Source organism: Miniopterus schreibersii (genome assembly GCF_964146895.1).
Source record: "Miniopterus schreibersii genome assembly, chromosome: 16".
Classification (NCBI taxonomy): domain Eukaryota; kingdom Metazoa; phylum Chordata; class Mammalia; order Chiroptera; family Miniopteridae; genus Miniopterus; species Miniopterus schreibersii.
This window is the reverse complement of record NC_138116.1, coordinates 18,649,509-18,714,721: the sequence shown is the minus strand read 5'-3', so window position 1 is coordinate 18,714,721 and position 65,213 is coordinate 18,649,509. Positions and strand designations below refer to the sequence as shown.

Genomic DNA, 65,213 nt, shown 5'->3' with positions numbered 1-65,213 from the left:
CTGCAAAATATCACCACAGGTTCTTCCTCAGTTTTATTTTCTGTGCCTTGAAAATAAAGCTTTATGAGCTTTCCCCTCCCTGCAACTCCGTCTTCTTCACCATCTGCTTCAACTTCCAATTAGACCTCACTTCCTCCAATCATTCCTCAACTGACCTTGTGAGACACTAATGGTTCCCTAGGGACTCAGGTGTGCAGTTTGTTGCCTAATATTTAAGAGTACTAGCGTATGCCCAGACATCATGGCTCAGCAGTTGAGCACCGACCTAGCATCCAGGAGATTGTGGTTCAATTCCCAGTCAGGGCACACGCCAGGGATGCGGGCTCCATCCCCAGCAGAGGGCGTGCAGGAGGCGGCCAATCAATGACTCTCATCATTGATATTTCTATCTCTCTCCCTCTCCCTGAAATCAATAAAAATATATATTTAAAAAAAAGAGTACTAGCTTATGGGTAGCTTTATTTCTGCTAAGTCATTTTATATCTGTTTGTCCTTTCTTCCCAATTTTGAGCAAAGGGACCCATTTATTTTGGTATTTCTTGTCAGCAACTAGTGCAAGCCACTGCATTCAGTAATGTTGAGTCAAAGTTGGTTAAGTATTTGACTGTTTCTCCAGCTAATGTTTCTGGCCACTCCTCAAAGTTGAGGCCAGAAGTCCTGCAGACTGAAAGTAGGGAAGCTGCAGGTTTTGTGAGGTTTAATGGTTATATCATTTGGGGGTTCCTGTCTAAGTTAAAGAGTAAAACAATTATAGAATTAGGTACTAGGCCTTGGAAGGGTTCTGTGCAAGTGAGAGGTTCTGACACTTAAGTTGCATTAGCTTCATTGTAAATCTGTTTCTAACGGAAAGAATGAAGCCTGGTTATATCCTAGCCAAATCATCGACCCTGACTGAATTGTCTATTCCTGGTTTCTCTGGTGGATATCTTGTACCCAACACATTTATTCCAGTGGCTCTGGCTTGACAAAATGGCCTTGGCAGCCAAGTCTCTCTATCTAATAAAAAAGTCCCAAAGGGCTGGATTTACACTCCTCCCACTTAGTAACTGGGTGGCACATAGAATATTCCTCCTTTCAAAACAGGTGGTTTCTCCTGCTGTGTGAAGACCTGTACCCAATTCTGGAAGCCCCTGGTGGCTCATAGCCACAAGGAATTGTGTTGTTGTGCAGCGGAAGGGCCTGGAATGTTCCAGTACATTCCACTAGTGACCTCTGTGACCCCTGCTTCTATTCAGCTTGGGCAAAGGCCTGGTAGTCTACAAACTGGCCTGTATTCTGCTGGGGTAGGAAGCAGCTTGGCCATGCTTCTTCCATGCCACTTTGATAAAATCAGACAAGTTGGCATCTTCCCCGGAAGTCCCACCCAACAGCTCCATCCAATTCTCTGACCTCCTGGGTGTTTGCCCAGAATGTCAAGCCAGGGTTTAGATACCAACCCTAGAAATTTCTTGGCTCTATACACCCAATTCTGAATTCTTCCCCAAACAGACTAGAAATACTGGGATCCCTGAACCGGTGGTGGGTTCAGAATGCCCAAGGAAACTGTATCATCTGTAGAGACAGAAACCTCAGGGTCCCAGGAAGGAAGGAATGTAATCAGGATGCTACAGATCATCTGCCCCTGCTACACAGCATAGAAGAAAACTTCCACTTACTGGGCACTTACTATAGGCTAAGCAATTTGTACATATCATCTCATTTAATCCTCAGTCATAGTTATTATATCCTATACACTAGGTATAATTATCCCCATTTCACAGGCAAGAAAACAGGCTCAGAATGGTTAGAAAATCTGTTGAAGGTTATACAGCTAGAGGTGACCTGCTTTCACCTCCACTGTGTATAACTACCACTGGTGGTGGAGAGGGTGGGGCTCAGTGGACTAGGTGAGGGGGATGCAGACCCAGAGGTCCACTCTTCACCCAGAGGTTAAAGGTCAGAGGTAGGAAATACACACAAGACCCGTCATACTATAACCTACTCCCCTGCCTTTCAGTCACTCCCCCAGCCCTAAACTCTCTAGAGCTCTTACTTTGTTTATATTGCAGGGGAGCAGTACTCAGAAATCATGGAGGTGAGTCTGGCAGGTTCCAGCTGTTCCTGGAGTGTGAGTCAAATATTTTTTTAAACGTTTCCTTGGCAAAAGCATGTCTGTCCTTCAGTGGACTAGCTAGCCTAGGACCAAATCACTCCCTTTCTCCAAGCTTCCTATCTCCCGGGAGGAGAGAGAGAGATGGGGAAGTTGGGGGATTTCCATTAAGAAGAAACCGGAGAAGATTAAAGGAGGCAGAAGGGTGGCGCTGCCCTTTAAGAAAGCCTGCCAGAGCTCCGGAGCTGGGACTCTTAAGAAACTTCTGTAGTGTGCCAGGTAAAGTGAGAAAGCTCTTCGTGGGGTCAAAAGAGAAGCTACAAGAGGAGGCCCCAGGGAAGACTTGGCAGAAGAAGGTGGGAAGGAGGTAAGAATCTATCTAGGACTGAAAGTGTGTGTTTAATTCTGAAACCACCAAAATAAAAAATAAAGGGGCTCACCCCTTGATTTTGTCTCCCCACCTCTGGGATGGGGCAGCCAAGTAAGGGGAACTCTTGTTGGACCATGCCCTCCGTTGCCAGAAAACTCTGGCTGCACTGCCTGCCCTGCCTGCCAGAGCCCTGCTGGAAAGAGTGACTGACCGCTGTGTTTGGTTGATAAATGGTGGGCACCCCTGCCTGCTGCCCATTCTCTCTTTTCTCCCTGCTTAGTTTGCAGTCTTCTCCCTGGCAGGGAGCCCCAGAGTAGGGGTGGGGGCAGAAGGGTCCTCCAAACAATATTTAATACTCAGTGATTTATGGGCAGCTGGGAGGGAAGGAGGGGAAACCGGAGAGGGGAAGCCCCTGGGACTAGTTTCCATGACGCATCAGCACACCATTGACAAGAGTCAAAAGTATTTTCCTGATGTCTGTGCCTTTAGGTCCAGCTTTGGGGCAGATTCAGCCCTCACCTCTCCTGGGGCCCAAGATTCTAATACCATCTAGGATGAGACCAGGGGAACTGGCCGAATGAGACAAATAAACATACATCCAAATCCTTACCCTTTTCCTTTGTTAATTCTCACCCGAGGATATTTTTTCCATTGATTCTAGAGAGAATGGAAGGGAGGGGAGAGAGAGGAGAGAGAGACACATCACCGGACCGTTCCCCCAAATGGGGCAGGGAACCTGCAAGCCAGGTACTGCCCTTGACCGGGAATGGAACCCAAGACCCTTCTGTGTGCAGGCCGCCTCTCTAACCACTGGGCCACGCTGGCCAGGGCCTTATTCTTTTCTGCAAGCCCCACAGTGCTGGGAGAGGGAAGAAATAAGTGAGGTTGAACAGCTCAATGGCTGTTTTTGGAGGATTTCTTTTTTTAATGTACAAGAATTCTTTTGAACCTCCCATGGCTCCAAGAAAAACTATGTGAAATGTCCCTGCTTAAGGGGCCAGGGGGTTAAGTGCCAGGGATGGAAGGCTAAATGCCAGGGGTGCTGGTTGTGGGGATTCTTGGGACTGGGGCTAATGGCCTCCCTGCTGTGGGCTCAGGAATACCGGGCCCTGGCTCTGGTTGCCCTGAGAGATGCAGCCATTTTTACTCGATTGAAGGGCACCACCTTCTGGGATTTTCCCTTTTCTGGTGAAAACCAGAGTGGAACAGGCCCAAAGGACCAACAGGGCATGTGCCCAAGAGTCTGGAGGGCACTGAAGGAGATAGCAATGTGAGGTAGGGTGAGACCCATGTTTTATATAGTTTAGAATCTGGGCCCTGCTGGTGGAAAGAAGGTTTTTTTTGTGAGAGTGTGTGGTAATTGCCCTTCACAAGGATGGTCTTGAAAGGTCAGGGGATGGGCCCTGAATAGCCCTAATGCCCCTGAAACAGTCTATTGTACAGCTATTGTCTATACACGTAAAGGAACCCTTCTTGGCCCTATTCAGGCTTTTCTCCGTGGTTTCCCAAGGGAATAGCTGCATACTACTTATCCCCAGAGCCAGTTCCTCCTTTAAGCTTCAGCAACAAAAGAGTTCAACTGCATTTCTTGAGTTCCTACTATGTGCCAGGCATCATGCTAGGTGCTGGGGATACAGAGGTAAATAATACATGGTCTCTTCTCTAGTAGTCTGCAGTCTAGTTTTCAAAAGATTTCCCTTCATGCTGACTTTTTAAGATTTAGTTAGCATATCTTCATCTATCCCCTTCTATTCTCATGCACATGGATCATATTTTCAGCCTTCATCTTTCCACAATCTTTGAAATTTTGCCTCATCTGGTAACCTCCACTTTTCCTTTGACTGATTTAGCTGCCTTTTTCTGGATTCTCATATTGGGAGCTGAGTGACCAGAATTAGGCACTATATTTCATATATGAATGCCATGTGAATGTGTGCAAACGAAGAATCCAAATACTCACACAGACAAATGCATAATTACAAATAGAGAAAGCTGCTGTGAAGGAAAGTATGGGGTGCTATAAAAGTGTAGAAATGGGCGGCCTTTATCTAATCTAGAAATTTCAGGAAAGAGTTCCCTGAGAAAATGACATTTGATCTGAGATATGAAGGATTAGTAGAAATAGGATAAAAATATGAAGAAAGAACATTCCAGGCAAAGTAAAGAGTATGTGCAAAGGTCCTGAGGTGGAAGGAACCATTGCACTCCTAAGGAATTGCAGGAAGGCCGATCAGGCTTCAGCACAGAGGATGAGGTTGTGTGGGATGGGCTGGAAAGTTAACCAGAGGACAGACCATGTAGGACACTGCAGGCCCAGTATGGATTTCAGTCTTTATCCTACAAAAGCACCTGGAGTCCTTACAGAAGAGCAGACAATGGCTCTCTTTCCCAGATTACTAATGCTGCTTTTACTTGTCTTGAAGGAGAACAGTAATGATGGTCTAAATTGCTAGGAACTTCCCCAGTGCCCTCACATGGTGTGGCTGGCACTGAGAAGGCCCAAAACTGATGAGCCAGCTCCAGCCTGGCAGTCCTTAGGTGAGGGATGGCCCCTGCCAGTGTAGACAGAGGGGTAGGGGCGGAGGGTGGGTGGAGTGCTTTGCCTGAGGTATCAGCTCCACAGTGACATTTGGAACAGCCCCAAGACTATGGCTCTTGTTCCTAGATAACTCTATCATGTGTATCCCCATTGAAATGGTCTGCTCACCCTGCCGCCCTTCCTATAGCAGCTGTGCTCCCCACCCAGTCTGGGGAAGGCCCTTGGATAAGAACTCTGACTCTGAGGTTTTGACCTGCTGAGTTCAGGCCTCTGTACTGTCTGGAACCATGTGTATTTACATATCCTTGATAGTTTTTCAGGGGTATTAATGGGAGCCATGGGAGAAGAGGGTTGTGATGGTTGGACTCCCCCTTTTCAAAGCCCATTCTTTGATTCTTAGTCCTGTGTTTGGAGAATGTGGTTTGGTGTAGTGACATCTACTGGCAAGGCTAGGCAGGTAAGAAAATGACCAGATGCCTACTCATCCTCAGGTAGTTTCCAGACTAGTAAGAAAATCATTCTTAACCTCCCCCCCCCCACCCCGAGATTCGGTTGAGGTGAGTAACCTCATTTGGTTAGAGCAAGACTAAGAAGTCTAAGGTTGTGGATTTGGCCCATGTATGTGCTGGTTTGCCTTAAGTAGAGAAGTGTTTTCCCTAGTTATAGCGTGCACCCCTCACTTTGGCCAGTTGATTCACATCTGGGTACAGTTGTTATAAGGGAGACTGGGAAGCACTGTGAATGACTCAGAGGGAGCTGATCCTCACCACACGGTTCCTGGGAAAGTATCTCCTAACCCTGTTTATAAATGGGAGAATGCAGGGTCATTTTTCATCCTCCTAAAGTTGGCTGGTCTGGGAAATGTTTTTTCTGGGACTCAGCTCCTCTCAGGGAAAAAAAAGTGTCTACAGAACCATATTTGAGGTTTCTATTGTGGGCAAGAGTAACTACAGCTTTTAAAGTGGCCGCTTGCCCTGGCTGGTGTGGCTCAGTTGGTTGAACGTAGTCCTGTGCACTAAAGGGTGGTCGGTTTGGTTGCGGGTTCAGTTCCAGGTCAGGGCATATACCCAGGTTGCAGCGATTGATGTTTCTCTCTCTCTCCCTCTCCCTTCTTCTCTCTCTAAAATCAATAAAAATAGCCCTGGCTGGTGTTGTTCAGTGGGTAGAGCATAGGCCTGTGCATGGAAGGGTCTCGGGTTTGATTCCTGGTCAAGGGCACATACCTGGGTTGCAAGTTTGATCCCTGGCCCTAGGCAGGGAGCTTGTGGGAAGCAACACATTCATGTGTCTCTCTCACATCAATGTTTCCCTCTCTCTCCCCCTCCCTCTCTTCCTTCCTCTCTTTCTAAAAATTAATGGAAAAAATATCCTCAGATGAGGATTAACAAAAATAAGGAAATAAATAAAATCAATAAAGATATATTTAAAAAATAAAAATAAAAAATAAAGTGGCCCCTCAACTCTTGCTGAGATTGGACATAACCTGCTTCCTCACTGTACCATCCATGTCATCCACACATTTTGGTCACAGTCTCATTCTATTTCTCAACAGCCCACATCCTTGACAAAGAGTTTACCACTGCAGGTAACTGGGAACCCAGAGTGAAAGTGAGGAGAAAATACTAGAGAAATCATCATGAAGCAGATGTTCTGCCTTCTCAGTGACGCGGGCACTGTAATTGAATGTAACTCAGACAAAGCATGCATCTATCTATCTATCTATCTATCTATCATCTATCTATCTATCTATCATCTATCTATCTATCTATCTATCTATCTATCTATCTATCTATCTATCATCTATCTATCTATCATCTATCTATCTATCTATCTATCTATCTATCTATCTATCATCTATCTATCTATCTATCATCTATCTATCTATCATCTATCTATCTATCATCTATCTATCTATCTATCTATCTATCTATCATCTATCTATCTATCTATCTATCTATCATCTATCTATCATCTATCATCTATCATCTCTATCATCTATCTATCTATCATCTATCTATCATCTATCTATCTATCATCTATCTATCTATATCTATCTATCTATCTATCTATCTATCTATCTATCTATCTATCTATCATCTATCTATCATCTATCTATCATCATCATCATCATCATCATCTATCATCTCTCAAGCTTCAAGAAAGTCATCAAGACCCCAGTAGAAAAATGAGTAATGAACAGGATTTCATGGAAGAAGAAACAAAACTAGCAAATAAATACATGGAAGATTGAAGTATATCCTAACTACAAACAATATCAAAAGCACATTTGAGGTGCAGTTTTCATTTCTCCTAAAATTGCAAGATTTTATTAAGTGGTAACACTCAGTTCTGGGAACAATGTCTTAAAATTGGCACCCTTACACAATAGTGGTGACACTTTAAATGTGGGCAAATCTTTGGGGAAAGAAATAAAGCAATATATAACAGGTAGAAATAAAAGCAAGAGAGAGCTATCGATGTAGGCAAATACTGCAGCAATATCTGACATAAAAGACCCTCAATACCTGAAATACGTATGCCACAGTGCCACAGTTAATGTCACACAGTGGTTACAATTACAGTTATGAAGACTATTAGAGAAACATGGGAAATGCTAAGAATGTGCGAAAAATATGACGTTTAATGTAAACAATGAATGTATCTATACAAAAATATGCACATGTAATAAAACATATACATGTGGAGAAAAATCAGAAGGCAATGTGTAAAAATTAAAAATAGCTTTGTGACAGCAATGAGATTAAGAATATCCTTTCTCAAAAAAATTATTTAGTGTTATTACACTGGGTTAATATTTGAAAAGGTGGAGGGGGTGGGGGCAGGTGAAAGTCATACTCCCACAGCCCTTTCCTATACATTCTTTGTCCTAAATCGACAGTTCTAAGAGGGGAAGGACCATGTCAGTTTATTCACATTGTACACTCAGCTCCCAGCCCAATGCCTAGCACTTACCAGATGCTCAGTAAATATCTGTTGAATGAATAAATGAAAATGCCTGAAGTCTCAAAAGTCTCAACCCATGATGACTGGGTACATTCCATCCTGGGGAATAAAGAGGAATTTGGTTTTGTTGTAATTAAAAAATGAAGGCCCATCCATAATAGCAATTCCCTGGTCTTCTTGATAAGTGAATTTGGGAATGAAGAACCCGGGGAGAAACAGTCTGTTAAAGCAAACCCAATTACCACCCAGAAACATATGTTGCCCTGAGGCCTCTGCTGCCATAACAACATCATGTAACTATAACTACAGCCCTGGAGGGCTTTGGCCCTGTCAAATATGGAAAAAGATGTCTTCATCACAGCACAGCTTTGTGCTCAGATTGACTTCCCTAGGGACCTTGGATCAGGGAAGGGAGGTAGATAAGTGGAGGAAGAGGGGGGAGATGAAGGGCATGAGGAGGAGAACTGCTATTGAATCAGGAACAGAGTGGGGGTTTTTGTGTTGTTGTTTTTTTTTAGCAATTTTCAAAATGTGGTTATTTGACTGTTTAGTTTTAGTGGTTATTTATAACCCCAGCTGAAGAGGCAGTGAGCTGTGCCTGAGTCTGCTGGGATCAGTCCAACACTTTCCCCCAGGGTGGGGCTGGGAGTGGGTGGTGGGTAAGCGTGACACAAGAACCAAAGTAACAAGTGTCCAAGAAGGTAAGAGAAGTTTCAGGCCACCTCTGGCAGGAGTCAAAAAGGAAGGACCATTAGTGACTGTGCTGACTCTATTTTTAAGGCAGCTCTAAAGCAAAAAGGTTTTAATATGAATTATGATCACATCAGCAACCTCTGAGGTTTTCTCAAAGGCTAACGATGAGGCCAATACTTGTCCTCAGAAGTTAGTGATTGGCCTGGCTACATTAGAATTGTCTTAAAAAGGACAAGGCGCACTTCCCCACCTCACAGGACAGTTATCTGCACACAGAGGATGCTGCTGTTCCTAACCCCTCCTAGGCCAAAAGGGAGGCTTAGAGGAAAGAGGATGGCTGGTTCTGTGCAAGTCTTTCCTAACGGAGCCAACACCTGGCAGTGGCCACCCCATTTACTGAGCCCTTTTAGATGCCAGGCAGCAAGGGAGAAGCTGGAGACAGCGTGGCCAGCCAGGCAAGGCTCCCAACCTCCAGGAGCTCTTGGGCCTTTGAAGCAAACAACGAACAACTACACTTTGTATTTGAAATCTGGTACCTATCATTTTACTGGCAGGGCGAGCATTTGAAAGGAAATTGAAGGATCTTTTAGGGAGTTCACAAATGTAGCTGAGGAGACAAGATATAGTTATAAGAAAGAAAATGCACAAGGGCATACCCAAAAGATTGCCCTCATGCCCCTGCCCTGTTCAGTTCTTCCTCAATTCTGGGTAAGGTTATTACAGCATTGTTGTAACCAGTCTACCTGCCTTGGGTCTCCCTGTCACTCTGCTTTGTGCCGCTCACAGCTTCCAGAGGGATCTTTAAACTGCAAATCTGATCCTGGGACTCCCCTGCTTAAAGTCCTTCAGAGATCTCCCATCACCTCCAGTACAGGTCCTTAGCATGGCATTCAGAGCTCTGCATGAACTGGTTTCCCAAAACCATTCCTGCCTCAACTTTAGGCAACCACCCCAACTCCACCATGCCGTTACCCAATATACAATGCTGTTCCCTTTGCATGGAAAGCCCTATTCTCCTTGTCCACTGCTAACTTATTTGTCACATGAAATTCCACTCTTATTTCACCTCTTCTATAAATCCTTTCCTAAACTCTCCAGACAAAACACTCCACTTCCTCCTCTGTACCACTTCTGAGTTTCCCCATCCTTCTATTTTCCCATTAGTACTCTATAGTATTTTGGAACAATGAGCTCACTGACCTGGGGAAACACAGTGTTTTGTTCATATTGGTGTGACTCAATGCCTGGTATATAGTGCCTGGGTAATCATTGTGTGTCTCTTGAGCTGAACTGCGGTTGAACAGACAAGAGCAAACCACCACTGAGACCACGTAAAGATATATTCACAAACACTACGATGGTACAGCCATGACTAGGATGACTGGAATTATGAATGTCAGTAACAGTGACCATTTACTTAGCACTTACTCTGACAAGTAACTGTGTTAAGTGCTTTACAACAATCATCTCCTTTAATTCTTACAACAACCCTGTGAGGTGGCTACTTCACAGATGAGAAAACTGAGGCACAGATAAAATTTAAAACTTGTCTAAGAGCAATGCAGATAGAAAGTGGAGGAGCTAAAATTCAAATCCAGATATGACATCAAAGCCCTGTACTGGGCACCAGTAGAGCTGATGAACAAAATTAATAGTAGTTATATGTTCCTATTATTTGTCTGGGAAGGAGAGAGGGGAACAGAAAAGCTATCAAATTGTATAAGGAAAAGTATAAATATAGCAGTTAAGGCAAAAATAACATATCACTATGCCCTACTACCTCAGAAGTACTAAATCAGTAAAGACTTTCTGAAGAAAGTAACTTAAAGAAGGTTGGATGTATCAAGGCAGGAAGAACAGCAGAGCTACCTATGTGAAGTCTGGTGGATGAGGGTGCGCAGGAGGGCAACTTGTCAAGGGCTTTGAAAGCAACATCATTCCTGCTACGAGAGCTAATGTGTCAGGACGAAAATGATGCTCAAAGTAAATACTACTTTGGTTCAAAAGAAGAAGAAAGCTTTCGGGATCCCCCTTTGCCCATTCTAAACATACCTCGGTGTTCTACTTTCATCTTATGTACACATTTTCTTTATGATTATATTTCTATCCTATTGGTATTAGTTTTTTCATTTTTCTGCCAGAGTGTACACTTCCCAAGGACAAGAATCATGTCTAAATGGGATTGTAAACTCTTTTACAATTAGTGTTAGCTACAGTGTTTGAAAATCCAATGTAATAAATTAACTAATGTTGAACATTTGTAATGCTGGTATTTGTATGATGAATGATTAAGTCAGGATAAGAACTTATTCTAAAATACTAATTTCACCATTTTTGAGTGCTATACCTTCAGAGATTATAAAACAGTAAACACATTCTGATTGACTGGCAAGCATTTACTGTGGGTAGAGCATGGTCTCGGCACTACTATGGATGGTATGAAAGAACTGAGCTATGTTATTATTATTATTTTTTTTCTTTTATATATCTTTATTGATTCCAGAGAGAGGAAATGAAAGGGACAGAGAGAGAGAGATAGAAACATCAATGATGAGAGATTCATTGATCGAGCCCACAACCTGGGCATGTGCCCTGACCGGAAATCGAACCCGGATCTCCTGGATCCCAGGCCAAGGCTCAACCGCTGAGCCACGCCCAGCCGGGCTGAGCTATGTTCTTAACATAAGAGCTCCTGACCACTAGTCAGGGAGCCAGACATCCAAGAGCGACCTCAAAAACACACCAGGAAGTGCAAAATAACAGTAATAGTGTGAAATTAAATGCTTAAGAGCTAGGGGTATACTGGAAGAAGAAACTCGAGCCCTTTCCAAGTAAGGTTCTGTTTGTTTGTTTGTTTGTTTGTTTGTTTTTAAATATATCTTTATTGATTTCAGAGAGAGGAAGGGAGAGGGAGAGAGAAACATCAATGATGAGAGAGTCGTGGATCCCTGCCTCCTGCACTCCCCCCACGGGGGATCGAACCCCGATCTCCTGGGTCCTAGTTGATGCTCAACCGCTGAGTCACGCCCGGCAGGGCGCCAAATAAGTTCTTAGGTGCAGTTCAACTTCAGTAGGTTATTCAAAGGTATTTATGCTAAATACTAAAGCTGCCAGTGTTAATACCGGCCCAGGATATCCCCAAGGAGAGTGCTGGCTAAAGGTCAGGAACTTTAACTCTTCGGAGTCCTCGGTTTAGCACATCAATCAGATGTTTACCTTGTTGCTTTGTTCCTTAGCTTAGCTCGGCAGCTGGGGGAAATCTGCACTTTAGTTTGCCTCGGGTGAAACTGGGATCCACGATCCTAAATTAATGACTGAGCTTGCCTAGATTCCACTCAGTCGCTCGTGGCCAAGCTTTGGTCGCCTCAAGGCTTTTCCTCCAGCGAGTTTAAACCCTCAACGCCTACACTCCGCTTCCCAGCCTTTTCTTATGGCTCTTCTTCCAGCCCAACATCCTTGACCAACTTCTTCCTAGGGCCTCGCAAAGCAGGCCCTATTATTTAAAACATCCATGCCTTGTTTTTTAGGCTCCAGCTTCATTAAAAATGTTCCTTCCTCTTCTTCCCTCCCCCAACTCCTGGCTCAAGCATCTGATTTCCAGGGGTCACTTGGGCTAAAATGGGGTTTATCGCTTCTCCGATCCCGGTAGGGCACCCCGCCCCCGCGGGCCACCCAGGCCTCTCAGACCCATACGGAGTGGGGGAAGGGGGTGGATGCTCACCACAAAGCTAAATTGGGAATTGTTTGGAGCTACAGCTTCTGGCCAATGGTTCTGTTTCCTTCCGCGACGTGACTGACTTGCTGTTCGCTAAGAGCAAGGACAGTGTCTCCTCTACCAGACAAAAAATTTCCGGATTATGGACGCTACCCTTTCGTTTCGTTTACAAGCCTTCATTCTTACCACTCTGAGACACAAGACGACTCTTAAAAATAGTTTTTTGTGTGAAGTATCCCTTCTTAACTTTGAGTTTATATGAGAAAAGGAAATGTCCTTTAGCCAATTAGGCAACGAAGGGGTTAAATAACAACCTGATGAATTCTAAGGGATTCCTTCCTCGACTTCAGAACTTAAAACTACCGGGAAGAGGAATTTTGCCCAAGGTAAAGATGAGACCCGTTAACTTCAACTGTAAGGCTTCTGCCCCAAATAAGAATGGCTCCCCAGGCCCACAAAGGGTGCCATTCCCCTAACTAAAAATCGCCGGCCCCGTTTGTACTTTGTGCCCAAATCCAAAATGGCGCTCTCTAGCCTCACTATCAGAAGCGAACTTCCCAGCACACCATCTGGCCCGTAACGTCAGGTGACGCGAGCCTCAGCCGGAAGTGAAGGAAAAAGCGCCTCAGCCCGCGGCGCCTGCGCAGAAGGCTGTAGACGCTGTGGAGCAGGAGGCACTTGGGATCGTCCGCAGGATTGGGACTGCTACAGAGGCCGCCACGGAGCCCGCCGGAGCCACCGTTCCTCTTGCTGCTGCCGCCGCTGCCCGAATCGGAACCGTCGGGCCGCAGCCGCCGGCAATGCCGCGAAGGAAGGTGAGAGGAACGGGACCATAGGGATGGCGGGTGTCTAGGACTGTGGATTGAGCAACGTGACGCAGTTGGTCACGCTTCACAGCCCCTGAGTTCCAACTTCTCGCTCCCCCGCACCTATCTCGGCAACTCTCTCTTCAATCCACATCCAACAGAAAAATGTGGGCCCGACTCTGGCCTCGGCCTGTGCTTGCAACTATTCCCGCCCTCTGCTTGCCTGGCTCGGAGGCGTTCTTCTCGTTAATTGGTCGCTGAAACATCTAGGAGCATATTGATTGGCTGGTGACACCGCCCATTTGGGCCCAACGGTTACCTCCCCGCGTGCGGGGGAGGTGTCTGGACCTGGCCTACAGCTCTCGGACTAGCTGTAGAGAACGATACCTCCTCTCTTGATTGGCTGATTTTGGCAGTCTGTCCCGTGGGGGTGCGGTTTACCGTGACTAGGATTGGGTGGCACGAATCCCCGCCCTTCGGGCTGGTGATGCTGTAGACGGAGAGGCGGGGTTTTGGAGCATCCTTCCTTTCTGGGCGGGGGTCACAACAAAGCAGGGAGGACTGGGTGGTAGAGAACCAGCGCCTACTCCCAAGGGATCCCACCCACTGTGGCCTGTTGCACCCAAGCCGTAATTTTTCCTTATTTGCTTAATTGGACAGCGCCTAGCAAATGCAGTTTGTAAAATCAGAAACTTTGTAGAATTACATGGGACTTAGAGATCATCTTGGGACACCCCGACCCCTTCTTTTTACAGCTGAACAGAGGCATAAAGGAGAGCCCCAAGCTACTCAGTTAGGCAGTGGCTGAGCAGCACTATAGAACAAATGTAATTCAACAGATTTTTATTGACTACTTGCTATGTGCTGATTGCTGAGGATTCAAAAATTAGACATAATCCCTCGCTTTAAAAAAAAGATCACAGTCTGATGGGGGGGAGGGGAGACATATAAATAACTGTAGAAGGATCTAGTATATACTCAAGTGTGTGTGTGTATTTACATAGTGTTGTGGGAAGGAAGTGTGGGAGCAAGTAAATCTGCACTACTGTAGGATGAGGAGTAGATTGGTGAAAATCAGAGAGACAAGGTCAAGCCAGGAAAGGATGGTCAGAGGTGATAGTGATTCAGATACCTGGGTAACTGGACTAGATGACCTTTAACTACTACCCCCCCACTCCCACCCCCTTCATCCTATTGATTTACCGTGACACTGGGGCCTCCCATCATTTCTGGCCACATTACCCTTGAACTATTTGGAAAGCTGAGTGGTATTCTTGCTGATTTCTGCAGAAATTTTCTCTTCACAGAGGCTTTCAAATAAAATATTTACACTTTTTAGTGTCTCCTAAAACAACCTACATTAGTAGGTGTTTATGTTAAGGCTCACCAAATGCAGGAATAGTATTGGTGCCTTGGAATAGGTCCACGGTCTCCCCAAATACAAAGAGCTCTTGAAAATGTAAGTTTGTTCTTTGTAACTTATTTGGTGGCAAAACCTGTCCTAAACTGTCCCAGGCTACTTACAGTTTTTGCATGTCTTCTTTAGTGTGATTGTTTACATACTTTGCTGCAGAAATATTAATATATCTGATTATGGTGTGTTATTTGCAGGATATATGCAAAGTATTCCCTTTCCAAAAATCTAAAAGATTCTGAATTCTAAACACAAAAGGCCATAAGGGTTTTGAATGAAGATTAGGGGACTTGTAGTGTCTTTTTTTTTTTGCAAATGCTCTTTCCTTTCTGGTTTAGTAAAGGGTATATAGTGTTAATGCCCAACTGATCAAAGTTATCCTTAAAATAATTACTAATTAAAAAGACGATAGAAAGTTTCTGTTTCTGAATACCTACAAGTTTTCTTGTACAAGCTGCCTTTTTTTTTTTTTTTATTCTCACCTGAGGATATTTTTTCCATTGCTAGTCAAACTGGCTAGGGCCTTTTTTTTTTTTTAAAGCCCTTTTGGTATTCATATGGAGAAGCTTCAAAGGCAGATAACATAAGAAGGAAGAACTTTACTCTTTTTCTGCTTAAATTCTTTTAGGATCAGAGTTGTGGACCATGATATTTTGAATTAGTGTATGAATTTTTAAACTGTGATAGACATTCATGGAGACTTTGAACAAAAACTACCCTAAAGTTAAATGGAGTCAAGCACTAACATATTTCTCATTACCTTGGACTTTATATATAAATGAATGGGTGTTATGTCAGCCAGGCCATTTTCAATTGGATACTTTTATTTCCGGTTTATGATACTGACCTCCAAATGGACTTGTTTTAGAATTAGTCTTTTTTTTTTTTTTAAACATATCTTTATTGATTTCAGAGAGAGGAAAGGAGGGGGAGAGAGAGAGATAGCAACATCAATGATGAGAGAGTCACTGATCGGCTGCCTAGCCCGCAACCTGGGCATGTGCCCTGACCGGGAATGAAACCCCGATCTCCTGGATCCCTAGGTCGATGCTCAACCGCTGAGCCATGCCCGACCGGGCTAGAATTAGTCTTAATACAGGAAGAATTAATTCTCTTTCTTCAATTATTTAATAAGGATACATTATTTGTAGGTTATTCATTTAAACGTTCTAAATAAAGGGAAGTTGACTGTTGAATTCTTTCTTAGGTTTGAACTTCGTGTTTTCAGCATCACGGTTCGTTTTATTTCCAGTGTTAATACAAACCCACAGAGTAAATGCTTCTGTGCTAATGTCTGGATCTATGGTGTTACAGAGGAATGCAGGCAGTAGTTCAGATGGAACCGAAGATTCCGATTTTTCTACAGATCTCGAGCATACAGACAGTTCAGAGAGCGATGGCACATCCCGGCGATCTGCCCGAGTCACCCGCTCCTCAGCCCGGCTGAGCCAGAGTTCCCAAGGTAAAAGGCATCCTTCTTCCTGACCAGGCCTCACAACCTACTAACTGATCATCACATTATTGTGTTAATGTGGAAACTGGTCCCTTGACTTGATGTAGATGACAGAATCTGGTGAAGTGCAGAGTAAATGACAACAGAAATATCAGATCCTTAAAAAATGGTTCTGTTGGGGAGTAGGGAGGGCAGGGGCAGGGTGAAGGTGGGCAAAGGGCTGCAAATGGGAGACATCTGTAATAGTGTCAACAATAAAAAAAAATTAACAAAAACATAAGAATGGTTCAGTTTTGTTGGGGGTGCTGTCCAACTTTGAGATCCAAAGGAACTATGTCTGGTATAATGGATGTGTAGCACATGTATGCCTTGAATTTAACTTTTTTTAAATTACAGTTTTTCTATCAGTAAAATGGGAATGTTATGTCACTTTCTGTTAGAATGGTTTAGACTTAGGGACTTAAAGTAGTCTCCTGACAATTGTTACTGGAAGGGGGGGGCCTGATACTTCTAAAACTACGTTTAATTCCATAATATAGTCAGATACACAATTAATAGATATAAATAGTTGACTGAATTTGTAAATATCCAGAATTTTGCTTTGGTAGTAAAGAGTAGAGAATCTTGGTGTTAAAAGTTTCTTTAGTGCAATTAGCCATCTGGGCTTAGATTTGGAAGGTACCTCAGACCCCTTCTGGTTCTGCTTGAGATTCGCTGGAGAAGAAAGAAGATTGCAGTTAATCCAGAAAGCTGATGATCAATAGGTGATAATATATATATATATATATATATATATATATATATGTTTTATTTTTTTAAAAAATATATCTTTACTGATTTCAGAGAGAGGAAAGGAGAGGGAGAGAAAGCGATAGAAACATCAATGATGAGAGAGCCCCCGATCGGCCGCCTCCTGCACACCCTTGACTGGGGACCGAGCCCACAACCTGGGCATGTGCCCTGATCGGGAATTGAACCCTGATCTCCTGGATCCCAGGTCGATGCTCAACTGCTGAGCCACGCATAGCCGGACAGCAATAATATATTAAGGGGGGAAAATGTAATATACTTTGAGCCATTAAATAGTGCTGATTTGGTTATCACTTGTGAGCATGAGAGAAAAACATCAGTTTTTCAAGCAAGAAAGTGGGAATATTCCCTTAACAACTGTTCCTAACTTTACTTTTCAGTTTAACATTTCAGTTGAATTATAGCTGTTTTTGATTTCTCAACTTTTAAGTTTTATTGCTAGCACAAAAGGAATATTGATAAATGGCTACTGTAATTCAGGTACTTTGTTATGAACTGGAATGTCATGATAGAAAAATCAGTTTCTGCCCTCAAGGACTGCTCAGTTTAGTGCAAGATATAGATATGTAAATTGACCATTGTAATGCATTGTGGTAAGGACTCTGAGGTTTACTTGGATTACTATGGAAGCTAAGAAATGGGGCAGCCAGATGAGGGCAGGACTCCCAGATGGAAATTTTAAAGAATTTAGTAGAAATTTACAAGTTAAAAGGTGGAAAAGTGTTGTTATAGGCTAAAGGAACAGTATATTCAAAGGAAAGGACACAGTGTTCTTAGAAAGTATAATTGGTCATGCCCTGGATACTTAAAAGTTTTAAGTATTCAAAACAGCTAGGAAACACATGAGCTCTGGCTCTCTTCCTTGTTATACTTCATGACCACAGAGTGGTACAACTCCTGGGGACAGCATTCACAATGTAGTCTATGTAAGGTGGCCCTCTCTAAGGAAAATGTAGACTATGTTTTAAATGTAGCCCCCTGAAGGTGTGCAAACTGATAACCTGTGTGCTGACTTACACAAAAGTTTGAGAATTTAAGTTTTCTCCTTGTTTAAAACATGCTTTAATTTTAGCTTTGAATTTCTTTTATTCCTTTTTCAAGTGTCATCAGTTTGGAAATATAGAAAGGCTGCTGAGTGCTTCAGAATAGGTTTTGCCATCCAAAAGAATTTAAAAAGCTGTATTATTGCATTATCCTTTATGAATCTACTATGATTTCTCTTCAGGGCTTCAGAGAGGGTAATCAGGAAGAAAAAAGAGATCCCTAAGGAAAGGAAGTACTTGTATATTGTTATACTTTTAGTAATAGAATATCTGTTTTATGGTGGGTTAGAGTAAGGGAAGAGAGGATGCAGCTATTATTTATAAAGCACTAGATCTATGTACCAGGCATCACATTAAGTCCTTTACATAAATTATCTCACATTCCTCACAACAAACATGAAGAATATGCTGCTAGTATTTTCCCTTTTTTTAAGGATAAGGAAACAGGGTTGGAGAGATTAACTTGACCTAAGTGCCACAGCTGGTTGGTATGATAGAGTGGAATTGAATCATGTTTAGCCTTGATTTCACAACCTACATTATTAATTTTAAATGATATTTCATCTCTATGCCTGATCTAGGCTCTTTTGCTTATGTTTTATTTAATAAAATAGATATTTTAAAGATTTGTTGGATTTTGTGAAATATGAAGAGGAGTGCGTACATACTAATAAATCATATGGATGTGAAATAGATTCCATGTTTTTTCTTTAATTATTTTATTATCTTTTCAGATTCCAGCCCTGTTCGAAATTTGCAGTCTTTTGGCACTGAGGAGCCTGCTTATTCTACCAGGAGAGTGACCCGTAGTCAGCAGCAGCCTGCCCCAGTGACTCCGAAAAAATACCCGCTTCGGCAGACTCGTTCGTCTGGCTCAGAAACTGAGCAAGTGGTTGACTTTTCGGATAGAGGTGAGTGGGTATGGTATGATTTGGACCCATTACAGAGAGGGTGTGGTCAACATCTTTGTAAGGAATGCTTGGGGCCCACTGCAGATAGATGCCTAATACTGACAAAATTTCAGCTAGGTGAATGCTGTTTACCTGATTCCTTTCTTATGTCTTGCTGAGGACAGTTGGTACTGAAGTATTCTTGAGGTACAGAATAGCTGGATCTATTAGATTGGACCTACATTAGGCAAAGGGTGTAGGTACCTCTTACAGATGATGAAGGCTTAGACCAGATTTTCTTTTTTTAATTAACTTTAAAATTTTATTTTTCAATTACAGTTGACATTCAGTATTATTTTATATTAGTTTCAGGTGTACATCATAGTAGTTAGACAGTTATATAATTTACTAAGTGATCCTCCTGATCATTCTAGTACCCACCTGGCATCATATATAGTTATTGAAACATTATTGGCTATATTCCTTATGTTGTACTCTACATTCCTATGACTGTTTTCTAACTACCAACTTGTACTTTTTAATCCCATCACCTTTTTCCCCAGTCCCCCAACCCTCTCCCATCTGGTAACCTTCAGTTTGTTCTTTATATCTATGAGTTTCTTTATATTTTGTTTATTTTGTTCTTTAGAATCCACAAATAAGTGAAATCAAATGGTATTTGTTCTTCTCTGTCTGACTTATTTTGCTTAATGTAATACTCTCTAGGTCCATTGTGTTTATGGACCAGATTTTCTTACAGCCATGCTTATCAGTCCATTTATCTCTGAATCTCTGAGGTGTCCTTTAGTAATGGGGATGGTAAGCTATTGAGTTTGTGATTCACCAGCCCAAATCAGAGGCCTTTGAGCAGAGGTTATAGACTGGTGAGCTTCTAGCCTGCCAACATGGTTGTTTGGTTTACTTGCACAATATTTAAATTTTAAAAAAATCTGGCCCTAGCTTAGTGGTTAGTGTGTCGGCCTGAGGACTAAAGGGTCCCGGGGTTCAATTCTGGTCAAGGGCATGTACCTCAGTTGCAGGCTCAAACACCTGCCCCAGTCGGGGTGCATGCAGGAAGCAACCAATTGATGTGTCTCTTTCACATTGATGCATCTTTCTCCCTTCCACTTTCTCTAAAAAGCAATGGAAAAAATATCCTTGGGTGGGGATTAAGAAAAAAAAAAAAAGTTGTTGCCAGTATTTGAAAATACAGAAATTTTATATGAAGAGTTGAGTTACTGGTTTCTTTTACAAAATGGAAAGCTCTGGGAACATTAGGTGGCCATTCACTCACAGTAATAATTGGCTGGAGCTTGAATGGTAGTTGTCGCTTGAGATTGACAATCATCTTTCTGTTTGGCCTTGCTCAGTCCCTGTAGGCATTTGATTTGCAACCCCTGATTTAGAGAGAGAGAAGGCGGGGGAGAGAGAGAGAGAAACATTGATGAGAGAGAGACACATAGATCGGTAGCCATCTGTTCTCTGACTGGAGATCAAACCTGCAACCCAGGCATGTGCCCTGACCAGGAATTTAACCTGTGACCTTCCAGTGCACTGGACAGTGCTTCAACCAACTGAGCCATACCAGCCAGAGCTGCAACCCCTGATTGAGAATTTGGAATTGTTAGATTACCAATAGTTAAGAGTTAAGTCTATTTATACTTTCACACCAAGTCCGTTCATTGTCATCCAGAAAGACAAACATTTTCATTTGTTTTCCATCCTGTGTATCTCCTGGAAATAGAGTGGGATGGTAATGTTTTTAAAAATTTATTTCCACCCAGTTTTGATTAGCCATGATTGGGGGCTTAGGAGAAACACAGATAAGTGACATGTATTCAGGAAACCCCAAATTTAATTTTAGTCAGAATTTAAAGTTGCACAAAAGGAACAATGTTTGTTTTTCTTCATTTTCCATTTAGCCTTTGTAGCAGATAAATGGCTGAAAGTTACTGGTCAAATCATAGAGGATCTGGGAATATCATAAACTCTTCTGAATAGTAAACCTCTAACTAAGTAAATCCTATTCACAAATTCTACCAATTGCTTTTACTTTAGAAACTAAAAATGCTGCTGATCATGATGAGTCTCCACCTCGAACTCCAACTGGAAACGCACCTTCTTCTGAGTCTGACATAGACATCTCCAGCCCCAACGTGTCTCATGATGAGAGCATTGCCAAGGACATGTCCCTGAAAGACTCAGGCAGTGATCTCTCTCATCGCCCCAAGCGCCGTCGCTTCCATGAAAGCTACAATTTTAATATGAAGTGTCCTACACCAGGCTGTAACTCTCTAGGTAAGAGTACCACAACTTTATGACATCTTGTGTTCTGTGGTTCTTTGTCCCTCTGGGATTAGGATCACCCAGAAATGTTTAGTGTTTTGTTGTGATCTATTTTTTTAAGGCTCTTCAGTGATCACATGCTCAGAGTAACAGTGAATTGCCCACTTGTATAAAAGCATTTATACATGCTTTGTGGCCTATTTTCCATAATAATAGATCTGGAAATTAACTGTGATGCACATTCAGTTTCTTGAGAGCTTTTCCCAGTGAAAAATTCTCTCTTTTTTCTAGCAGAAAATGAAAAAGAATACCAGGTATCTCCCCAAATCTTATTGTATATTAAATAGTACAAGCTTAATGAGGATTAATAGAGTATAAACTAGTGCAGAATAGTGGTTGTATGGCCATAGTTGATAAGGAAATGAGAAAAACAGATTACTAATTTATCAAGAGGCAATGAAAATAATAGATTACAGCTGAAACTCTGGCCTTTTGTGACCAGTAGCTTTAGCTCTTGTGCCTTTGTGTACTTAGTAATTATAAACTAGATAAATATTTCTTCTCAGATACATGAGTATTTTATTGTTTTCTTATGACAGACTTTGAACCCTTACTCAAGGATTTTACTCTTGTCATGGCTTTAACCTTATTTGTGCTCCCTAGGTAAGCTTAGGTGCAAATGTTGGGCTTAAGCTTTTGTTGTCTAGAGTTGGAAGGTGTTGATTGAGAGATAAAGGACCTTTCACTACTGGGTCTACATCTCAGATTTAGCCTTTGAATGTGGCTAGCAGGTTCAGAAAAAAAAGGTAGAACTGAGTAAGTTGCTGCTTTGGAGGCTACCAGTACATTTTTTCTAGTATTTTTTTTATTTGGATTCTTTCCTGGTCTTAGCAGTTTCTCAAAAAAAATTCAACCCATCAAAATGCATAAAATAGAGCAAAAGTTCCTCTGAATGTCATAATAGTTGTTACTCAATATAACTGTTTCAGGCCTAAATCAGTTTCATGAAAACTAAGACTAGGTGACATTTTATAAACTCCAGTACAAGCAAGAGATAGCTGATGTACTTTATTATTATTATTATTATTATTTTAAATATATCTTGATTGATTTTAGAGAGAGGAAGGAAGAGGGGGAGAGAGAGAGATAGAAACATCAATGATGAGAGCATCGTCATTGATCGGCTGCCTCCTGCACTCCCCCTACTGGGGATTGAGCCTGCAACCTGGGCATGTGCCCTGACGGGGAACCGAACCGCTGTCTCCTGGATCCTAGGCTGATGCTCAACTGCTGAGCCACACCTGGCCGGGTGCTAATGTACTTTAAGAGGATTAAGGGGATCCACTTGCCACACAGCAAGGGAAGGAACTTTGCTCAGCTCTGCTAGTCACTGTCCATGTATTCCTAAATTGTACTTTTATTTTATGTGCTATGTTTAACCAGTCATTCAGTAAATACTTATTGAATATTTGCTGTGCGCCAGACACTTTTTTTAAGTTCTGGTGATATAGCTGTGAATTTGTTGAAATCCCAGCCCTCTTGGAGGTGACTAACCAGGGAAGGCAAACCCGATAGATACACATTCATCAACTAGAAATACGTGCTTTGGGGGAAAGTAAGTATGGCACGCACAGAGGGTAGGGTATGTTTTGTGCATGTGCACACAGTAGGTTAGGGAAAGCCACTCTGACATTTGAGCAGAAACCTGAAAGCAGTGAGAAAGCCATATGCCTCTCTGGGTAATAAGCAATAAACTTAGAGGCAACAGCAAGTGCAGTGGGTCTGGGGCAGGAGAATTTTTAAGCAGTGAGGCATACTTTGGGGCCCATATGCCTGGGGCAGAGTGACCAAAGTGGAGAGGAGGAGAGGAGGTCAGAGTAGGGGTCTGATTGTGTGTTAGTTATGCCCAGGACTTAGCCCTCTTATTGAGATAAACCAGAGGGTAAATATAAATCTCTTGTGTCGGAGGAAAGTTTATTTTTACTTTTGGTTTTAATGTACTGGCAGAGTTTGAAAAGTATGAACCTGAGCTTCCAAAATTATGCTTGCTCTTTTTCCACTCTTTAATTTAGGCAAAATAATGGCATTAACTTTAAAAAATATAATTTTGATATAAAAGTATTATTTGCCTGTGAAAAGTTAAAACCCTACAGGAGAACTTGAAATGCATAAGTAAAGTTCTTCACTCATATGCCCCAGGTGTAAAACTACTGTTGGTTATTTTATGAATGCTTCTGTTAAGTTTCTATACATGAATAAGCACACATGCGTATGAACATAGATTTCTTTTTTGTTGGTATTCATAAGAAGGAAAATATACTATGGTTGGTTTGGCATCTTAGATATTTTACATTATGAGCACTCAGAGGATACAGAGAATTCCATTGTGTCGATAGTTCAGAAATTATTTAAATTGTCCTATGTTGAATGACATTTAGATTATTTCTCTTTTTTACCTATTGTGAACAGTGCAGTAATGGATAGCCTTGTATGTATGTATTTTTGTGTCTTTCAAGAAAATCTACTGGATAAATTCATAGCAGTGGAATTGCTAGGTCAATAGATCAGCTACCATTTAAACGTTTTTAATATAGACACATTAAATTAGTTTTAGCTTACCTATAAAATATGACTTGAATAATTTACTTAGAAGTTATAAATGTATAATATCTAAAAAGGCTCACCATATCAGTGACATTTTGTTTTATATATAGTGTTTGACCACTGGAGGTAGTTTTTTGTGCCCAAGATAAATCGTATGGATTTCTAAAATTGTATTTTTAATAATATAGTTCCAGAGAAATGGCAGCCTGTATATCATAACACCCCTCTCCCTCAGAACTTGGACTGTTTTTGCCCTTTAAAACTTATTCTATAAGTCATGTGTAGTTTTTTAAATCCTAGTGCCTCCTTTACTCAAAATTAAATGTCGTCTTTCATGAAAGAAAGATAGAGATATTTGTAGACTTGCAATTTAACTTAGCCAGTTTATCTTTTTATCCCTAGCATTGTCTCACCATTCCTCTCAATCCTAGGTGTTTTATAAACCTTTGGTTGAGGAGACGTTTAAAAAGGAAATAATGTTCAGTTCCTTGTGTTTTCATCACATGAAAAATAGAAAAATGAAGAGATTCCCCTTTAGATAAAAAAGAGCCTTTCTGTATTACTATTCCTAACATTTTCTCCTCATAAGAGGGCCTTGTGCCAACTTTAAAAGTTTGATTATGGAAGAAGCCTAAATCTTTAAATAACCCCCCCCCCCAAATGAATATATTTAATTTGGTCCAAAATTATCAAAATATGTTTACTTATAATAGAAAAGGCTATTTCCTTCTCCATTTTTTTATGTTTCTGTTGATTATTAAAACAAGTTCATCAGGTAGGATAGAATTGTGTAATAGAAAGTACACTTGTTACACATATGACTTGATCAGTTTAGCATAGGAGAGTTAAATTCTACCAAAAGAGAATATCTCAGTGTGTGATTTTGTGCCTTATTATAACTGTATGGCTTTATGATATTTTGGATTTTTATTTTTTTTTAATCCTCACCTGAGGATATTTTTTCCATTGCTTTCAGAGAGAGTGGAAGGGGGAGAGAGAGAGAGAGAGAAACATCGATGTGAGAGAGACACATCGATTGGTTGCCTCCCACACGGGCCCCCGACCAGCGGGGGATCAAGCCTGCAACCAAGGTATGTGCCCTTGGCTGGAATGGAACCCAGGACCCTTCAGTCCTCGGGCCGACGCTCTAACCAATGAGCCAAACTGGCTAGGGCAATATTTTGGAACCTGAGAAATACATCAGAACAGGAGGAGTTACAATTTATATTGAATGTACACAAGTATGTTCAAATATTGCCAGATCTGACCTGTGGAAGAAAAGAATTTATTGTGCCCAACCTATGGCCCTTAACAGCACTTAACTTCTATGGATTCAGTCTGTTTGATTCAATCTCTTTGACCAGGCATATATTTGATAAAAATTATACAGCATTAAACCAGGTTTGTTGTGGAGAAAAATAGCACTTTCTAAGCTTAAATCTTCTATCTTGAGATTTAGTTTTCCCCTCCTTTAACAGGACATCTTACAGGAAAACATGAGAGACATTTCTCAATCTCAGGATGCCCGCTCTATCACAACCTCTCAGCTGACGAATGCAAGGTAATTGTGTTCTCATTTATTCAATATGTACTTATCGAGTGCTTACCATTTGCCAGGCACTTTGCTAAATAGTGGAGATCCAATGTGGACAATGGGCAAGGTTCTTGCTCTTAAATTCTAGTGGAGGAAACATATAAAACAACTGTGTTTTAAAAACAATAGTTAATGAAACAGATAAAAGAGTTAATTATAGTTTGTAATGAGTGCTTTGAAAGAAATTAACAAGATTATGGAATATTTGGAACATCACCCTCTAGTGCATTATTTTTCATTGAAAGTTATAAAGACTTGAATGAATGAAAAAAAGTTACAAAGACTGCTAGAGACCTTTTTCACTAAGGACTTATTTGCATAAATATGTGGTCTCAATATCTATGCATTAGGTTCTTGTCTTATAAATCTATGAAGACATTTTGCTTTTAAAAAGTTTTTCATAATTCTTTTTTTCTATTTCTGTGGAATACTCTTCCTTTTTATTACTCTCAATCACATCCATTCTTAGCTAAATCTTGTTTTAAATTCTTGAAAAATATAATCTTAAATAACCTTTGAGATTTTAGCATAATGGATTTAGGAGTAGAACCTAAGATCCTATTTTATATGTTTCCTTGTGGGTTGCTCTTACCAAGGATGGAACCAGAAAACTAATTATGATTGCTCGGATAGTATTTCGGACAGGTTATCCAAGCCAGTTAAACCAAAGTTTTGTTTTTGTGGTGGTTATTTTATTAATAAGTCCATGGTCACAGGTTTATTCCTGTCTGAGGCAATTTCATTCCTGAGAAAAAGTAGATTCCCCAGCTAGCGTTACTTCTCTCTGATTCAGGAATTTATTCTCATATATACAAGTCAACCACAGGATGGAAAGTTTCTTTATGTGTTCATTCTTTCAGCAAAGTAGTATACAGTCAATGCTTATATGGATTTTAAGGTTGAGGATACTTTCGTTTTTTTCATTCCAAATCTCTTGTGTAATAAGCAAGGCAATTTCTTCTGCTCTATGTAAGAGTGTTAGGTCTACCCATTAGTCTGAGACCAAGTCAAAACAGAAACAGCTCCCCCAACATCTGCATCAAAGCTGACAAAGCATTATGTACTTCTTTCTCTGAAAATAGCTGTGAGCTCTGTTTTTTAAGAGTTGTCCTCTATCTCTTGTTTCTAAATAGAATGATCTGAGACTGTTAATGGTTTTACATAAAAGCCTTCTTAAGGTATTACTTAAAATTGTTGGCCTGTAGCAATGTGAACATGCTACCTTAAGCAATTCATTTTTTAAAAGAAAAATAGAATTTTCCATTGTGGAAGAAAATTCTAAAAAAAAGGAAAGCATTACCTGAATTTTCCCTCTTTTGTGCTTTTCTTTTCAAGGGGAGTCAAGCTCAGCATAATCCATCTTTACCACTGGAACATGTATTGGAGGATCAGGAGACTTTCTGAAAGATACATATTTTTATTATATTTAGAATCCCAAATGGAAAGATTAGACTAGTTCCTGGCATTTATTAAAAGCTCTAGCATTTTGTAAAGTAATTGCATATACATGATTACTCTGAGTTTCCTGGTAAATGATTGCCATCAGTGATATGACCATTTTTATTCAGTCCTAGATTTCTGTGACTGCTTGTGCCAAACACTGTTGTTGGTATCTAAGGATTCTGTGAATGAGATAAAAGGCTACTGCATTCAAGGAGTTTACCTTCTCATTGTGGGAGGTAAAATCAACATATAAATTAATAAGTAAACAAGAATTTCTTGTAGTGAAAAATGGTGTGAAAAACAAAAAGACACTAACGATATAGAAAATGACTGCTTTGAGGATGATGAAGGGGTAGGTATGGCACTGCTTTTGCTTGGGTCATTAGGAAGACCTTTTGTAGGTTTTGGCATTTGATCTGAATCATGGCTGACGACAGAGGCAGTTGTGTCAGGATCTAGGAGGAGAGATCTAAGTAGAAGGTTGAACAAGCACAGAGGTCGTGAGGTGGGGATAAACTGTTGGTTTTGAGGGACCAAAAGTTGGCCAGTGTGGCTGGAGCATGATGGAAAATGAGGAAGCCGGATCCAGATCATAAAGGACTTGTAGGACTTGGCACAAGGAGTATGTTTGTATTCTGATGGCTGCGGGAAGCATCTGGAGGGCTTTCCCAGAGGCGTGATGCATTTTCATAAACGCTTTTCAAAGATCTCAGCTTGCTAGTGTGCAGAGAATGGACTGGAGGGGCAAGAGTTGGTTCAGGCTGCTTCATGGTTCAGGCAGTAGGTGGTGGCCTGGACTGGTGCTGTATAAGTGGAGATAGTAAACATTAGTTGGATTCAGGATATATTTTGGAGGGGAGCAGCCTAATAGACTTGCTGGTGGATTCAATGTGAGCTGTGAGAGAGAGTCCAGCATGGCCAAGTTTTTTACCTGATCACTTGTTTAGAAAGTGTTGCTCTTTATTGATGTAGGGAAGTTTTGGGTGGGGCAGATCTGTGGGAGAATGTCAGTCTTCTGTTTTGACCACGATGAGTTGTGTGTTGAATAAACAGTAGTATATGAGTCCTCAATTACTAGAAGATGAAACTGAAACTATTGGAGAGCTGATGTGATTTATCTAAGATCACATAACTATAGTTGTGTCGCTGTAGACTTGACCCCAGGTATCTAACCTTTTCTTTGTACTTCTTCACTCTGTTCTTACACTTCTTCTTTCCTGCATTGTTTCTTTTTCATTGTACAGTGGAAAGGGTCCAGGTTCAGAGTCATCAATTAAACTTTACATTCTTAGTTTTATCATGATTTAGTTGTAATTGTTTCACTTCTCTGATTCTCAGTTAATGGCTGGGATGATGGAATGTGAAGCTTGCCTTATCTATATCTTATAGATTTTGTGATAATAAATGTGAAGACTCTTTGAAAGTAAAAGTACCACATAAATTCAGAGAATTTATTCTTGTGTTCTTATGCATTAAGTAAACATAGTTGTAGAAGCAGGTGGATTTATTGACGTTGTTGATGGTTGCAGGTGAGAGCACAGAGCCGGGATAAGCAGATAGAAGAAAGGATGCTGTCCCACAGGCAAGATGACAACAACAGGCATGCAACCAGGCATCAGGTACGGGCCTTGTTAAAGCTCTGGCCATTCCCAATTTGGGAGCCAAGTCTTGGATATCCTCTGCCCATGAGTGTCTTTAGGTATTCCATGCCTCTTGTTTCCTATGGTATGTTTAAATAACTGGTCTTTAGTCAAACTCAGAATCATATTTGTTTTTCAAATAGTAAATTTTTATCAAACACTTCTACATCATAAATGAAGGAATCATGCACTTTATAATAATCATCATAATAATATACTATTAATAAAATATAACCCTGACTATTTGAAAGATTATACCTGCTGCTTTATTTCCTCGTTTTGCATCTACTTTTTAACCCGTTGTAATTTACCTTCAAACCCTTCCACTCTGCTGGCATATTTCCAAGATCACCAGTGACTTTTCCTTGGTATTTGACATTTGTTGATGATGTAGTTTTTCTTCTACTTCTCTCTTCCCTAGAATTCCAGGATGCTGCTTTACCCTAATCCTCTGCCTGTCTGAACATTCATACCCATTGATTACACTTAATTCCTTGTTCCTCCCTGAATGCCTTTGGTCTTTACTCTTGCTGTTTTTCTGCCCCCAACTCTGTACCTATACCAAGAAGAAACTGTATTTATCTTTCAAGGTCTTGTGCAACTCTCAGCTGTTGTAGGAATTCTTTTCAAAAATTCTCCTACCATTAATGAATTTCTTCATGCGTTCCCACTGTAATGTTCTCAGAATGTTAGTTTAGCTCTTGTCACGTGTTATATATACACAGCTCATCATATGCCTGTCTTTGTGGTTAGATTAATGGATAGCAGAGGAAGCATGGCGATGAGGGAGAAGTTTGGCTTTGGAGCCAAACAGATCTGGATTTGAATACTGTGATTCTTTTATTCTAGCAGTGTGGTCTTGGGCAAGTCAGCTAACTTCCCTAAACTTTATTTCCTTGTTAATAAAAAGGAGTGAATAATACCTACATGTGTACAAGGTACCTATCCCCAGTGCTTGGCAGGTAATACGCACTCTGTAAGTGGTAGCTACACTTCTCTTCATTGTCTGTGTTCAGTTCTGTTCTTACTCAGTTTTTAAATTTTTATTTTTATATCAGCCCTTGGAAACAGTAAGCTTTCAATAATACTGAATTGAAATAATCTTTATTTTATTCCTTTTCCTTTGGTGGAGACTTTCACCCTTAATTTGTATTCTGTTTAGGTTAATATTAAAGTAAGTACATTCCTGAACTTATATTAACTGACAGAGTAGTGGTCTGTGTGACAAGGGCACTTGATTTGGAATTTTCGAATTGCCAATAGTTTTAACATGGTGGCTGTAACACATCTGACTCCTCCCCACCCCATTTTGTGTTGTTACTTTCATTTTGAAACTAATTACACAATGAGTTTTCTACCCAGCTTATCAGTTTTCTCCTTTTTCCTTTTAGGCACCAACAGAGAGGCAGCTGCGATACAAGGAAAAGGTTGCTGAACTCAGGAAGAAAAGAAATTCTGGGCTGAGTAAAGAACAGAAAGAGAAATATATGGTGAGAAAAAGTTAAATACTTAGCTGGCTTGAACTGCTTTTGGCTTCTAAGCTTCCGTTTTTCAGATTTGCCATTTGGCGTTCTCTATAGGTAGAAGGGCTCTTCTCTGGCAGTTAGAGTTTACTAACCCCCAAACCAGCTGTTCAGAGTGGAAACCGAAATCTTCTAAAAGCAAAATGTACTGTTAGAATTTAGATGGAAAAAAAAGTTCAATCCTCTAGTTGTTTGTAAATGTTAGCTTCAAAGGGTTAAATTACTCACTCAAATGCCATGATAATGGAGATACCTGTTTAAGGAAAAATATTCAAGCTAAGCAATAGTCCACTTAGTTTAATGGAAAAAGAAAATTCCTACATAACAAAAGGTGTATTAACTCTATGATATAGTCTATAAATTTTTTGGTAGTATTTTAACTTTTTTTCTAGTTTTAAAAGTAATACATTTTTAATAGAAAATACAGAACAATTAGGAAAAGTATACAGAAATAAACATTAATCCTACTACCTAAAAATAACCAGTTAGCATTGTGGCATGTATTCTAGCTTTTTACAAAATGCCTTATTTAAATAACTTGGTTATTACTGTAAGTACAGATTTGAATTTTGTTTTCATTTTAATATCTTGAACTAATTTCCTCATTTTGTTAAAAATTCTTCAAAAACCTTTTGCATAAATTTAATTTTTAAGTAAAGACTTACTTTATTATCAACAAAGCTTACTACTGAAAATACCAAAAAAAAATAGAGAAGAAAAATTCCAATAAAAATTACCCTCTAAGGTATAAACCACTGTTTATATTTTGGCATGTAATCACTCAGTCTTTTTCTGATGTATATTTTTCTTTTAATTGTTTCTTGGAGGTAGAATATTTGCGTATTTAGTCATTCAAGAAGGTTATTAAAAATATGGCTTGTGACTACTTAGGCAGTCAGCATGGCTTCACTAAGACAAAAATATGCCAGACTATTTACTTTTTTGGTAGTCATCACTGTCTTGAATATGACCTTATGAATAAATGGAGTCGGGCCATTGTGAGATGAGTTATGGGGTCAATTTGTAGCTAAACACCCACACCAGACTGTGGGGTTTGTGGAGGAAGCGCACTAGTAGGCTGTAGAGTTGCAAGGTTGTATTCTTCTGTCTTGTTCAGTGATTTTTATCTACAAATTGGGTAGAGGTGTAATGATACAGCAATACGTAATGCCATTTTTTGAGTGTTTGTAGTAGGCACTATGGTTATGTTGCTCCCATAATCTGTAGCAAAGATGAGTGGTTTTTCACCTATTTTATAGATGGGAAACAGGTTTAGAGAGCTGATTTGTTCAGAACTATACAGGTAGGAAGAGTGCCTGAAATAAAAGCTCCTGAAATTTATCTTACAAACATCTGCTTTCCAGTAGTTTGGCTGAGGTTATTTGGACCCAACCTTCCTGGTACAAATGCTGGATAGGATTTTTTAAGCTTAAAAAAAAAAAGTTCATGAAACTAGAAGAAATAACTAATGCTTAGAACCTAAATCTTAGATGACAGAGCCCAAATTCAAAAAGATATCCAAAGGACTCGGACAATGGTGGAGAGAGGGACTGAGGAGGGGGTGGGATGGGGTGGAGTGGGTCATTGGGAGAAAAAGGGACATCTGTAATATTTTAAACAAAAATTAAATAAATAAAAAAAAGATATCCATCAGATGGGCCCAGGTTAACCATAAGAAATTTTACTAGGAGTAAAGGTACTGGTGAATGGTTTCTTCATATGCTAATATATGTGTGAAATCTGTAATGTTTTTTCTGGGATGAGCCATTCTCTCCACCTAACTGCCATTATCTTCTATTCTCTGGGTGGGAGGTGGAGTCTAGGATGGAGTGGGAAGGGCTAAAGTCAAAGGTTTAAAAGGGAAGTTTCCCTTGTAGAAATTCTTTCCTGTGAAAGGATACTTCTAGTGAGTGCCATGGTAAGATTTAGTACTTATTTAAAACTGGATTATTTTTATGCTTCAAATTTTCTGTGACTGTTCCCTCCTTTGTTCTTGCTTAATATTTAGTAATATGTTTTTCAAAGAGGTGAGCGTATTTTTTGTACACATTTGGGCTGGAGTAAGCATAACAATGCATTTGGCAGTGTGATCGCGCAGCAGTTCAAGGGGAAGAATTTACAAAAGACTTTCATCCAACTGTCCCTTTCTACCTGCAGATTTTTCTTTCAGTCTAAAATCTCAGACTCTAAGGCTTAAAGATTTGTGTGTGTTTTTTGTGTATTGTTTTTAAATTAGGGAGTATCCACCAAGGTTCCTTCCAGATCTCAGGATTCTAGGAATGTGTAGTGCCTTAGGGTCTGTTATATTTATTTGTACTGTTGTGCACATTTTCAGAGGGAGAAATGGAGGTACAGGGTTTTGATCCTTGAGGTGCTCATTTGGAGATAGAGAAGAATGAAACTCCCTTTTGGAGAGGTTGTAAGAGCATTTCCTTTCCAAGATCCACCAGGGTGGGTAATGGACATCTTCTGGCATTAAACTGATGAATAGTATGTGTCTAGTCAATAGTGCCTAGTGTAATGCTTGGCATATAGTAGGCACTGAAAAAATAGCTTGGCCCTCTCATTGGCATAAATTGAAATGAAATAGATGATGTGTTCTTACAAGCAGAAAGTATCATATTCTGGTTATTTTCCTAGGAACACAGGCAGACCTATGGGAACACACGGGAACCTCTCTTGGAAAACCTGACTAGCGAGTATGACTTAGATCTTTTCCGAAGAGCACAAGCTCGGGCTTCAGAGGATTTGGTGAGTATTAAAACCTCTAGCTGAGAACCGACTACTTGTGAGAGCACTTTGCCCAAGAAAAATGATTAGCAATCAGTTTGATGGGAATTAAATGTACCTTGCTGCTTGAATCTCTCCCCTTCCCCTAGCTCTCCTTATTTTAAACTGTCACCCTTCCCATTCATATTTAAAATTAATTGCCCCTCCTCCCATCTTTTAGAATTTTCCCCCTCCACCTCAGTTCCGGGAAGGACTTTTTTGGTGGAGTTGGTTAGCTGGGTAAAACAATAGGTGCCCCTTTGTCTCCGTTGAGTAATTTGCAATTCTAAGAACCGGTAGACTAGGAGATACCCCCTGTGGTTCTCTTAATCCAAACAGGAACTCCCCTTGCAGGGTTGCCTCAGCCCTTCAGTACAGCTATAAAAGAATAAAAAGAATAGTGAAGAGAAATAATGGGAAAGGCTGTTGTCTGACATTTTAGGATTAATCTTTGACAAATTCAAGTTTTACATATTAAGCTGATTTTCTGTTCTGATTTTTATTAACAGTTAACAGTTTTGATACTATAAGCAGAATTTTCAACAAGTTTGCTTTATGAAAACTCTGATTAAATGGGTTCAGGGAACCTCTGTAAAGTGAATCTCTTCCTCTTTTTATAAAAAAAATGTTACTGAATACTTTTAAAAATCCTCTAATAGGCTTGTTGAAAGTTTTGTAGGCGGCGGGGCTGGCTAGCTGCTCTTGGCTGGGATGGGCTGCTGCTGCTAGTTTTCTGTAGATGTACTCATGAACCAGAGTATTTCCCAGGCTAGCCTTTCTCAATGTTCCACTTGGTTATGCTTAAAAATTCTATAGCCAACTTATAGCCACTTTAGATTTTCACAGTTAAAGCATTGTCCATGTTTCAAAAATATTAAGGTTTTCAGGTGTATCAGGGTTGTGGTTTCCACTGATTGATTGGTAGGAATCATGGCAGGGGGTCATTATCCAATGCTGCTTGGTCCTGAGGTCAGCTGTGGCTGGTTTGGTGGTGGTTCTGGGCCTGGAGCGGAAATACAGCTGAGGCCTAGATGTTATCTCTGGGGAGGAAAGGCCATCCTGGGGGCAAGGTCTCACCCTGCAATTGTCCTTTGCTAGGCATCCAGGCCTTTCCATCCTGGTGACTTTCTGTTCCTGGCCCATCGCCCTTGCTCTTTTTTGTCTGTCTAACTGCCTATCACAGTTTGGTTCAGGCTGATAAAAATTTTTTACCGGAGACTTGTTCTGTTATTCAAGAGATGAGACCCTAAGTGTTGTAGGTAGCAGAGAAAAGCTGTTTGTTATTGGGACCTGTACTAAGCCTTTCTGATTATCTATGCCCATGTAGCCTTTCAGTTTCTCATGAGTTTAGAAGCCAAATGCGTCTTTTTTTCCATAGCCTAGCATGGTGGCATGCACGACAAGCTTACAGAAACAAAGGTAATTATAGTTGACACAGGTTTGAACTATGCAGGTCCACTTAAACATGGATGTTTTTCAATAAATGCTGCAAATGTATTTTCCTTATGATTTTCTTAAGCTTACATTATTGTAAGACCGCAGTGTATAATATAACATACAAAATATGTGTTAATTGACTGTATGTCAACATTAGACTGTTGGTATTTACGTTTTGGTGGAGTCAAAAGTTATACGCTAGTTTTCGACTGCATGGGAGGGTTGGTGTCACTAACCCCCTATATTGTTCAAGCGTGAACTGTAATTCTAATCCTTCTTTGACTCTTGATTTCTTTGTACAATAGGAGAAGTTAAGGCTTCAAGGCCAAATCACAGAGGGGAGCAACATGATTAAAACAATTGCTTTTGGTCGCTATGAGCTTGATACGTGGTACCATTCTCCCTATCCTGAAGAATATGCACGACTGGGACGACTCTATATGTGTGAATTCTGTTTAAAATACATGAAGAGCCAAACGATACTCCGCCGGCACATGGTAAGTTGCCTGGTGTTTCATGAATATGTTGGCAATAAGCTGTTGGATCTAAATTTTGACATCTATCTAAGCATCTCTCAGTGGTCCACAGTAATGGGATGAAGGCATAGGAAAGCAGCCTGTGCCATGGCTGGTGCTGGGTGACACCTAAAGCAGCTGATGGCCCTTATGCACTCCTGTCATACACATCTCCATGTCTTTTTTCTTGCTGCCTGCTCTTTTCCATTTCTTCCTTTGCATATGAATTGCCTCTGCCCTTAGTATTTATGTGTCCCAAATTAGATGAAAATAATTAGACTTCATTAACAGAATGGGTCCTTTGATGCCTTCCCAAGTTGTTTAGTATTTTTTGGTTTCTGAATATTGTTCTTCCTTCAGGAAAAAGACTTGAGTCTGATTTTATTGTTGCCAGGTATGCTTACTAACTATTTTGTAGCTTTAAGCCACCTTTCTTTCCCTAGTTGTGGAACAAAAAGTCTTAAAGGGGCTTCTGCCATGGAATAGGGATGGGGAAAGGGTAAGAGACAGAGATGAGTCTTTTAGACAGGGAAACCTTTCTTTTTTCTTATTTCTATAGTCATAATTTGGCTCTAAGGCCTTTTAGGGTATCTTATCTCCTTCTTCTTCCATCTTTATTTCCCATGATTTCCATTTGCTGAGCCTCTATAACCCAGGCTTCCCATGGTTTCTCCCTAGTTTGGTGATACTACTTTTTTGTGTTTCCAACTCTAGAGCACACAGTCTATAGTGTTGTGGCCCAAAACCACTCGTATGAATGAAGCCCTTCAGACTCTGGCACACTTGACTTGGGGTGAGGATAGAGTGTTGGAGGGGAGATGATAGGCAAAGACTGGTGGGGGACACTAGGGCATGGGATGATGGTATCAGAAGGACTAGTCTCCATAGTTATTGACCATAGAGATTAACTAAAAGATGGTTTTGCTATGTAAAAGTAAGACTGGTATTTTTCTTAACGTGAACTGCTTATCATTTCTGCCCTTTTTCTTTCTGTTTCTGGTTAGTTCATGGCACTAAAAAACAGCCAAAGGGAGCAAGAAATAGTAGTAGGTGGAGAAAACAAAGGGTCTGGATAAATCTAAGGGTCAAGTAAACATTCTGGATTTTTGAGTTACAAAAACCAAACTTCAGGAAATAAAGACCTGTTTTAATCCATACTTCTGATTGCTGTTGCTTCAGGCACAATCACTGAAATGAGCCTCATTTGGCCAACAGTTTGGTTTCTGATTCTCAACGAATAATTGTTGTGTTAGTTTGGCTATTGTTGGGGTAAACCATGCCAGTAAAGGGGTGGTGATAGGGACAAACTATAGGTGGAGCTTTCTCAAAGCAATCCTAGTTAATACTTGGATTTCCATGTGACATATTATGTCATGATTCTTGAGTTAACCAAAAATCACAATAAAATTTAATCGAAAAAGTTCTGGATATATACATATGCTTTTTAAATGTATATGCATAAAACTTTTCAAGAATTCACCTATTTACTGCAGTGATTTTCAACCAGTGTGCCGCAAGAATTTTTAAAACATGCAGTACCTGACTATTTAGTTAGGGGCAGGGGCACTGACCTCTTTTCCCTTAGATTGTCAAAAAAAAAAAAAAAAATGACAACAGCCAGCATAACAATAGCTGTCTGGTGTGAATGCCCATCTTGAATCATGAATATATACGTCATAGGGTAGAGTCGAATTTTATTGGTCATTTTGCATAATAAGGTTGTGTCTGATTGGTTAATATTTGGTACCAGAAATCCTTTATGTATAAGTACAGGCACCTGATTTTTTTTAAAAAGGCACTTTGAGGCAAAAAGTGTAGGTAGTTACTATTATTTTTTTGTAAACCAATCAAAATTACACCCTTTTTTGGCCAGATTGGCAAAAAACATTTTTTGTTGTGCCATGGAATTTTAGTAATTAGTTTATGTGTGCCATGAGATGAAAAAGGTTGAAAATTATCAATGTACAGCAGTGGCTGGTGGCTGACTACTTTAAATTTATTAGCCAAGTTCCCCTGGGATGCTGGGCTGCTTCCCTCTTCCACAAAGACTTGCTCCTATTTCCTTATACAACAAAGAGGACACTTGGGGGCAACCAGAGCAGTTACTGGTAAAGGTGAGAGAGTAAAGTATTCCTATCTTAGTGACTAAGCTGCTTGAAATAAGCTGCTTAAGAATTTCCTGTTGTCGCAAGGCATTTTCTATTAAGCAAGGGTATTTCTTATTTATCTGGCTTTTGCATAGTAGATGGTTTTAATCTCCTGGATTGAAACGATGCCAGAATATAATCCAGAAAACTTGTTCCAAACTGCTGTAAAATATCATAAATATATTAGAGTGATTTAGAAGCCTTAAATTGTTTTACTGAAAAAGTCTGTTTTGCTGCATGTTCTCAAGTGTGTCCAACTGTCTGTCATCTCAGCTTACTAAAGTTGACCTGTGGTTCTTTTTCCCTTTTGAGTAGCAAGCTTGCTGGAAAGGTTTGTTTCCCTGATGTGAATTCTGTTCTCTTACAGGCTAAGTGTGTGTGGAAACACCCACCTGGTGATGAGATATATCGCAAAGGTTCAATATCCGTGTTTGAAGTGGATGGCAAGAAAAACAAGGTAAAAAGTGGTTACCTAAGAAAGAGGTTTCAGAATAAATTTGTTTTGTGTCTATCTCGCCTTGTAAAGAAGATAGAACTCTTCCGTTGGCCAAAATACACAATTTCTGCTTCATTAACAATAGTGGTATGATCTTAAATTTTAGGCCTTTATCTGATAAGTTCAGGAATCACTGGCCCACACATGAACTCTGTTTTTCTGCTTCCAGATCTATTGCCAAAACCTGTGCCTGTTGGCCAAGCTTTTTCTGGACCACAAGACATTATATTATGATGTGGAGCCCTTCCTGTTCTATGTTATGACAGAAGCGGACAACACTGGCTGTCACCTGATTGGATATTTTTCCAAGGTCAGCAGGATCTGGAGATTAAGAAGCTTAATGGTCAGAAGAGAGTGATTGATGTTGGCACATGGGACCCAAAACAGTGGCAGGAAAAGGCAGTACTCTGGACAGTGATGACAACCCTTCCCTTTTTAAAAAAAAAAAAAAAAAAGGAAAATCTATATCAAAGATTGTTTAATGAAAATGTGCTGTTCTTTATTAAAAGTTTCTGATTTATTCATTTCTGGACTTGTGGGTTGGAGCTGACTATTAATTACTGGCCGGAGCCCTGCCTGCAAACCCTAAAGCCCCACATCTAGTAGTCAAGCCAACCCTCCTGGCTTTGCCCTCCTCTGTTATTAGCTCAAAACCAGGAGTATATTCCGTTTGCCCTTTTTTTTTTTTTTTTAAAGTTGGCTTCTTTCAATGATGATGCCACAGTGCCTTTAAAGACTCAAAGCCAGAATGTGTTTATGACTTTTTAATATAACAAATTTATTAAAAATATAATTCCTATACCATACAATTCATTCAAAGTGCACAGTGGTTTTTAATCTAGTCACAGAATTGTGCAACTGCTGCATAATCATGGCATCAATTTTTGTTACCACAGTAAGAAAGCTTACACCCATAAGTAATACTCCTGATTTCCACTCAATGGCTCCCAGCCCTTCTGTCTATAAATTTGCCTGTTCTGGACATTTCGCATAAATGAAATCATACAGTATGTGATTTGATTATTTTGACCCCCTTTCGGAATGGGGGCTCACTGGGATCCCTCCCTTCTCCTGTAGGCAGCCCCCTTTTGAGAAATTGCTTTTGTAGAAGGCTGCAGTAGCTTGACTGCAGTCTGATTCTTTTTGCCTTGCTGTGACTATAAAGAACCCAGGGTCAGGCCTCGCCGGGTGTGGCTCAGCAGCTGAGCATGGACCTATGATCTAGGAGATCACGGTTCTATTCCCAGTCAGGGCACATGCCCGGGTTGCGGGCTCAATCCCCAGTAGGGGGCGTGCAGGAGGCAGCCAATCAACGACTGATCATTGATGTTTCTATCTCCCTCTTCCTCTCTCTAAAATCAATAAAGATATATTTGAAAAACAAATCCAGGGTCAGCCCCCTTAAAATGAGACTGGAGGTCTCAGAGCTACAGAGCCCCTGGGATTAATGGCTTTGGCCATCGTAAAGAGTGTGTAACAGCTGTGAGCTGGACAGCCACTTGCAGGACTGGTTAGCCAGATACTTTGTAAGCAGCCTTATTTTGTATCTGTGGGACTGCTGACACCTTTGGTTCTGAACCCGTATTACCTGCTCATCTGTTTCTCCTTGATTTTAGGAGAAGAATTCATTCCTCAACTACAATGTATCCTGTATCCTTACTATGCCTCAGTACATGAGACAGGGCTATGGCAAGATGCTCATTGATTTCAGTAAGTGAAACTGCTAAGCTGCATATAGCGAGGGACCATGTGAATATTGTTTTTTTTCTTCCTGTTGTCTCTACAGTTCCTGGCTTGTAACCAATGTATACTGATATTAAGTGAATGAGTAAGTGGGCAAAACCTGAACATCATCAGTTCCCTGATGATATATGTTGAATACTCAGTGAATATAGGACCGTGAGCTTGGTGCCTGATAGTAGGAGATATAGGGGAGAATAAAGTAAGGTTGTTAGGATTACCCCAGTTTGAGACTAATGAACCTCACGTATATGCATGAGGCTTCAAATCTGTTCATGGATGTTGGGGATTTGAGTTTTGTAAGGACTTTTCTGGAGGTAACCATATAGCTGGCTTTGGGCCTCATTAATTGTGGCATCTGCACTTGGGAATTTGCCTACTCACTAGAATTTTATTTGTAGCCCCAAAATCAATACTCTTGGCACTTTTCGCTGTCATTCGTGGATATGTGCACAGCAGCAAAAAATAAGTCACCACACATTTCCAGTCGAGGTCAAACAAGGTGCCTTGTTTCAGCTCTCAATAAGTATTCTTTCCACAGTCTATTAGTGCCACGTTTTTCATGTTTTTGTGTTTTTTGTTGCTGATTTTAAGTGGCCCCTAAATGTAGTGCTGAAAGATTGAAATGTACGTACTGTCTAGAAAAGCTTTGTGCCTTACAGAGAAAAAATATGTGTTAGGCTTCACTCAGAATAGGTTATTGTGCCGTTGGCCCTGAGTTCAATCAACCATATATATTAAATAAGGTGTTGTTAAACAGAAATACATAAACAAGGCTGCGTATTGATTGGTTGACAAAAATGTAATCAAAGGCTTGCAGGAACCTAACTATTTCCCTAGGAGCGATGGTTCAGTATTCGCTAATTCAGTGTTCACAGTGACTTCATAGAACATAACTACATTAAGTCACAAGAACTACCAGTTTATTGAAGGATATGATAAGGATATATATGTGAACGTCAAAGTGGAAGAGGTACACAGGGCAAGGTATGAGGAAAGAGTGGGGAGCTTCCGTGCCCTCTCCAGGCACACCATTCTCCCTGTATCTCCAAACGTTCACCAACCCCAAAACCCTGATACTCTATTCTTAAAGTTAAAAATTTGAAAAATAGAAACTATATAATGAAATGGTTTCCCATCCCAGCTCTACCCTGTTCCCAGCACACGCCTGCAGATAACCATTGCTATTAAAGTTTCTATTGAAGCCTTCCAGAGTTTTTAAGCGTCTATGATAGTAAATGCAGATACGCATTCTCCCCTTTTGCTTGTACAAAGGCAGCATCTACAACAGGTACATAGCGTCCCATTAAATGAATGGAATTAACTGAACCCTAATTGATACTGCAAAGTGTTGTACTTTTTATGCCTTCTTCCATATTGGCACATTGTTCTTTTCTATTAGGATGAGACAGTGTTGCTAAAACAGTCTGTGTGTGTGTTTCTTGGCAGGTTATTTGCTTTCCAAAGTGGAAGAAAAAGTTGGCTCCCCAGAACGCCCCCTCTCAGATCTGGGGCTCATAAGCTATCGCAGTTACTGGAAAGAAGTACTCCTTCGTTACCTACATAATTTCCAAGGCAAAGAGATTTCTATCAAAGGTTGGTTTTTGACTCTAGAATGGTTGTTACCCAAGATGTTAACTTCACTGAATAATTTTACTTTTCACTTGGCCCTGTTCATGCGTAGTAACCTGCAAAGATAATACTCCATACTGTGTTTTATCTGAATATAACAGAAGGCCCACTGAATATGGGCCACTGCAGAGACCGTTAAAGGTGCCTAAGGATTCTGGAGCACTTGGCTCTTGGAACTGGTTATATGATTTGGTTTCTCAAATCTCAGGTTGCTAACATTTTAATTCTTAACAAAAGTTCAAAAATGAAGAAAGATCAAGTCTTTTGGCACATATAGGAGCTTCTAAAACATCCCTGTATATTTTTGCAAAGGTAGAAGAATTTACCTGTGGTAGGTCTTTGACCTTGATTTCTGTAGCAGCCAAGAGTGGTTTCTTGCTGTAATATCCATTTTCTGTAGTTATCTGGACTGGTCAAATGAATGCTTCATAAGCTTTTTCTCAGCAGGTTGAGTATCAAAGACCCCAACCATTTGGAGTCTTTGGATATATCCTGTAAGGGAGGGGGTGTAGTGGGGAGGTCTGGGGGACTTGATTAGGGAGTCTACACTTTGGCCAAGTTCTTAGTAGCTTTTCTGTTTCAGAAATTAGCCAGGAGACAGCTGTAAATCCTGTGGACATTGTCAGCACCCTGCAAGCCCTTCAGATGCTCAAGTATTGGAAGGGAAAACACCTAGTTTTAAAGAGACAGGTAAAGTTTTTATCAGCTGCTTGCTTATTGCTGAATGTCCCTTGAGGCCTACCAGAGCAAAGTGGGGCTTTAACACCTGAAAGGTAACCATCCTTTCTTAAAGGAGTTTGTGTGCACCTTTTAATATGGTCTCATTTCTTTAGTGTGCAGTGATGCCTCCGTTAGGCTTAACTCCTTCCTTACCCTGTCAGAAGCTTTTGGTAAGCTACTATCTCATTTAGATGGCACAGGTTAAGCAGCTGTGTATTGTACAGCACTTCTATCGTTCGATGATTTTGTTAGATTGGAGAAAAGTGCTCATCTGTAGAGGGGATCAAACTCTAGGGCTCCTGGAAGTGGTTTTTTTGTTAAGTCACATTTTTCGTTATGGAAGATGAATAATGATTTTCACGTCTTATGAGGGTGTAGTAGGAAGGAATGGATAGTTAGGAAAGCATTTTGAAAGTCAAAGATAATTTTTTTACACCTTAGTGTATTATTAAACCTTTGGTGATTCCTTTTTGCTAACAGTCATTTAGGAATCCATATGTAAAGCCATTTTAGTTGAATGTGTATAATAATAATTCCTATTGTTCTCCTCTAGGACCTGATTGATGAGTGGATAGCCAAAGAGGCCAAGAGATCCAACTCCAATAAAACCATGGATCCCAGCTGTTTAAAATGGACCCCTCCCAAGGGCACTTAAAGTGACCTGTTACTCTGAGCCAGCGAACCCCAGCAGTAGGAATCCGTACCCTAGGGATCTGTCTGTCATTTCTGTTGCTCTTGTGATTGGCAAGTACAGTATCCTTTGGGAAGGCCATCCCCTCAGGACTGTCCTGGCTCCGACCTTCATGTACACTGCAGACGCTGGTTCTGAGGAACTGTTGTTTCGGCCTCAGTGAGGTTGCCCGGATGGGATCTATATTAGACTTGAGTGCAGGTCCCTCGTAGCACTGACCCAAGGTGTTCTGTTTGGTACTGTACCTGTCCAGTCACCGGTTCTCTCCTCATGTTCTCTAGCTCCATGAGGTTGTGTTGTGTCTTCTAAACTTTGTAATAGTGCTTCTTGCCACCTGGTCGCCAGACCTCCAAATATAGTTGCCACTTCCGGGACCTTTCCAATTATTCCTTACATGTGTTTTTTGGACGGGCAGGGAAGAGGTAACACTTATGAGTGTGTGTGCTGGGAGGATTCCATTCCCTTTGGATTTCATCTCACTTTAAATATTTTCCTCCATTTTTATGGGAAGACCTGTTTTGATCAGTAGCAGGCTGACCAGAGCCAAATATTTTTGAAGCCTCACCCAGGGATTATTCTTGGTAACAGCCCATCATTGATCTGAATGAGATGGAGAGAAGAGGTGTGATTCTGTACTTTGTGTGGAGTTCACCTGTGGGCAGTGGGCCATGTCTTGGTGGAAGGGAATGGATACTTTTTGCCTCACCAGAAAGTGCCCAATAGTTTTCTTCCCTCTTGACTCCATGCCCCTTTTTACGTTTGCAGGTGCCAAAATAATTTCCAGTTCTCCCTTTCATGCTGCATGTTAACTGGTCCATTAACTGCAAAAACCTTTTCACCAGTACCAGTCTGACATAGCACACCTATACTTCCACATAAGTTGCACTGATTTTGTCTGAACATCCTCGGAGAAGTAGAAACTGATTGAAATATCTCTCAGTCCATGACTCAAGGTAGAATGGCTACCCCGCCAAGGTTTGCTTCTCTTTTCAACGGTGCCTCACCCTCCCTTTAGGACTAAAGTGCTTATGCCCTTCCAAGAACTCCTCCTCCATTTCCTTTTTGGGATTTGCCACCATCCCCCTACTCTCTGGTCTCCTATTTTTGGTGGTGTTTAAGTAAAGGAAGAGATGCTCCCTCTAATTTCTCTCTAGCCCATTATAACCTGCTATCTTGGGGCAGCTTTTGATGTATGACATGTCACCCTTCCCAACTTTGTCGCCTACAACACTTCTGTCTTCATGTGGAGCCCTCACCACAATCCTGACTCTGGTCATTTGTGCCTTTCTCTTGTCATCTCTGTACACTACTTATATTCACTGTGGGTTGGGGGGAGCTAATTTTAAGCATGTTCAGTGGCAGCTCCCTGCCAGTTTCAGTGTCACTGTTAAAATTTATCCAAAAGCAACTTCACTGGGGGTTTTCTTAAGGGGTAAAGGCCTTTTACAGAAGCTAACCCTTCCCCACATGTGGTAGAATGTGCTGTTCTATATCTACTCAATAAAGCATGTTCTCTGCTCAAGTCTGTTTCACTCAGGAGCTCTCATTTATTATGAAAACGGTGCAGCTGACCTGCTACTAATAGGAAATGCACTTGGGATCTGTTTTCCTAGCAGTAAACTTGAGGAATGTGGTTTGTGGCTATGGAGTTTTTTCTTTTCCCTCTGTGTTGTAGGCTGTCACATGCATAGGGTGTGCTTGCTCTGAACTTCTCCGGTTGGTGGGATAAATTCTCTCTGCCTCACTTTGGTTCCAACTAATAGGTATGCATGGCAAGGATTACTCAGTATTCATTCTTTCATTAAGTTCATTTTCCTCTGATTTCAGGGTAGAGTCCTGTGTCACGGGTGGAGGGGGATGACATGAAGAGAAGCTTATGGTTATATAAAAAGACCTTTAACATTTACCTTAGAATGATGTGTGCCCAAATCTCCCTGTTCTAGGTATTTGTATCAAAGGGAAATTATGCTCTTGCATTTTGAAAAAGTTGAATTAGGTAATATTGACCATGAGAATGAAATGGTGAGAAGTCAAGGTACCAAAACCAGTTTTATCATAGGCTAGTCAGTATAAACAAGAGTTAAGTTTTATCCTGGCCTGTGGGCTTACTTTGTTGGGCATCCTACCATGCACGGAGAGGTTGCTGGTTTGATTTCAGGTTAGGGCACATGCCCGGGTTGTAGGCTCGATCTCCAGTGGGGGGTATGCAGGAGGCAGCCAATCGATGTTGCACTCTTACATCGATGTTTCTTCCTTTCTAAAAATCAATAAATATTCTTTTTTTTTAAAAAAAAAGTTAAGTTTCTGTGGAATCTCAACTACTTAAAATGAAATAGCATTGAATGAAATGTTATTCAAGGACCTGCTGTGAAAGGAAGATTTCTCTGGTTTCAATCACAGGTCTAGGAACGGAGTGTTACACTTTCTTGTCACCTTTGAGTAAGACTGTCTATCCCCTCTGAGTCCTGTTTTACTTGCACAAAAGCAGCTGAGCTGCTTAGGCTCCTTCATGAGATGAACAAGTCTGGAGTTGGATCTAGCTCCTGAAACCCTCTAAGTGAAAGCACTTTGTGTCTAGAGGAAGATGTGAGCCCTAGCATGTGCTGGCTGCCTTCTGTATGTTTGGCACTGTGCTGGCTACCTTCACACTGCCTGTTTGACCCTCATGTTAGCCCTGTGCAGTAGACATTCACACTGGTTTTGCAGAAGGAAACCTGGAACCCAAGGTCACCGTAAGCAACGAAGCTGGAAATCTCATTTTGGTCTGTCTAACTTGAGAACCCACACTCTCCCCTCTACCATTTGCTTCCTCAGTTTTCTTGACTGTTTAATGATTAATCATCCTCGCTTTAGCCACAGGCTCCCATGCTTCTAGTGGCTTCCAGTGCAAGAAAATGGAACTGGTGAAAAGTTGGACAAAAGGATTTTAATTGATTCTATAAGCAGCAGTTGGGGGCTACAGACCTAATCCAGGTAGTAAAAGCTGTGCCTCATTCTAGTTCTGCTGCTGATTTAGGAATAATAAACTGTTTAGTAAGCTCGGTCCCTTACATAGTTTCCTTCAGTCCTCACCACTGTAAGGTGGCTATTCTATCCCATTTTTACATGAGAAAATTTGAGGCTCAGGTCTTGCTGCTTGAGATAGGAATAGAATGAGAGCCCTGCTTCTCTGATACCAAATTCCATACTTGACTGCTGTCCGAAGTCACCTGATGACTTCTGTCAGGTTTCCTATTTCTCACCAGGAAATGAGTCATTAAGTAATTTTTAACAATATGGTGTACTTTTTATATAGCAAGATGATGCTTTTGACTTGTCCTCAGCTTTGGTTTGTCCCTATAGTTCTGGGCAGGTTGCGTGGCTGGGATTAGGAATGTCCTCAAATGGGGTGCAAGATCAAGTTTGGGACTACATATGAAAAGCCAGTATAGGAAAGTAGACTACAGCTTGGAATACGCATTCCTTTCTGGTCTATGAAACAAATGAGAAGTGGCTTTTTGGATGCATATTGGTGACTTCCAGGGTGGTCATTAACATGCCTGCGAGCCTTTCAAGGGCAATTGAGAAGCCAAGTGACATTAAAGGAACTTGGTTTATAAGAGGTGTTAAGATCAAGCAACAGCTCAGCAGTGATCCTTGCTTTTGAGAATCTAAGTATTGGGGTTTGTTTTGTTTTTTTAGAATTCACGTAATGAAACTGCACATCTGTGTATAGTTGAAAATTTGAGCCCTTAGAGTCCATTCCTGGATTGGGGTTAAGAAATAAGATACCCAGTTTGAGAAAGCAGGAATCCTGCTTCCTGCCTGCCTTCAGTCTCTGCAATACCCTAAGCTAGTTCTTGGTGTGTGCAGGCTCTAATAACTTCCCATTCAGGGAGGGGAAATGACTACTTGGGAGGGCCGGCTCGCTAGCTTTCAACATTAGTTTCCTACAGTTTCATAGGTGCACACATGTACAAAGTGCTGTACAGGGGTTTTGCCTGTTAAGAAAGTGAAAACTAAATGTGATGTGTACTAGGAATTCTAGAATTTCATAAACTACCTTTAGCTAGGTATTGGATCTCTACTGGTTTTACCTTGGCACTTTTTGCTACAAACTTGTAATGACAGCCACTTCCAGACTTGTTTCCTACTGTTGGGAGCAGTATAATTGCTCACTTCCTTTGTGGTATCTCCGACAAAATGCAAAAAAATGTTTCTAAGAAGGAAACAAAGGACTGCCCAGTGGTGACTAGTGTTCCTGGCGCTGAAATATCAGTTGGTCTCTTCCGTCTTGTGCAATATGGTAGATGCAGGTCATGCCACCACTGCTTTGGGGTTTGGGGGTTTGTTTATCTGTGCCCAAGAATGGAGAAAATAACCTATGCTATTGCGTAACTTTGGCTCCATTGCTCCTCAGATGTTTTATGTGAGATATAAACACCTTTATTCTTGACAAGTCATGTTTATTCCAAGAAGTCAGTCTTAACTGGGTATTTGTTTCTGGAAATAGCTCACTTTATATTTATTCCAACGTTATTAGAAACCTACACTCTTAGCGCACAAAGGACGTGTGGTGGATCATCTCCAGAGGTGGCCCCCAGCAGTTTGTCCCATCCATGTGTGCTGTTCCTTCCAATGATAGATCCGTTTTTCCTTCTTGAGTGTGGGTTGAACTTCTAATTAAATGTGGCAGAAGTAATATTTTGGCAGCATCCACTTTTGCTCTTGGAAACCAGCTGACATGTTCCCAAACCAGAAGCTTGAACTGTGGTTTATGAGGGACCAAATAAGAGATACCATGTGTAGAACTGAGATGCTGCGGCCAATAGCACCAAAAACCCAAATGCCATCCTCCCAGCTGAACACAGCCTCCTGAGTGACCCCTGCTGAAACCACATGAAGCTAAAAAACATCCAGCTGAGTCCTGCCAACCCAGAAAACTGTGAGCAGCACTCTTATTGTTTTAGGATGGTTTGATAACAGCAGTGGGTAAGTGAAAGAAGAGGACTGTTGGAACTAAAGGCCTGGGATTCAGTTTGGACGTATAGATTCCATTAACCACTTGCCTGTGATTGTAAGCCACGTGTGCCCAGAAAAGTGACACTACCTGTGTAACTCCAGGGGGCACTATTCATATTCCATATAACTGCCCCCTCAGAGCCACTGCAACCTGTTTGGTCATTCAGCATATCTCAGCTTGTCAGTCAAATTTCTTCTCAGCTCCCTGGCTGGCCTTGAAATTCTTGGCTGCCTCCTTAGGGAAGTGGACCAGGAAAAGTGACTCTCCTATCAAGAACTGACATGACTACCTATCACTCATTGGATTAAGTTCACATTCTGGCTTTCAAGTCTTTCCATGAGCCGACTTGGTCTACATAGCTTTCATCATTCCCCTACACATAACTTCACTGTGCAACCAGATTAGTCTCTATCTAGCTCCTTTCCTGTTTCTACTGGGAAAGCCTCCACTTTGACATTCCCCAAAGAATATCTCATTAAACACAAAGTAGTACTATGGACAGAAGGAGTAACTGGAAAACACTGAGTTTAAGTTGGAAGTATGTTTCTTGACTTTAGAGTTTTTCAAAACCTCCCTCTTGGGATTTCCATGAGGGAGAGACAGAATGTAACATTTCCTGAAGTGATTTGATCTGGAAGGAGCCTCTTGAGAGCCCAGTGTGCTGGGTTTTGGGACAGGCATTTGGAACTTTCTTTCCTACCTATTCAAATAGGCCTAGCTGAAAAGGAATTAATTCCTTATGAAGTCCTATAATTCCACCTGGGACTTGTCTGTATGATTACATCATAGACCAAGGAAGTGTAGGGGTTGAGTGTGTTTGGAGTGAAGGCACCTTGGCTCCAATCCTGGCTCTGCCATTTCCTGTGGAACTTCAAGCATGTGTAGCATGAGGATAGTGATTGGGAAGGTAAATTGTCTTGCAGAATGCCTGATGTGTATATATTTTTTTCATTGAGTATTTGGAAACTGGATACTTAGTGGTACCCCAAAGATGTGGAACTTGCAATCTCCTGGAGGAGACATTCATAGGATTTCTAGTTGTGATTAGTGCTATGAATGGGAAAGGACAAGGCGTGTAAGCATAACTGAAGGGAACTAGTTGAGCTTGGTTATCAAGGAAGCCCTGTCTGAGGAAGGGTCTTTATCCTGGGACCTGAAAGATGAGTTTGCCAACGGAGGAGTGGAGGGATGAAAGGATGGGGACAGTGTTCAGACAGGAGAGTCCTTTGTCAAAGCGCTCTTAGATGCCAGGCACTATTGTTGGCACTGGGGAAAACGTAAGTAAGGTTTGTCCCATGTACTTGAGATAAACCATTATAACAACAGATAAAGTGCTGTAATGGAAGAATGCAAAGTGCTTCAGGAACTCAGAGGAGGGAGCCAATGTTCAGTGCCGGGGCTGGGGAATTTCTGCAGAGACATTGACCTCTGAGTAAGAATTCACCAGAATGCGAAGAGAGTGGCATGTGTAGAAACCGGAAGCTTGAGTGAACACAGTGGGCTTGAGAAAGATGACTGGAGAGCAGGGCATGGCCTTTGCACCAAGTGAGTCCATCTCCACTGCACTCTAAGGTTGTTAGTTTTTCAAGGACAAGTTCTAGTCTCATTTCAAACTCCCAGTCCCACCTGAATTTCTAGTGAAGTGCTGGCACATAGAGGAAACTGACTAAATATCTGGTGAATTTAGTTTTTTCTAAACATCCCAAACTTCAAACACAAGAATAAAATCTTTAACCCTCTTGCCGAGGCTTCAGGTTGGGTTATTAGTGAACCACCTCCCAGGACTGAACACAATATGGGGTGCGGCGAGGTGGAGAAGACAACGGGGATGCCTGGTGGGTCAGGAGGGCAGGAGCGGATGGGACGAGAGGCATAGTAACGGAAATTCTGCAGTAGTGTCAGCAGCAGGCTTGTGCTGTTCCCACCCCCATATTTCTCACTGGACATGGGGAAGGTGTGAGAATGGAGAAAAGAGGCCTGAGGTTTATTCAGGGCTTATGACAAACAGTCAAAACAGACTGTTTCACCACAGGTTGAATAGAAGAATCTTGCTGGTTGTGCTGACATCATTGGCCTCCGCCGCCTCTGCTTGTCTAAAACCCTTGGCACCAGATGAAAGGCCTGCCCTCTCCTCTCCACCAATGCCTCCTCTCCCATCTTCTCTTCCATTTATTTGTTTTTTATTTTATATATATATATCTATATATATATATATAGATATATATATATAATTTTTTTTTATTTTTTAGGGCAAGAGGAAGGGAGAGGGTGAGAGAGAGAGAAACTGATCAGTTGCCTCTTGTATGCACCCTGACTGGGGACTGAACCCGCAGCCTAGGTATGTGGCCTGACAGTGAATTGAACCTGGGATGATGCTCTACCAACTGAGCCACACCAGCCAGGGCTCATCTTCTCTTTTAAATAGCTTAATCCCCCCCCCCCCAAGAATCAGATGCCCCAAAACATTTATAACCCATTTCCTTCTTTTTGGAGAGGAACGGAGAAGGTCAATGTTACGTAGCCTAGTGAATTAATGAACCTCCTTTACTGCTGAACCCACAAAACTCCCAACTCATTCAACACCTTGATGTTTATTCCCTAAGTTTGCCTTCTAGGATTTTATTCTGGTTGATGTGGCCCTTTCTAAGCATTCTGGGGTCCTCTGTGTCTCACCTGCCTATAAACCACCAGGCAGGGACAATGGTCTCCCTATCAGGCAGGGGGCTCCCTGAGGCTGGGAAGTGTTTCCTCTGGAGCACTTCCGAGTGCTCAGGGGATGACTGGTTGCCTGTGTCCCAGCAGCCAAGCAGTTACCTCATACAAGAGAACTGATGAAGAACCTGGGACCCAATTCTTCTCCAACTCGGAAGACACATAGATTTGGGTCCTTGGGATCATGACTGAGTAGGGAGAGGGTGTCTGCGTTCAGGCTGAGCCTTTCGTCCTTACCTGTGTTGCAAATCTGTTTTCCCATTCGAGGGTAGGGACCAGGGCTATAGTATTGCCCTTGGCAATTCTGGAAAAGGCCTCCTGGCCTGCTGGTGTGACAGCTGCCTGGCAGGGTGCAGAGCCCAGGCCATTCCTGCTCTCTGCCCTATACTGGAGAAGAAGCCCATCACTGTTCATTCATTTATTGAGCTCCTGTTATGTTCTGGGCACAGGAGACAGAGAAAGGGGAAGACTCAATCCTGCTAGGCAGTGAAATAAGAGCTCTTGAATGCTAAGGGAGGGCAAGGTCACTCCAGCTTGAGATTGTGACGACAGTGCACACTTATGCACAACCACTTCTTGAGACCACAGGTCCTGGAAGGAACCCCACTGAGTTCATTGTGAGCCTGGTGGGACATGCTAGTCAGTGCTGAGCACAGGACACACACAGAGGAGAGAGTTGGCTGGCCTGGCTGGCCTGGCTGGCCGGTCAGCTGTAACGTCCAGGTATGAAGAAGGGGTTTCATTCTCTGGGAGGCATGCAGCAGGCTCTCACTCTGATCCATGGTCCTCGTGTTCTCTGCCTGGGAAGAGTTATGTACATGGACAGTGGTTAGGGGAGCCTTGCCTGGCTCCCCCACCCTCGGAGGCCTTCCCTACTCACTCCACGCAAGGCCCTCCATTTCCCTAGCTCATGTTTCTCCGGCTGCAGATATCTGGGGTGATCAAGTTACAGGCTCACTTTCCATATCTTCCATTATTCAGCCCTACGTGCCTCCAGAGCATGGGCAGAGCTAACCCTCAGTTATCCTGCCTAAAGGAAGAGAAGTGGTATCCAGTATTTAAAATCCCCAAGGCCCCCCGAGGACATGGGAAGTGCCTTGGACAGGGAAGAGGAGACACAGCTTTTAGTCCTGGCTCTGTTATTAGCTCACTGTGTGACTGGGCACATTGCTTTCCATCCCTGAAAGATGACTTAGCTTCCTTGCCCATACTCTGCACAAGGGACATTCATTTCCATTTGGGTATTGGGGTGACTTCCATGGCCATTCAAATGGAGTGGCTCACTTAGGAAAAAATCGGGGCTGGGGGAGATAGAGGATTTCCCCATCTTTATTCCCAAGAGCCTATGTTGGGAGGAGTAGGTATTCTGTTAGGAAAGTGAGGGGGAGAGGGGTCCAGAAGTCTGCAGCTCCTGGGGAAGGGGTCAGGCATCAGCAAAGGCATCCTGGAGCTCAGGATTTCTGACCGACTGGGATGCCCCTGCCCTCTGTCTTGTTTTGGCTTGAGCTTTCGATCTTTCCCCCAGATTGATTTATTTATCTACTTTCATGCCTGTTCATTTACTGAGCACCCTTGGACCCTTTAGGGTGTGGTGTTAGTTGATAACTGCTTAGGGTGTTGCCCATCCCAGGGTGATTTACACTTATGTACAATTGTTGATGACAGAAAATGTCTTAAGACTAAAGGCACAACTTTCTAATGATCAATGATTAGTGAGGGAGAGGGGGATGCTCCAGGACCTGGGAAACCACATCATTCTCTGTGGCTTCTGCTGGCCCTGAGGGCAGAGTGCACCTGGGTGTGTTGGGGGTGGAGAGGGTGCAGCTTCAGGCCAGGATCATCAAAGGGACCGCCTCCCTGTACCTCAACGGCTTTCTTCTGTGGGGCTTTGCCTACTGGCTTGTGGGGAGCCTGTTCTGACTGTCCAGCGGCCTGGCCCCCACTATGGAGACTGACAGCAAAGTATCTGGTCACTTTCTCGAGATGCCCTTGCAATTCACTGGAGGCTCTCACCTACCTTCTGTAGATGGTCTTCTCCTGTGTAGGAGGTCCTGGCCCATCTGTCCTCATTGATGCCCTGGTGATGGAGAGAGAAGAGACAGAGAAGAAAGAGGGAAAATGCAGCAGAAGAAGGTTGTCTTGGGAACCAAGAAGGGCAGGGATGGGGCCAGAGTGGGGGCTTCATAAATGGAGTCATTTTTCAATCACTCTGAGAGTTGAGGAAAACCGTGGATTGGTTCATTCACTCACTGATTCATTCATTGATTCTGCTTTCTCTTCCATTCTCCCTCTTTTGTCCTTCCTTCCACAAACACCCAGTGGAAACTAGCTAGGTGTTGTGGATACAGAGGAGGTGACAGCTGCAGCCTGACTGTGGCAGGCTTTCCACTCTAGGGACCCCAGCCATGTGACCCAGCAGGACGGTGCGGTATGCCAAGGGCAGCATCATGCCCAGGCCATAGAGACAAGCTCTGTCTGGGTAGGGCAGGTGGTCAGGGAAGGAGAAATGGGGCTACAGGTCAGCAAGGCGGCCCCCGAGGAAGCAGTGAGTCCTTAAGGGATTGGCCTTGATCCTGAGAGGGTGAGGGGTGAAGAGGTAGAGGGTGGGTAAAGGCTGCTTTTCTTTTGGTTTTGGTTTTCATTGTTTTAGGCTGCTCAGATTTTCACTTTTAAGATCCTTGAGGGTGTGAGGTGGGAAATGGATTGATTAATTTTTCTAATTCCAGGCTTTAGGTAAAAGTTACCCAAGGTGATTTTGAACCTTTGGCAGAACCGAATCACCCCCTTCCTTATCCCTGCACCTACTCCCTGGGCATGCACAGACCACCCCTCTGAGGAAACAACCGGGAAGCTGAGCACGTGGCCAGACCACACTGGCCCCACCCTCGGCAATGCCAACCCAGCATGTGTGCCCCTAGCCAGAGCTTCTCCCCCCACCTCCCTGACTTGTTGGAGGCCCGGACAACTCAACCCTCCCCAGGGAGCATGCTGAGGGAAAGGTCTGGGCAACACTTACCCATTTTTCCCTCTGGATGGATAGGAGGTATTCCTGGGGGAAAGAGAAAGAAGGAATGAGGGCTGCACCGCTTCCCTGGGTCTCGGTGACATAGGAAGAGCTCATGGCTCTTTGGGGCTCGATGCCTGTGTTGGGTCTTCAGTGGAATTCCAGGGACTCCCCATTGTCCTCCTGTGGCTGAGCCACTTGGCTGCTCCTGCCAGGAGGCAGTGTGAAGGAGTGGGAAGTCGTCGGCACCTGGCACCAGCTGGGCATCCTTGTAAAAGCATTTAACCCATCTGAACCTTAGTTTCCTCACTCATTGTGAAGAGGCTATTGTTGTGAGATTTAATCACATGTGAGCATAGTAGGTGCTCAATAAATATGTCTCTTACACTCCTGTCCCCTGCTTCTCATGGGCTGTTGGGTTTGAAAGAGAACTCTGAAATGGCCCAGTCCAAAACTCATTTTGTTGAGGAGGAAACTAAGGCCAAAAGTGTTTGGTCACAAGTTGGTTTTCTCTATTTTTATATGCATAGTTTTAATTATAAAAGCAGTCTGAATACTTGTCCACTATAAAAAAGAATCAAGTAATGTAGAGGCTTGTACAGTAAAAATTAAAGTCCCTCTACTCTCTCTCCCTCACCTCCACTTCCTGTTCTAGATATAATCACTGTTGACAGTTTACTAATTATCCTTCTAAAACTTTCCCTATGCATGTGTATGTATGTTTGTGAGTGTGTCATTTTTAAAAAAACAAGTAGGCTCCTGTCATACATATTGTCATATAACTTGCCTTTTCCACTTCACTGGAATCCTGGAGATCATTCTGTATCTTTCCACAGATCTGCACAGATCTGCCTCATCCTTTTCAATGGCCACAAAGACTGTGGGTGTGCCTGATATATTCTGATCATTCCTTTACTGGTGGTTTTTACGTTATTTCTAAATTCTTGCTATTACAGACAAGTTGTCAATGAATGCTCAGGTACAGTCTCAGGGCTCACCTGATAGATTCCCTGAAGTGAGACTTGGAAAAAGGCATGAGCATTTCCAACTTTGATGGCCACTGTCAGCATTTCCTCCAAATAGGTTATAAAAGTGCCAGGTCCTGCATACCCTCACCAACACCACTTAAAAATATATATAATGTTGACAGTAAGAAAGAAAACTCTCTGTCCAGACTATTTTATCATTGTCCCCCCTCAGGGAATGCAGGTTCATTTTAATAATTCTATTCAAAACAAACAGAACTAGAAAGCTTGGCCTGTGACTTCGCTCACATCTAGACGCTGATCTGTAGCTCCGCCACCACTCTCCAAATCCATTCATAGAATCGAAGGTAAGGACACCAGCAGGCGCAAAACATTTGCTTCTACGCATAGGGTGACTATGTTCCCGTGTGCCAGAGACAGCCCAGGTTTTCCTGGCATGATTAATACTCTCCGAAGTGCCCTGGTTTGGATGATAATGATGTGGACGCCCTGCCCCACCCCATAGCGTGAGCGACCCCTGCTGGCCTGGAGTAACACACTCTGAGTCGGGGCTTTAAGCCGGGACCCCTGCTTGGTGCAGCAACCCGCGCAGAGTCACTCCGCCATCGGCACTGCCCACCTTTGTCACTCACCTTCCCACCTTCTTCCCCATCAGCCCAAAGAACTGGCTCTCTTTGCCCCTCTTCACCTCCTGAAGCTGGAGCCGAATGCTGGGGACAACACCTTCCTGAAAAAGCAGAGATTGTTAGAGTTGGAGGAAGCTGGTGAGAAGGAGACAGGGAGGGCCGCCTGACCAGGAACAGTTTCAAGCTTGGCCAGGGTGGCTTAGTGGTGGAGCACATGCCTGGGTTGCAGACTCCATCCCCAGTAGGGGGCGTGCAGGAGGCAGCCAATCAGTGACTCATCACTGATGTTTCTCTCTTTCCCCCTCCCTTCCTCTCTCTGAAATCAATAAAGAATATTTTAAAAATTAAAAGATAAAATAATAAAATGTTTTTAAAAACCAGTTTCAATAACACTTGCTCTGTGCTGGCACTGGGCTCTTTTGCATATTTTACACAATACTATGCAGTAATAATAATTTATAATCAACATTTCACCTCCTATGTTCCCGGCTCTGTTCTAAGCACTTAAACATATTAATTCCATTTAATCCTCACCCAAACCCCATGAAGTAAGTACTATTATTGTCACCATTTTATAGATGAAAGCACCGAGGCACAGAGAGATTGAATAATTTGTCCAAGGTCACCAGCTAGGAAATGAGAGATGACACCAGGACTTGAAGCTGTCATCTGCCTCAGAGGCTCGAACACAACAGTCATAATTTCATTAACTCTTCAAACCACCATAGGAAGCAGGGACTATGATTTATACCCATTTTGTAGATGGGGAAACTGAGTGCTATGGAGGTTAGGTGATTTGTCCAAGATCACACAGAAAGTGGTAGATCCAGGATTTAAACTCAGGAAGTCTGGCTCCAGAGTCTGGGTTCTGCTCCACCTTGGGAAATGTCTCCAACATAGATGAGGAGGGGCAGCTGATGGACTCAGGGTGGGCACCCAATAGGCAAGGTGAGACCAATTCCTCTCCTAACCCCACTCTGGTCTCCTCTCTTCCCCCAGTATCCCCCCATTGTCCCAGATTTATCCCACCCTGGAGCCTGGGCCTCCCATGAGGAACATGACACGTGGCCTGGGTGGAGGCCACGACTCTGGGCAAAGACATTTTCGTTCTTGAGCTAATGCGGTGAAAGTTCTGGCCAAAGTTTTCTCCCTGGTGCTCCAGGAGCCAGCAGGGGCCTGGATGGCATGCAGAGGAAACCCCTGTACCTCTCATAGTTCATTTTGTCCCAACTTTCAGGAGCAGGAGTGGATTTTTTTCTAAGACTTGGACTAATTTAGTCACTTCCAATCTGTGTCCTCCCCAGGATGTCAGTGGCTGGGGCAGCTGTCTTGGGCTGGAGTCGCCTCGCCTGGCCAGGAACCGGAAAAATATCTGGAGATTTGGACCCATTTCTGAAAAGCTCATGAAAACCACTTTGCCCTGGTAAAAGGCAGCTGTCAAATGCCGGCTGGGGAGAATGACTATAAATTAAATAAGATTCACCTTTCTCTCACCCACTGTGTTTCTGGGGAGCCCTTAGGAGTCATCCTTCCCTTTCACTCTGGAAGGACTCCTGCCTCCCTCTAAGCCTTCTTTTTATTCATTTAACCCAAACCACCCTTGAAAGCACTGAGGAATAACTGCAGGCAGGGGACACCTGAGAGCTAGGGAGGTGATCAGTTGATCCCTGACAGTGCTTCCATTCCTTCTGTTACCTCACTCATCTTAATGGTTCCTATATTCTAAGCGCCGTGTCTCAGGAAGCGGAGGGATGTTAAATGAGAGTGAAGGAGACTAAGCCATAGACCTGGCTGCAGGGTGAGGTGCCTGCAGGTGGAGAGCCCAGCAGCACCAGTTGAAGTTGATGATGCTTCTGTGTGGCTGCGTAGAGAGCTCCCTGTCACAGCTCGGCTGCCTTCTGCCTGGGTCAGGTCCCCTGATGTTTGGCACAGACTCCGTAAAGCTTGGAAAATACTCTGGGGATTAGGGTATTTCTCCCCATTTTACAGGTGAGGAAACTGATTTCCAGAGAGTAGCAGTGACCTTCCCAAGGTCACATGGAGTCAGTGGAGAAGCCGAGACTTGAACCCAGGCCTCCCCATCCTGTTGTCTTCTCAGCTGCACACACTTGCACGTTCAGACAAACCAGGAAGGAAACCACCACAAATGGCTGTTCATTTGATGGCTGATTCTGTGGCCCCAGTGTCCTCACCATCCTGGGACTAGGAGCCAGGCTTGGCCTTGTCCCACTGTCCCCCTCCTGGAAGGCTTCCCTGAGCACTGGTCCTGCCTTCTCTGGCCTGTTGGTCTCTCTCCCCTATCTGATTAGAAGTCCCCCAAGATCAGGATCTTTGTCTCCCCTACCACACGGGGTGAGGTGCAGGTGCTAGGCCTCTAACCTCTCGATTTGTCCCTGTCAGCACTGTCAGTCTAGTAGAAGAGATCGGCAGTCAAACCAGAACTTGTCAGGAAATGAGGATTTCTACATTGGAGACAAAACAGTGATCCTGCCCAAGTCGCTCCCTTTGAAATTCTAGAAAATGTCCTCTGACACCCAGATACATAGGATCAGACCTTGGGCGAGGCGTGCAGTTTTGCTTTTGAGGGTGCGCAACCTGAGACAAACTACTTGACCTTTCTGTGCTTGTTTCTTCATCTATGAAATGGTACTTTCCCCATAAAGTTGATATGAGAATTAAATGGGTTAATGTTTATGAGGCATTTAGGACATATATGTTAAATAAGTGTTAAATTCTCTCTCTCTCTCTCCACGCCCCCCCTTTGTCACTCCCATAAGCATGCGCCCTTTAAAGCTCAGGCAGTCCAGGGGCCATGGCCTTGAGCCTACCTACAGGGGATATTCAGACAACCTACCTTGCGGTGTACAGCCTGCTCTCCTGGCAGCCACGGAGGGGATCTTCTGCCCCCTTAACCATGGGTCATCCCCAGCCTTTCCCCAAAGTTACCTCCAGGGTCACAGTTACCCAAGGCCTTGCTTCAGTGCCACCGAGTGCCAGTTTCTTGTCCCCTGCCACAGTGCACGCAGACAGCCCCAGGAGGAGAAGCAGGGTGAGCAGCATGGTGAGCCCTGCTCTGCGCTGGGACCCTCCAGGACTCCCTCTCAGCCTGAAAACACGGCCCCCAGCAGGCCCAGTTCTCTCTCTGGCTCCTTTCCTGTAGGTGAGGGACGCTCCACCGGTTCTTTGTCCTTCCAGCTACCCTGTTTCTTCCTTCAGCTTATCTGACCTCCCAGGGACATTTCCTGTGACTCCCCGCCCTCCTTGGCTGGAAAGGCCAATGATATTGGGAAGCTCAGAGGAGGGTCCAGACCTCATCCATCACCACCCCCAGCACTTGATCCCAGAGCTTAGCACTCTGATGCAACAGCGGCCTCACCCTTGGCTGTGTTCCCTCTGGTGGCAGGTGCACAATGGGGCAGTGTGTGGGACCTGGAAGTTGGAAGCCCCAGGGGCCTTTGTCATCTTGGAAATGGGGAGGGGAACCGTGTGGCTCCTCCCTTCCTGGGGCTGTGCTCCCCTGTAAAAGAGGCCTCTCCCCCAAACTTAGCCAGCATTTCATCACTTGTCTCCCCTTCCCATCACTGAGCCCCACTTCTTCAGTGTTCCCCCTGTCAATAGTCCCCAAATGGACATAGAAACACAGGTCTCGCCCTCAAAGAAAGAACACAGTGCTTAGCAGAACGAGGCTCCTCACAAGTGAGGAACTGGGATTTGCCAGAGAAACATCTTCCTGCTCGTGTCATCGGCCCTAAGTTACCTTCCCACTGTTGTCAAAGCGATCTTTCTAAAGCCTTAACCTGACCTGTTTCTCCCCACTTACAAGCTTCCAACATCTCCCCATTGCCCTTGACATAAAGTTCAAGCTCCCTAATATGGCATTCAAGGCAGGCCCTGCTTCACTTAGTTCCGCCCTGTCTCCATCCATCCATCCATCCATCAGCGTAGAACAAGGGACCTGCTTTGCGGTCAGAGAGACCTGAATCCCAGTCCTAGCTCCACCACTAAGTAGCTGTGTGGCCATAGGCACATTACTTAGCCCCTCTAAACCTTAGAACCCTCATCTGTAAAACAAGATTAATAATAGCACTTATTCCAAAGTTGTTTGAAGATGAAATGTGATAATGCATGTGAAGCACTTAGCACAGTGTGGAATGGTAAATATTTAATACCTGTTGACTATTATTACTGTTATAATTATTGACACTGGATGAGGCACTTGGCCACAGGTGAATAAGCTACTATCTCTGTCCTACAGCTTCTCACAGTCCAGGAAAGGAGACCCCTGGTTGGCAGATAAGCTAGGTTCAGCTAGAGCGGGCATAGAGATGGGAGCAAGGGAAGGGCATGTCCCTTCCCAGTTTGCCCTGTAACCATTTGGCTCCAGACAGGTTGAGATTTCTCACCCTCATGGTTTGGCCTTGGCTGCTCCCTCTGCCTGGACTTGCCTTTCCACCTGGTAGACTCCCACCCATCCTTAAAGGTCCAGCTTCATGGTCACCTCCTCAGCAGAGTTTTTCTGTCTCTACTCCTAACTCCAGCAAGAATTATTTCGCCCCTTTCCTGGGCTTTCCCAAGCATCTCTCACTTGTATATTATGTCTTGCAGCTCTGAGTCCAGGCCAGTGAAGGCAGAGATGAGTAGGGGGGAGTGCGGAGGTTTGAGGGAGGACAACCCCACACACGCCACCCTCACCCCTCCTGGGAATCTCCTTGGTGGATCCCAAACCTGGTGGCTTCAGAATCCCTGCATTTGCTCTAAAATACAGATTCCCGGCCTAGCCCTGTTCTGACACAGCCATCCCTGGTCTGTGGGTCTGTCTCAACACTCCAGGTGGCAATCAGTCAGCCTCCTGTGGAGCTTCCCAAAGGCAGGGCACTTAATACCTCACATTCCACTGTGGGTTTTTCACTGTTGTTAAGTTCTTCCTTACAGGAAACAGCTTTGCTTTTTATCACCTTCATTTTACAGATGTGGAAACTGAGGCAGGTTGGGCTTGCTCTAGGTTACACTAAGAATTGGCGGTGGACTAGCATCCGGGACCCCCAGTGGGCTGCTCCCCACCTCCCACTGGGGCCTCTGCCCACAAGGGCAAGCCTCTGTGCTAAGGAGATGTCTTCCCATTCTGCATGTCCAAAGGGGGTGACCTTAGGAACTAAGGAGTCTCTCTGAGTCTGTTTCTCCACCTGAAAATTGGAGCCGCCCCTCATTGGATGGTGGTAAAGATTTCATGGATTCTCACCCTTCAAGAGCTCAGCACAGGGCACATAGTATGCGCTCAATTAATCCTAACTTTTTGGATTTGAGTGACTATTTGAGCACTCAAACCCTGGACCTCAGAGTCAGTTTCCTGGCCCCCCAGGAACCATCCTGCGTGGGGACAGGATGTGGTGGGTGCACAGCGTGGAGGTGGCAGGGGCCTTGGGGCAGAGGAGAGGGAGGCGGGAAGAAGAGAGAGAGAATCCCAGAGATCCGGAAGGCCTGGAGGACGCAGGGCCCAGGCTGGAAACCGCGGCTATTTACAGCACTGCCCTTGGGCTGCGGTCGGGCTGGCGCTCGCGGCCTTGGCGATGGAGCCCGCCGCCCCGCCCGGTGCCCTCGGCCACCAGGGCACGGCCCTGGCCGGCGCGCCCCGCCTCGCCCGGTCCTCGCAGCCCCGGCGGGGTGGCTCGGGGCCCCGCAGCCAGGGAGGGGTGCGACCCTGGGCTGGCTGCCGGTGCACGCGGGTCGGGGTGGTGAGACCCCGGGTGGCTGGGCCAGGGGCGGGCGAGGTCCTTCGAGGCGGGGTGCGCCCGGGAGGCGCTGGGCCGGGTGCGGGCGCGGGGGGCGGCCTGGCCGCGCGCGGGGTGGGCTGCGGCGTGGCGGGGCGCCCCTGGGCGCCGGGTGGGCCCTCTGGATTGCTCCAGGCTGAGGTTTGGCTACGATTGCGGAGCCGAGAGGAGAAAGGGCGCAGGAGGAAGGGATCTTTTTTAAAAGCTGAGGCCGAAGAGAGATGAGGGAAACACGAGGAGCCGAGGGCGGGATGCGGGCAGGAAGCTGACGTTTCCTGAGCGCCTACTCTGCCCAAAGTAGATGCGGTGACTGGTCCGCTTTCCCGGGCGGGCGGGGAGGCTGCGCGCCTCGGATAGGCCACCCAGCTCCGAACTCGAGCCCCTCTGGCTCCCACCGGCTGCTCTTCCACCTTGACCGAGAAGCGCAGACGGGAGCGAGAGGGCCTGGCGGGGGCGGCACGAAGAAAGCAGGGCGCCTGGAGGGGCGCAGGAGGGCGGCGCACCAGTGCGGGTCGCGGCTGCTTTCTGGGGACCCTTGAGGGGACGCAGCAGCTGTCTGGTGGACGGCCTGGGTTCCACCACCCCAGCTACTGGGGCCCTGCTTCAGCCCTTCCTCGCCCTTTCAGCGCCCCCATGTGGAAGCTCCTCCTGTCGCTTGAGTCCCCTCCTGGGACTCAGAGTTGGCGGATCCAGGCTAGAGCTCGGGGGTGCACTCCAGGGCTTGTCCCTTGGATAGAGGGCCAGGAGGGGCTGGGCCATCAGGACCTGGGGTAGGGGAGGGGGGGGGTAGCCTCCTTGGGGTGGGCGGCAGGGACCTCCCTGAAGGGTGGTGGATGAAAGTGGCCTGGAATGAGTGATCCACACAATAGTCTTTGAGCCTGTGCTTGGACACCTTCCAGCTGCAATGGCTTAACACCTCTGAAAAAGGCAACTGTTTCCCTGGTCTTTGAGTTTATAGTCATGCATTTATTCAGTGATTCGGGATTTACTGAGAGCCTTGCAACAGGGGAGTTGCCCCAGGACAGAGATGAAAGAAACAGACATGCATTATAACAATTTTAACACGGGGTGGAAAGTGCCGTGGCATTTGGAGAGAAACAAAGAATCCTACCTTCACCCACATTTGCAGTGCGGTACACTTCCGACACTTGTCCTAGACAGAACACTTGAATTTGGAAAAGTGGGTCTCTACACCCAGAGTGCAGGTGGAGCACACGGAGCTGTTGCCCTCTGTGCCCAGGGCTTGTGTGGGCAGATTTCTCTCCCTACAGTCATGGCAGATTTGGGCATTTCTAGCCCCTCAGTTATGCTCAGAGTAACTCTGGGAGGGTCTGAAGGCATCACCCAGTTTCAGAAAGAAATTCTCTGTGTCCTGAGAATGATTCGAAAGAGTCCTTGACCGTGCCTTTGTCAGCTGGCACCTCCCCCACCATCAAAGGACATCCTGGCTGAGCCCTGGGCCCTGGGAGCTATTCACCCTGTCCCCCTTCCTTCTCCATCACCTTTCTCCATACGGCCCTGGCAGCCACCCATATGTGTCCTCTTTGCAGTTAGGCTCTATAAGGAAAGACTAAATGTGCACAGTTGAAGATAATTGTCCACAAGAAGGATTTAAGTCACAGAAGCGAAGCATAGCAAAGCAACTAAGAGTAAGACTCTGGGTTCAAATTCTGACCCCACCACTTACCATCTGTGTGGCCTCAGACTTTCTGAACTTCACTTACCTAATATACTCACTTTAAAAGACTGTTGAAATGTTTAAATGAGATAATGCATAAAAGAACTTAGGGCAGCATTTGGCACATTGTAGGCTCTTAATAGATGACAGCAATTATTATTGTTGTTTATAATATAATTAAACAATAACACTCATCCATGTTTTATATGAAAGCCCAGATTAAGGAAAGTCATTTTAGGCATTCCCTGATATTTTGCCATCAGATTGAGAGTTTCCCAAGGAGAGGAACTGGTCTCTCCATTAGACTAGGAGCTCTCTGCTGCCAAGACTCTTAGACAAAGCTCAGTGTACCTGAGGTGCAAAGAAGGTGTGGGAAGCCCCCCTTGCTGGGGAAAGTGGGAACTGGCCCTGCCCCTGCCTGAGATGTGGAGGTGAGGACGTTTCTCTCCAAGTGCTTGCTTCTCCCAGGGTCTGTGTGCAATCAAGGCCCCCAGAGCCGCACCCCATCCATTAGTGCAGGAGAAACTCACAATGAAAATCTGCCTTTTCTTCCTGGATCTTGGTTAGCGAGTGTGGGAGAAAAGTGAACTGCTAATTGAAATATAATTATAATGCACTGTCCTTTGTCTACCAAGTGGAGCTTCCAGACCCTTCTGTCTGCAGAACAGTTTGTTTCTTGTGTTGGGAGGACTCCGGAGCCAGCCACGCAGAGACAGCTCCCACGGGTTGGGTCTCTTGGCTGGCTGGGCTGGGCATGAGGCTCAGGGTGAACTGTGCCACTCTCTCTGACCGCTGCCTGGACACCTGAGCTTACGGAGCCCCAGAGGAATGCTGAGTTCAGTGAGATCCCGTACAGGCTGCCTGGGAACTGGGGGAGGAAGAGACGGGGCCTTGAATGCCACACTGAGGGGTGTGGATTTTATCCAGCAGACACTGGGGGGTCCCTGGAAGTTTTAGAGCAAGGGAGTTATGTGAGATTGCTTTTTGCCCTTCATGGGTTCCCAAACCCTCCTCCCCTCAAGGTGATCATGAGGAGGGGCTGGAAGTGGGGAGGAGATAGAGACACGGGAGCCTTTTAGGAGGTAATAGTGAGAGTCTAGCGGTGACATGGCGGGCCTGGGACTGGGGCAAAGAGGGCTGTCTGTGTCATTACAGAGGGTGTCAGCAGGTCTGAAAGCTGGAGGGATGGAGAGAGGGAGGCACTGAGATGGCGAAGAGGAAGGAAAGCAGGCTCTGGCAGGGCAGGGAAGAGCTGGTAAGGTGTCAATATGGACAATCTGACAGTTTGGAAGGTCTGCCTGTCCAAGGGTTGGGCCAGGAGGTGCTTGAAGCTCAGGGGACAAGGTTATGAAGCTTTAAGGAGATCAGTGTGCTGGGGTGATGAAGCTAGGGGGACCAAGGTACCCCAGGGAAAGTGAAACTAAAAGGGCTGATGCTGTAGATCTGAGCAGCCTCAATATTTCAGAGGGGTGGGGTGAGAGAGACTGAAAAGGAGAAATTAGAAGGATGGGTGCCTCAGGAGAGAGGAGAGGCGCAGACATCAAGGTGGGAGATACACATGTATATGAACAAACACATACATTATAGTGCCGAGAAACAGCACTGGCAGAATACATATAGGTGGTTGGAAGTGGGTACTTCTAATATATATCCTATATTATTTGAATATTTTACAGTGAGAATATGTGCATGTATTACTTTCACAATTTAAACGAGATAAAAAGTAATCTACATGTCCATTAACAAGAGAATGGATAGCTCAATTGGGACAGTGGAATACTACATAGCAGTGCAAATAAATGAATTAGAGTGCATGTATCAACAGATAAAACTCATAAAATGTTGAGCATAAAAGGCAAGTTGCAGCAGGACTCCTACAGTATGATTCCATCTATGTAGAATTTAAAAACACGGAAAACATTGAAAATTATAGATAAATACATACATATGTAGTGAATGTATAAAATACAGGAATAATTGATAAGTTCAGGAGAGACCTTACCTATTGGGGGGAAAGGATGGGGGAGGGGACACAGGCCACTTCAGTTTCCTCTGTAATAATTTGTTTCTTAGCTGGGTAGTGAGCATTCAGGTTTGCTGTACTATTATCTGTACATTTGCATGTGTCTGATATAATTAACACATTTTGAAAAAAGAGACTAGAAGAGAAATATGAAAAACCATGCAGGAGAGATGTTTTAAGAAAGAGAGGGCCCTGGCCTCCCCCACATCAGAATGGGAGCTCCCTGAGGAGGGGGCAGTATTTGCCACCAGCCCAGGGACTCTCTGCAGATAAGAATGGAGCCCTGGCTGGTGTGGCTCAGTTGGCTGAGTGCCATCCCGTGCACCAAAAGTTCTCCGGTTCGATTCCCGTTCAGAGCACAGGCCCAGGATGTGGGTTCGTTCCAGTCTGAGTGCGTGTGATTGATATTTCTCTCTCACATTGATGTTTCTCTCTCTCTCTTTCTCCCCCTCTCCCTTCTTCTCTCTCTTAAGTCAATAAAAACATTTAAAAGGAAAAGAAAAAGTGTCAACTGTGAAATAAGGCAAGTCCTGCAGTGTATGAGGGGCTGGGGCAGAAGCCAGGCTGCCCTGGGGTAGGAGAGCCCTCACCAGCGTTTGGGCCCATAGCAGAGGGTCCACTTTCAGTTTTCCTGCTAAGAGTCCTGACAAGAGGGCCCTGAACCCCCTTATAAGCCAATGGTCCTCCTGGGGATTTCCCACTGTGGTCTGGGCTCCCACCACCTCTGGGACCCACGAGGGAGCACCTAGGGTCCCACCAGAGAGTAAATGGAGTCATTATCCTGAGAGAGACTCTTTTGAGGACCCAAAGGAGTGACAGTGACCCCACCATCAAGTGCGACCCGAGGCAGAGATGGGCCCTGAGGCAGGGAGATGACCATGCTGACTGGCAGGAGTCAGTGAGTCTCTGGCGCCCAGGGGCAGGTGGGCGAGGACAGTGTTGAGGCTTGATGGTTTGAGGAGGCAAAAGCCAACCCCGGTGCCCAGGCAAGGAGAGTGGGCGATGCCCGGGCTTGGCAGACAGAAAGCGGACTGAAAGATGCAGTGCCAAGCTGGGGAGAGGGGCTGCCAGGGCTGGAGATCAGAGGAGCGGATGGGGGAGGGCTGGGCACTGTCAGGGCTTGAAGCAGGAGGCCGCCAGGGGCAGGGAGGTAGTGGGGCGGAGTGGGGGGGATCAGTGAAGCCAGGGGGTGGCCGGGAGGAAGTGGGCAGTGCCAAAGGAGCAATGGGAAAGAGTCAGTGCCAGCTTGGGGCTGTGGGGGGTGCGGGGGTGGGGGGAGCTCTCGCCCTTACTCTTTCCCCAGGTCTCATTCTGTTTTGCAACAGAAACAGATGCTTCTGTTGGTAAGTTTGTAAAACCCAAGAGTTTCAGGTTCTGAGGGCCCTCTGGGG

The 65,213-nt window shown here is 43.6% G+C and overlaps 1 protein-coding gene across 3 annotated transcripts; it reads left to right on the top strand.

Moving 5' to 3' along the window:
* Window positions 1–12,986: 12,986 nt before the first annotated feature.
* On the top strand, window positions 12,987–43,545 carry KAT7 (lysine acetyltransferase 7). 3 transcript variants are annotated; one of them, XM_081161227.1, is made up of 15 exons: window positions 13,008–13,185; window positions 15,905–16,052; window positions 18,631–18,807; window positions 20,845–21,084; window positions 25,155–25,237; window positions 28,243–28,332; window positions 29,745–29,843; window positions 32,517–32,627; window positions 34,388–34,579; window positions 37,112–37,201; window positions 37,410–37,550; window positions 38,857–38,950; window positions 40,430–40,576; window positions 41,196–41,302; window positions 41,886–43,545. In XM_081161227.1, the coding sequence occupies exons 1-15, from the start codon at window positions 13,171–13,173 to the stop codon at window positions 41,985–41,987; spliced, it is 1,836 nt and encodes a 611-aa protein (XP_081017353.1). In that variant the 5' UTR covers window positions 13,008–13,170; the 3' UTR covers window positions 41,988–43,545. The 3 variants fall into 3 exon arrangements, with proteins under 3 accessions (XP_081017352.1, XP_081017353.1, XP_081017351.1); XM_081161226.1 differs by lacking the exon at window positions 28,243–28,332 and having other exon boundaries at window positions 12,987–13,185; XM_081161225.1 differs by lacking the exon at window positions 28,243–28,332 and having other exon boundaries at window positions 13,022–13,185; window positions 15,798–16,052.
* The last annotated feature ends 21,668 nt before the right edge of the window (window positions 43,546–65,213 follow it).

Excerpts from the sequence above, each read along its gene's own strand:
- KAT7 (XM_081161227.1), top strand. Across the intron at positions 16,053-18,630 it reads GCTGAGCCAGAGTTCCCAAG|ATTCCAGCCCTGTTCGAAAT; the intron begins GTAAAAGGCATC and ends TTATCTTTTCAG. Across the intron at positions 29,844-32,516 it reads AACAGAAAGAGAAATATATG|GAACACAGGCAGACCTATGG; the intron begins GTGAGAAAAAGT and ends TTATTTTCCTAG.